The sequence below is a fragment of the Amphiura filiformis genome, unplaced genomic scaffold, assembly GCF_039555335.1.
Source record: "Amphiura filiformis unplaced genomic scaffold, Afil_fr2py scaffold_31, whole genome shotgun sequence".
NCBI classification, from domain to species: Eukaryota; Metazoa; Echinodermata; class Ophiuroidea; order Amphilepidida; family Amphiuridae; genus Amphiura; species Amphiura filiformis.
Window position 1 is genome coordinate 1,247,716 of NW_027305495.1, and position 72,089 is coordinate 1,319,804.

Sequence of the window (72,089 nt, forward strand, 5' to 3'; positions counted from 1 at the left end):
AATATATCATTAGATTTATATAATTTACTTCGAGGACTGTTATATATCAAAATTTGAAAAATATCAAATTTTTATAATTTGTCATAAAATTTGTATTATATTGTGATTTTCAAAAATGAAAATTATTTGATATCAGAAAGACATGCTTCGTATTCAGAATGCAATTCGATAGGTCTGAGGTGCTCTCATGTTCCACAAAAAATACTGTCGAAACGCAATAAACGCTCATTCCAGATCCCTTAAGCCGACGCGATCTTTTGTTGGTTGCAGCAACCAAAAAATGTTTATTGTCTAAATCAATATATTATTGAAAATAAAGCAATATGCAGACTCCGAGTATTAGACGTACAATATTGTATGTAACATATCTACGTTATTTAATCTATTGCCATTCTATTTCCAGTAATGTTTAAGTTCTAACGAATGTTTGATGACGTAAAATCAATAATATGTTACGAATAATATCTGGTAGAAATATATTATCGATTTTGCGTCATCAAACATTCGTTATAACTTAAACATTACTGGAAATAGAATGGCAATAGATTAAATAACGTAGATATGTTACATACAATATTGTACGTCTAATAAAAAGCCTGCATACTGATTTACACTCTGATGTTCTGCAAAAGTTCATTCTACAAATCATCTACTGTGAAAACTTGCTTGATTTATTGTTGTTAATGTGTTATGTATGTTTTACAAAAGTGTTGTTGTTTCAGCCCTCTTTACAACACAACTCAAGAACCACAGGACCTACAAAAGTATATCTGTGATATTTGAATTGAAATGATCAATGCAATTTTTACCAAAGCTCACTACCATTCGCAAGATGCTGTGAACTACCAAATCGCAACAGTTGAAAATAGTTGCTAACCTTAAAAGAATTCTAAGAGAATGCCACACCACCTATTCATCAGCCCAAACATAAACCACCAACCATGCAGCATACACTCCTCTTTCCCCATATACATTGGTGCGCATCGCCACCGTACCGATGTGATACGGTTTATATTTCAATTTTGACATCAACGTCGACTTTCCTGGATTTGGATCTCCACGCAAGAATTATCCCGATATTACATCGCTCTATACAGTATTGTATAGGGGCGAGCCCATGAACATTTTCGCGTCGTTGGATAGATATTTCAAATGGACAAATCATATATCAAATTAATTGAATAAAATATATAGGCCTATAAATACATTAATGAATGATTAAAAAGTGTGCACTCACCCACGTGTTGCGCTCCTCCGATGTCCAAGAGATCATTCTCAATTACCGTTGGTGCATCCAGCTTTGCGAGCTCTGCCCTAATTAGCGACTCCGATCCTCATCTCCGCCATCCATCCAAGATACAAAAAGGAAAGAAAGGAGAAATGTTATTAATCTAAGAGAATACAGGGTGCACACCACCAAATCAAGCTCCTATTCTTTTACGTGTTTTAGATACAGAGGAATTCGTCATTTTCTCACGGATAAACTCCCTGGTACATTCAAAACACCAATTTGCCTGAATGTTTATGATATCTTAATTAGAGAAGACCTGTATATCATGAATATAATTTAATAAAGTGTAATTCAAAGTTTTACAAAACATTGCTAAAAATTGTAAGAAATGGTCCATTTTGGACCAAAATGACCAAAATCACTAAAAACGTGCATTTTATGCCTGCTTATGAATTTCAAGAGGATTATAGATCAAAAACTATAGGTCACAGAAAAATGTTGTGATTGACTTTTTTCTCCAAACATCCATTAATAAATTGATATACTTTCTATGACGCTGAGTCATATTTAAAAACATTTCTCCATGTAAAAACTGCACACAAATCACCAACAAAATTACACCCATAAATCAAATGTATTTAATTAAGGGTAGACAAGGTATTGTTGGTCGAAGCAACCTAAAAATCGATTTTCATAATCTAGATCAATATATTATTGAAAATTAACACATTGATGTTTTGCAAAAGTTCATTCTACAAATCGTATACTTTGCAAACTGCTTAATTTATTATTGTTTATGAGTTATTTAGGTTTTACAAAAGTGTTGTTGTTTCAGCCCTCTTTACAAAGTAACTCAAGAACCGCAGCACCTATAAAAGTATATCTGTGATATTTTAATTCTTCTATACGCTCGCTATGAATTGAGCAATGCAGTTTTTTTCCAAAGCTCACTACCATTCGTAAGATGCTGTGAACTACCAAATCACAACGATTAAAATAATTAATAACCTTAAGTGATGAGTCAAATTGCACTTTTTCGCGGGCATGATGATGATGATGAAACAAAAAACAAAATTTATCCAAAATTTGGTGAACTAAAAGACATGGACTGAAAAAATCAATAAATTCTTCAGAAATGATAATTTTGACAGACTTGAAAAATAAAATTTTCAAATCTACCCGCACGTCCATCCAAGTCATGTTTGTTTTAAAGACTGGCGATGTTGCTTAAACGGGCATTTCGGGATCCACAGCATCATCCCACACTTTTCTCAAAAAAGTTTTTTATACCACTGGCAGGACCGGATTTACCTTTTTGGGGCCCTGAGTCGGCCCCAAATTTGGAGGGCCCAACTCACTGTGAAGAAGGCATGTGCACTCAAGTGCAAGTTTTGGTTTAGGTGTAAGATCGACAGTGACGGCGGGAGCAATACAATTAAGATGCAGATGAGCATAGATTATACTAGAACATTTTTTGCTCGTGAAGAGCGAGAAAAAATTTCCGACTATTTCAGCCGAAAGTGAAAGTGAATTTTTCTACATAATGGGCCATTGCGCGCGAAGCGCGCAAATGTTTGCAATTTCACCTTATTTTGGTCCAATAAACATGGTGTTTTCGGACTTAAAAGGCCATGGGGGCATGTGGCCCGGGCACATCTGGCCCAGTGGTAAATCCGGCCCTGACCACTGGGAACCTCTGGCTACATAGATAGGCCTAATGTTTATGTACAAAAAAGTTCTTGCAGATTAATTCGTTTAGAAAAAATATTCGTGAAATTTGAATTACGTTATTGTAGACCTACACTAGTTCCAGTAACTTTAACCACTCTATGGTTACAGTGCACTCTATTGATATCTGTTCCACAAATAAGAAACATCACAATATGTGGGCTCATTTTGGGCTCCAAGGCTGAGGTAAAACTGACAAATGCAAGTTATATTTCTTGATGCTTGAAGTTTGGATTTCTTAAACGTACGTGCACCCCTATGTACCGCTGCAAGACTTCAGATCCGTAGATGTCATTATGTTTATGATAAAGACAAGACTAAGGCCTACACCAGAACGAAAAATTACGACATTTTGTCTATGGAGCAGTGCAATGTACATAATCATGCATAACTCGCAAACGCAAAATCTGAATCCACTGAAATTTTAGGAGTATATAGGACTAAGCTTTTTAGTGGATATCTACTGAAAAATGTCATAAAAAGAGGATGCTAGAATCACGAAATAATCCTTTAAGTGAACTCAATTTTTGTTTGACATTGGCACCAGAATAAGTAAAATTGGAAAATTTTGCCATATTAATTAAAGCTAAGATGGTGACATATGGTGCAAAAGTAACAAATAGGCTAAAATGGTCAAATATGACGATAATTTGATTAGAAACTCACATACAGGCATCAACATCGTAGAGGTGATGGACCATCATCCTATATCCGGGGGGGGGGGACACTTCAATTTGAAATGGATATAGGTGTAGAGCTGGCACTTTCGCACTAAGGGGCATTCGGTGAGAGCAAAATGTAAAAAATATGGGGTCATTGGGTGAGAACATGACCTTTTTTTTAAATGGAACCTTTGGGTGAGAACCGAAACAGCGCCACAGAAACATCGAAAATCGAATTTCTACTTCTAAATGCCTTCAAATTGCTTTGTTTTTTTTTTCAAAATAAGTAACAAAACCAGTGACAAATGAAAGTTGCTGTTCAAATTGAACTTGTAAGGGTCTTTGGGTGACAGATCAAATGGAAAAATTCGGGGTCTTCGGGTGACAGAGCATGAGCATGTATTCGTAAAAAAGTATGGGGTCTTTGGGTGACAGCGATGCTGAAAAAGGAGGTCTTACAGCCCTACATATGAAGAGCTTCGTTTCAAAACCCCTTACATCCACTTCAAAAAAAATCACTGATATATGGGGGTTTGCAACAAAAGCAGTTTTTGGTGGGATACTTGGGTAGGATGAGCATCCTGCCAAAAACTGCTTTTGTTGCAAAACACTTTCTATCAGTGATTATTTTGATGATTTTTTGATGTGTTTTCAAAATTGGGCAAGTGGATGTAAGGGGATTTAAAATAAAGCTCTTCATATACGCGTCACCTCCAAAGTTGGAGCGCCCGGGCCTATATCATCAACTTAAGGGCTGGGGTATGAACGTGTGGACAGTATTTATTTTGGGACATTAGAGCACATCAGACATATCGAATTGCATTCTGAATACGAAGAATGTCATTCTGATATCAAATAATTTGGAATTTTTGAAATTCGCAATTTAATACACATTTTATGGCAAATCATTAAAAATTGGTTTTTTTATATTTAACAGTACTTGAAGTAAACTTTATAAATCTGATGATTTATACTTAAAGTGTATGTAGGTGGGTTGAAAAGCCGACGATCAATTAAAAATTTTGACCTTTCGTATTGAAGATATGGATTTTTTTCCCAAAACACCCAAAAAAATTAGGTCTTTTTTGGGAAAAAATCCATATCTTCAATATGAAAGGTCAAAATTTTCAATTGACCGTCGGCTTTTCCTCCCTGCTACATACACTTTAAGAATATATCATTAGATTTATATAATTTACTTCGAGGACTGTTATATATCAAAATTCGAAAAATATCAAATTTTTATAATTTGTCATAAAATTTGTATTATATTGTGATTTAAAAAATGAAAATTATTTGATATCAGAAAGACATGCTTCGTATTCAGAATACAATTCGATAGGTCTGAGGTGCTCTCATGTGCCACAAAAAATACTATCGAAACGCAATAAACGCTCATTTTAGATCCCTTAAGGAATTGAGAATAAGTTTTCGGGTTAAAAATTATAGACTTCTGAACTGAAAATTTAACAGCTTTTTTTGCTCTAGGCCCTCGATAGTGGACTGGAAATTTTGGCCAATAGGCTGTGGACAGTGGAGCTAAGAAATTCTTTTTTTTTCCTTCTCATTTTTTGAGCTAAATTGCTTAATTTTGTGAAAGTGATGCTAAAGATCTGGAGCATGATCCCCAAATGTAAGTCTTTGAAGCTACCAGAGAACCTGAAAAGGGGACCCTTGTCCGCCGCACATACCTGTAGGCCGTATTACTTTTGAGCCCCGTCCGGGTGTTGCCTCTAAAATGAGATTCTGCTTTACGACAATATATAGATGGATATACAAATCACGATTAGGCGACGAAAAAAAACATTCTCTACGGGTTGACAGACCTTTCTAAGGGTCGGTCGGTAATGACCCAAAAAATCACCAAACTTTTGTAAATAATTTGCAATTTGAGTTAAAAAAAAAACTTTCTTCCTGAAATTTCCAAAATTTGGGTCGGCGCGGCATTCATTAATTTTGTACAGCAAAATTTTTTTCCCAATTTGTTCAAAATCTGGGTCGGTCGGGCTCGTAGAACAGGGTGTTCTTTTTTCGTCACCATATCAATAGGTCCTAAATGATCACAATCATATAAATTATTCAATTCCATCACTTTGATTGATCAAAACGGTTGTGATCAACAAGTGAAAAGCCGGGATGAAAAGTGGAAATCGTAAATGCGAAACATTTCCCTGCAAGAAATGGAATTACAAGAAAACCCTTACCTAAATTTTTTTAGATGCTCAACTTCATCTTTTAAACACTGGCAGATACATCAATTATCCGGAGCAGATGCCAAGAATGAACGAATATTTCATTTTTAAAAGATACGATAGAGATTGATATTGAATCATAAAGCGTCACCCACGGTCCTACCCAACGCACTGAATGGTCTATTGTTCTATTGTGTCCGATTTGAGCGCTGACATATTGGAAAATGTTGCCAATCAATATTCATGAGAGTGTACATTCAACGTCCAATTTTCGAAATTGGGTGACTTGTGCTTGGCAGGTGTAAAATACATCTGACTGGGCGTTTTAAATACGTAACGCATAAAGGCATTGACATCATCGAATGGCTGCCTATAGTGCTGTTAGCGTTAGGCCTATGTGGGGGGGCTGTGTTTAGTTTCTATAATAATTATTATAATGCCTACATTTTGTCATTCCTTTTTCTTTTCTCTGTACTGATTCTTTCCTTGAAGTATCACTCCCTCTTCTTATCTCCCTTCCCTTCTCCATCCCCTCTTACATTTTGTCCCCTCTCATTCCTATCATTTTTCTTACCTTACCTTTCTATTTATTTACTTCTATTTATTTATTTCTCTTCATTTCTTCCTCTTTCTCTCTTCCTCCAGTCCCCCTCTCGTTCTTCTTATCCCCTCTTTAACCTCTTTCTCCCTCATCCCTTCCCAAGACCTCTCACAGAAGAGCTGCCCCCCCTTCAGTACGCCACTGTTTATGACATTCTCCTTCTTAAAATAAAATAAAATGTCAATTTGTGAAACAACTTTTATATAGGCCTATACCGGTATACTTATTATTTGTAACATGTATACGTATAGCTATTACCATTATACAGTACTATAGACATAAATGGCAGCCTTGAATGCTTGATGTGTAATCATTCAGCAAGCGCATTCAATTTATTTAAATGAAGCACCTGAAGTCAGTGGGGTGATCACGAACTGTACTCAGCGGCTAATGTGTGCTTTTTGTGCTTACGGCTACTCAATCACATCCTTGTGTGTTATTATAACAAAAGGTACTTTTCGTTCCAGACGTCGCTTTCACGCGCCTTTCGTTTGATCACTTATTGACAGTAGCCTGCTAGGTAAAGCGTTAATACACTGTCGGGTCAGCTTACCGATTTAATGGCGGAAGCCCTTTGTCCCAAACAAAAGGTACCTTTCGATGAATAGCTTGTCAGATTTCAAATCGGCACAAGGTTTCAATGCGTTACGTAATCTATTTCTTCTCCATCTATTTAATAGCTCCATGGTCCTACCATCCATCCATCATGCCCATTGTCACATCATTGACCGGCTGAATTGAAATCAAAATTTTCCCGCAATTGAAAATCAGATGACAAAGACTTGTCACATGATAGACTAAGTCTCACAACTTTTATCATTGAAGCAGACTAGGAGCACGTATGCAATCGTGTTTATTCCTCATTGGGTATAGGCTAATGTTACGTAATAATGCCTATTGTTGGCAAAAATAATTGCAAATAGGGTCAGTGGCGGCGTTACGGGGGGAAGGGGTGTTACGGAGGGCATTTTCCCCCAAATATTTTTCTTGTCCCCCCAATTATTGAGGCTACCCCCAAATCACGCAAATTTCCACTTTTTGCGGCAATTTTGCGCAAAATTTGTCAATTTTGCCCCCCCCCCCCTCCCCGAAATTCACTTTGCCCACCCCCTGCTCCCTCCCCGAAAAAAACATCCTGGCGCCGAAAAGGGTCACAAGGTTGTTCTTTATTTCTTCTGAGCCTGTATTCAAAATATCAAAATATGATGTGAAAAAGATAATATATACTAAAATGTTTAATGCAAGTGTTGTAAGGCAAAAAAGAAAAAAAAAGAAGCAAGTTCGTTTCTCGCGCGCATTACGTTTTTGACGGCTTATTTTGCGCATTAGATTGTTTTTCAATTTTCAAAGAAAAACAAACAAAAAATAAAACCAAAAAAAAAACCCACCCGGAAACTGATTGCAAAAAATAATATAAAACACTACTGGAGTGAACATTTACAGATTAAATGTTGATCTTTACATTTTTCACAGTGTATAGACGAATCCAACGAGCCAAGTCATGGTCAGGATTTGGTCGGCCATCTTTGGGTCCCCGCAACACCAAAAAGCCGCTTAAAAATCGATGTTAGATTCTTTTGTGTTGTAAACTGTCATCATTCTTTTGTCTACGTGTAACACGGGTGATAGAATGCAGTTTAAAATACCCTCAAGGCCGCATTATGTCACATTTTAGGTAAGATTGAGCCGACGGGGACCCAACTTTGGTAGCCATTAAGGTATAGGAATGCGTGAAATTGGATTCGTCTATAGGTATTCGACATTGACCAAGCGTCCTGTTTTGATATTTAAAATCCTTTTAAAAGGGAGGGAATGGTGATTCCGGACCGGGGTTGATTATTAATAGACCTATGTTAAATTCACTTGAAAGGTTAGGGAATATTATAACTACACCAGAGGAAAATTAACAGTAAGCCTACGGTCCGTAAAAAGTTTGTATTCTTTGGAAATCAGCTTAGTCGAATAACAAAATCCGGCAAACACTTCAGAAAATAATTTTGAGCGTAAATTTTATGTCGCAAAATAAATTGCTGTTATTTGTAGTGATTAGTCAATATTTAGCAAAAACAAGTGTTAATAGATTAACACTATTTGCGTAACACTTTTTACACACATTAAACCATTAATGTGTTAAAATATTAACATTTGTATTAAAATATTAACTATTGTGTGTTAAAATACTAACTTTCACATTTTATTAACACATTAACACTAATGAGGATGTTCATTTTTAAATGCTTTAACAAGCCAGTTAACAAAACTGTCGAAAAACAAGTGTTTATATATTAACATTATTTGAGTAACACTTTTTAAACACGTTAAACCGTTAATATGTTCAAATATTAACATTTGTGTTTATATTTTAACACACAATTGTTAACATTTTAACATAAATGTTGATACATTAACGGTTTAACATGTTCGTTTAAAAATAGAAGAAAATAGGATCGCTTATTTGATATCAATTTATTACATGATCATGATGAGAATCATTAATAAAAACACTACAGACTACCAGTTTGTATAAATGTTAATAAATTCCACAAGGAATTAGTCACATTAACAAGAAACATTTACGTGTTCTTTTTGAATGAATGTTTAAAAGGGACAATATTTTAGTTTATACCTACAGTTTTAAAGGGGCATTTCGTGATCCACAGCCTCATCCCCCACTTTTCCCAAAAAAGTTGAGATTTTTACACCACTGGATACCTCTGGCTACATAATGTTTATGTACCAAATATTTCTTGCAGATTAATTCGTTTAGCAAAAATATCGCCAAATTTGAATTTCGTTCTGGTGCACCAGAACGAAATGACAACACATTGTCTATGGAGCAGTGTAATACACATAATCATGCATAACTCGCAAACGCAAAATCGGAATCAACTGAAATTTTGGAAATAAGCTTTTTTCGAGTATATCTACTGAAAAATGTCATAAAAAGAGGATGCTAGGATCACGAAATCCTCCTTTAAAAGAATTTGATATCACAAATATATCAGGTCACCTTCCATTCAGGGAAGGGGTATGAACGTTTGGACAGTATTTATTGTGGGACATTGGAGCACATCAGACATATCGAATTGCATTCTGAATACGAAGAATGTCCTTCTGATATCAAATAATTTTGATTTTTGAAATTCGCAATGTAATACACATTTTATGGCAAATCATTAAAATTGATATTTTGATATTTAACAGTACTTGTGAAGTAAACTTTATAAATCTGATGATTTATACTTAAAGTGTATGTAGGTGGGATGAAAAGTCGACGATCAATTGAACATTTTGACCTTTCGTATTCAAGATATGGATTTTTTCCCCAAAACACCAACAACAAAAATAGGTCTTTTTGGGAAAAAAATCCATATCTTCAATATAAAAGGTCAAAATTTTCAATTGATCATCGGCTTTTCCTTCCAGCTACATACACATTAAGAATATATCATTAGATTTATGAAATTTATTTCGAGGACTGTTATATATCAAAAATTTGAAAAATATCAAATTTTAATAATTTGTCATAAAATTTGTATATTGTGAATTTCAAAAAATGAAAATTATTTGATATCAGAAAGATATGCTTCGTATTCAGAATGTAATTCGATACGTCTGAGGTGCTCTCATGTCCCACAAAAAATACTGTCGAAACGCCATAAACGCTCATTCTAGATCCCTTAACACAACATAAAAACACACAATCTCTACATTTTATTAGTGAAAGACTTTTATTTCCATCACAAAATAGACATATAATTATTCAAAATAGGATGGACATTAATATGATCACACACAAGTGATAGAATGAAAGAATTCGCTGTCGTAGTGCACGTTACAATATGACCGTTGCTAGGCCAACTGGATCACGCTTTCTTTATTACGAACCACTGATCGAAATGATCACAACACAAAGCCTATGGCATATCAAAATTGAACAGGTATATGAGCCCAGGCTTGGAGCAGTATCCAATGGTTACTAACGTGCACTACGACAGCGAATTAATGGCAATATCTTGACATAGGTCAACCAAAGGGCTGACATTGCTTTACACATTATAAGCTTATAAACATGGTAAGAATGTTAACCCTTTGTAATATACATGGCTTACTTGGATACCATGTTATTATCCTATGTGAGGATATTACTTAAATTAATAGAAATGCTTGTTTTAATAAACTTTTTTAAAGACAAAAATGCCATGTTATCAACATAAATGAAACTTTCAACGATATTCATTAGACAAAAATAGTATACCCTGATAAGCGTGCACACATTATGCAAATACTACAGATACAATAGAACAATATAAATTATGAGAGTATGCCACCCCTGAAGGGGATGATACATTGTTGCTTTTGATAAGGCAAAAAAAGGCATGTCTCAAACCTACTGCGCACATTGATTTTGTGATGCACATTGTCTCAGAGAAATTAGGCCATTCCCCCCCCCCCCCCATTTTTTTTTATAACATGTTGGTAAAATTATATTCTAATCCTGTTTATTTTTACAAAGTTCTTGGTAAAAACAATATTTTAAAAGCTTTTACTGGAAGAATTGTGTAATTCATCAAGAGTTTAAGAATTAAGTTTTGAAAGTTCTTAGCATCTCAACTTTTCTCTAGCTTATTTTGACTGTGTTTGATAATCTTTTGTAAGCTTTGTAAGCTTTAAGACATACTTTTTTTGACTCAAGATGACACTTTTTACGGGTGATTCTACAAAAATATATATAAGTGCGCACACAAAAGCAAACACTACAGATCAAAAAAGGCTGACATTTCTGAACCATGAGAGTATGCTACCTTTGGAGGGTGTGTTACATTGTTCCTCTTGATTTGATACAACACTTTTTATGGGTGCATCTAATTGTTTCTTTTTCCATAAGAATTATACAAAAATATATACCTTGCACAAAAAGCAAAGACTATTGATAATAAATGACTGACATTTTTGAACCATGAGAGTTTGACTTCCTTTGGAGGAATATTACATTGTTTCTCTTGATAAGACAACACTTTTTATGGATGCTTCTGCTTGTTTCCTTTTCCATAAGAATCATACAATATATCCCTTACATGCAAAAAGCAAACAGTACAGATCAAAAAAAGACTTGACATTTCTGAACCATGAGAGTGTGACATCCTTTGGAGGAGGAATGTTACCTTGTTCCTCTTGAGAAGACAACACTTTTTATGGGTGCATCTACTTGTTTCTTTTTCTATAAGAATTATACAAAAATATATACCTTGCACAAAAAGCAAAGACTATTGATAACAAATGACTGACATTTTTGAACCATGAGAGTTGAGATCCTTTGGAGGAGGAATGTTACATTGTTCCTCTTGAGAAGACAACACTTGTTATGGGGGCTTCTACTCCTACAACCAATATGGTTTTTTAACCAGTTTCCAAGACCCTGCTCCCCCACCCTGAGATCCCAAACTCCCAGGCACAATCTCTCAATTACCTGTATTGGGCTATTCCAGTTGAAATCCATACACCCCCTATGGAAGACATGACCTTCATATCCCGGATCCCACATAGGGGGTGTAGATTTCAAACGTAGTCACTAATTCAGGTAAATCCCATTTGAAATGCACACTCCCTATGTGGAAGATTAAGATTATATCTTCCATTGGGGGTATATGGATTCCAACAGGGATGGCCCATTGTTGAGACTATAATCACATTCAGCCAAGGCAGCTTTGGTCCTGATATTTGCAAAAAAACCCATATCAACCAAATAAATCCAGCAGAAGAAATCATAATCTACAAGAAAGGCAAGAGGCAACAAAACATGTTTAGCTATGCTGGACTACAATTGCAAACAGTGGCGGTGCCAGGAATATTTTTCCTTGGGGAAATGGGGGGGCTGGGGCAAAGTTAATTTTTTTTTTGGTGTGGCAAAAATGGAAAATTGTCTTTAAATTGGGCGATTATGGCCTAAAATAGTTCATTTTTCTGTGATTTTTTGCCCTGAACAGGGGGGGGGGAGGTCAGCTGGGGTCAAAGAAAACATGAGGGAAATTCCCCCTTGCACTACGTGGCACCATCACTGATCGCAAAATTGATAGAGTTAAAGCATAAAGCAAAATGAAAAAGAAAGTTGTTCAAGTTTAGTGCAATCTTTTAAATAAATACATCTTGATGTTCTAAACATGCTAATTTTAACACATAAAGTACATTTTAGCACAATAATATTAAAATATATACGACTTTTATATATACTTTTTTAAAAGATCAATAGAATTAACAAGGCAGTACACATGTGACCTTTTATAAATTAATCAATTGCCCCCTATTTGTTAATGCACAAGTCACAAAAAAAACATGCCAGACCTGTCTGTAGTGGAAAAACCAATTGAATGAACGCAGCTTTCAATAGTGTGATGATTTTTTGCGTAACTTCGCGATGTACGCTAGCGCAGTATGATGGAAGTGAATCTAATTTTGCCCAAAATTTGTTGAATTAGCTCCCCCTAAAAACCTGGCACCACCACTGCTTCCAGCATCTGCTGCTCATACACACAAATAGTCTGCTTCTCAGAAAATGTATCAGGCACAGGCAACCAAAAGAACAGATCAAGCACCAGTTAGCACCCATACTATGTCAGCATGACAAAGCAAGACACTTTACCCATTTGGGGATACGCTATCACCGTTAAATGGGGGATGTGTATATGAACTATAAGATGACCAAACTAGTTTGTAGTATGCTATATTATTTATTGAACCAATCAGAGACATGGTAAGACTTATGGGGATTAAGCTTAAAAATGCTAAGAGATTATTAAAGCTCTATTTTGATTGGTTATTGGAATGATTATATCATGATATTAACCAATCAGAAGCACTGTATGAAAGGCAGTAGTGTAATAAGACTTAAAATTGCTGAGAGATTATAAAAGCTCTATTTTGATTGGTTGCTGAAATAATTATGTCATGCAATTGACCAACCAGGGGCACTGTACAAGAGGCAGTGTGTAATGCACATGAGGTTAATTATAAGTAATTTATCCTTAACTTTTCAAACATGCTGACATAACTTATGTAGCACTATATAGTATACACATACTCACTATATACAAAATACTGATAAAAATAATTACTTGACCAATGTTCATGAATAAGCTTTGTGCAACATTATGTTAATACAAATTTACAACTTATATACTACTATTAATATACATGAATTTGTTAATTTTACAATATACAGAAGAATGTAGTTAACATTATTTTACAGTATTAATTGTATTAGATACAAATATTACATTTGACTGTTTGGAGGACAAAAATGCTAACTGCATGGGCTGCTTGATGCACAAAAGGGTTAACTGCTATGGCTAAGCAAAGGCACTTTTGTTCTCAAGGCAGCCCATGCAAGTAGCCTTTTTGCGCTCCAAACAGTTGAGTTATGAACCCTGTTTTGATAATCATATGAGGAAATATATTACATCGATAAGGTCCAAACTATACATAGAATTTATTTACTTATTTCCAAATCAGGATCATTTACAACCATAGAAGATATCTTACCTTTCCCAGAATCCTTTGTAATATGATACATCACCTCATTTCATCAAATTCCACTCCCATTACTTTGTACAGGTTCCCTTTGTTTTCATTTTGAGAATAGACTGGCTAAATGTGGGTCGATAGTCAAGAAATAAAGATATTTTGCACAATCTGGATGTACTCTGTTCTTTCAGGTATATTTCATCACTATCGACCCATGTTGCACTAGATAGTAAATCAGTACAGAAAATGGAAATGGGAGAAATGCATTGTGGGAAGTGTAAGGTATCTTCTTTGATTTACAATTACAATGTCCAATTTCACACCTTGAAACTTCATAATCCTCCATTTCATTTTCAAACAATGTACACAAAGCCTTGGCCTGCTTTTGTGCTCTTAATAATACAATGTATGTACAATCTTAATACCAAAGAGCTCATTTACAATGGTGATTGACATAAAGCTGTCATTTTTATTATATGCATATACCATTATATATATTTGGGGGGGTTGAATGTCATGGAAGAGATGGGACATCCAGGGAGGGGGGGCTTTGGGTCACTCGCATACCAAAGTGGTACGCATGCTCGTCCCAAAAATGTTGAAAAAGGGTTGATTTTTGGCCTTGTGGCGGTGTCGACGTTTTTAGAAAAAAAGGGTGGTGCTTTTCAGGTAAAGTTTCGACGTTTAGGGTATTTTTTTCAGCTTCAGTGGGTTTGTTTTAGAATTTACGCCGTTTAGGGGTCCATTTTAGTTTCTTATGCCGAATTACAACATATTTTAGGGGTAAGATTTACAGAGCCTTACGCCAATAAGGGGTGAAATTTGTCCACACTGATTACGCCATTTAGGGTCCATTTTTGAGGTGCTGGGACGAGCATGCATACCACTTTGGGGGGACATGACAGCCACAAAATTCCATGCTCAAGTGTACATTTATTTATGTCTGTTAATATTGCTGTTTTTTGTTTGAAAACACAACATATTACGTCCCATACAGGTGTCAAAGAACAGCAACTCAACAATTGGAAGGTTTAACCGTTTTGAAACCACCAACTTGCGACTTTGTGCTAATATCCTGTGAACAGACCACAAATGATATATAATTGCACAATTGTGTGCCAAGTAGAGCAATTTTGTCTAAATTGCATAAATATATCACAACATATTGTACATGTACTTTACACTTCATGGCCATTGTCATGAATTCATATATATGAAACATATAAAATGTATATAAAATTAATCCTTAATGCTTTCAAGACATATAATTACAACTGCTTGCCAAGAACAACAGCCTGAACACTGATGTGCCAAGTGTTTCCAAGGACATATATCATGATAATGTGACACAATTTGATTCAATCATACCGAAAGAGACAATTATGACAATTTAGTTACTACCATCACCAACTTGCCAAGTAATCAATAACCAATATTCTTACATCCTAAGCACAGTTGTAATGACCTTTTTATAATGTACACTTTCATATGCATTTTACTGTTGGTCCCTACAGTTTCTGTCAAAGAAGAACGGCAGTTGTTTACATTTTGAGAGCATGCACAGCGTCTGATTGGCTGATTCAATTGTCTGACAATCATAACAGACATGGTAATCTGATTGGCCGATTACGCATCAAAACGTTAGCCGGCGCAAAAGAAAGTTCCACATTAACATTAACAGGGCGCTCGTGTCAATCTGAGCAAGAGACTGCTGTTCTTCTCTGAAACCGAGTGTAGTATTTGCCTGCATCCCAGCTTCACAATTGCCACCTTTGGACTGGATGGATCAGAGCATATCACATATGTATAGCATTGTTGTCATATAAACAGGAAATCAAGAAGACAACTGGATCTACTCCTATAATGGGCTATTCCATTTAATATCCACACTACCCCTGTGGAAGATTTTGGAAATTCTTCCACAGAGGGAGCATGAGTTTCAAATAGAATCAACAGTTGAGTAACTTCCATTTGAAATACTCACTCCAGTTGTGGAAGATATAGGCAAAGCCATAATACAGGGGGAGTATGGGTTTCAAAATGATTAGCCCTGACTAATTACATTTCAAAAACATACTCCCCCTGTGGAAGATATTTCCAAAATCTTCCACAGGGGTAGTGTGGATTTTAAATGGAATAGCCCAATGCTTTGCATGCTGGTCATAAGCTTCAACATAAAAAGTCCAAATTTTGAGATATTTTCTCAAGAGCTATCTCAAGAACCATTGAACAAAGATCAGGCTTGTTTGTACTCATTTTTATGAATTTTTCATACCAAATCCAAATATGGTCACGTATGTATAGCATTGTTGTGTCATATAGACACAGGAAACTAAGAAGACAACTGGATCTACTCTTAAGGTGGTTCGAAACGATGTTTCTGGAAAACAGAAACTGAATTTAGAACCATTTGAATAAATTGAATAAGTTAAGCTAAGTACACTGAGCAAAATAGTTTTTGTTTGAAGGAAATCGGACATACGGTTGTCAAGATATACATGTTTTTAGTTTCTTTGTATTCTATTGTTTTTGCCAATATATTGATGAAGTTAATGAGGAAAATTGGCAAATTGTGCTCATGAATATTCATGTGTGCCAATATTATACCAATATCTTATGAATAAACCTTCATACTAATTTTATTTCATATGATTTTGACATGAAACTTTGCCAATGTGTTTCTATGGCCTAAAAAGATTAAAATGTGATTTTCCGCCCATCTAATTTGCATATTTGCATAATTAATTAGTATTATACAAAAGGCTAATTAATTATGCAAATATGCAAATTAGATGAGCGGGACAATCACATGTTAAAGGTTTAGGTCATAGAGACACATTGGCAAAGTTTCAGGTCAAAATTCTAAAGGTAAAAGTAGTATGAAAGTTTATTCATAAAATATTGGGAAAATATTGGCAAAAATTAATATTAATGAGCACATTTTGCCAATTTTCCTCATTAACTTCATCAATATATTAACAAAAACAATAGAATACAAAGAATCTTTCAACAACAATATCTCAAAACCGTTTGTCCGATTTGGCTCAAATTTTAGAATTAAGATTATTTTGCATATCTCTCTGCAACAAGTCTATTTTAATCTCAATCAGAGCAACTTGATTTTGCCTTTCGTACCCCCTTAAGTGTCTGACATATTATCAGATAGATTACCCATGGCAGGTGTCAAGGATTAAATGTATGCCTTCTCGATGTCACACTCTTGTTTTGTGGCTAAATATAATGCTTTAAGATCCAATTAATTTACAACATTCAAATCATGACTTGAAGTCATAAGCCTACCTACATGTAATAGCCTGCTTCATTCGTTACTGTCAATGCAGTAAGCTTACAAAAGCACAAATAAGATTGAATATGTGATGTGATCAAGCAATATCAGTCAGAAGTTAGAAATATTGACTTTGAGATAAAGCCTCAAAACTTTGAGATCAGATGTTCACATCTTTTGAACTGGTTGACCAAATTCAATAGGGTTTTCTGCAAAATATAGCTTTGCAAATCCTGTTTACAATCCTGTAAGAAATAGAAAATTGAATATGTCTGACTTCAGACTGATTTTGCTTGATCACACTACATATGCTTTTGGAAATAGCATATGCTTTCTATGCCATCATTGTCAAAAGCCAAATAACTTTGAATCATTTGCTCTCTCCATTATTGCATATGAATTGTGGGGCAGATGCATGTGATGACCAAGATCTCACAGCCAGTTCCTATCAGGGTAACACCTGGCTGTCCGTACACCCTTCCATGGCCCCTGGGCATTATGAGAGAGAAGTGATTCAGCCGTGCATAACTTACCCAGGTAAAAAAAATCACTAATTGACCCGCTATCCTTGAACTGATCCCTCCCTGAAACATTGAACAGATTTAATTGACAGGAAGGATGCATCAGTCTTTGCTCACCACCACTCACTACTTAAATGTTTTACAGAATCCTTTTTATTGCTCTGCATGCTCACCGTATAGGCTTCAACATGAAAAATCCAAATTTTGAAATATTTCTCCAAAATTCCAAGAGCTATATCAAGAACCACTGAACCAATACACGGCTTGTTTGTACTCATTTTAATGCATTTTGCAAGCTGATTCCAACTGTGATCATGACAATTTACAATTCTGACATTTTTTAATTTTTTTAGAAAATTTGTAACTTGTCGCCTGCAGTCAACGCCCATGTGGAGAGTGTCAAAATAGTGAAACAAGAAATGCTGTACTTGTCAAATTTGTGCACATTTGAACACATCGCTGGTTGTTATGTTAATTTCATTTTTCAAAACCGGATTTTTAAATAAAAATAAAACAAGAAAAACAAAACCCATTAATGTGACACGTGCACTAACCATTCACAGGCAAAAGGTTATGCAAGCAGTTAACCTTAATTAATTAATAAGTTGTTATAGGCAGATTGCTCACACCCTATTACATAATCACTGGACCCTGAAAGTGATAAAATACACTTTGTAACACAAGCTGTATGCTTGCTACAGCGAGGTAGACAGAACAAGAAAATAACTTCAACAGGTTGCTAAACTAATGCTTAGGATAAGGACACTAGGATATAGGGTAAGAATTTAGGGTTAGAGTGAGACTAGGGTCAAAATTACAGAATGGCGATGTACAAATAGCATGAGGTCAAATACTGATTGGAAGGGATTTCTCATTAAGAGTTTCAGAAAGTTGTCAATTTCTTCAATCTGAAATTGTAGACTATCTTACAAGTGCCTCTCAGAGGCATACCCAGGAGAGTAGCTTTAACGGCTTCATCCTCAAGGTTTTACATAAAATTGAGTAAAATCAACCTGTTTTGGTCACATGTCAGACACTCAGCTTCCCTTGGTGAGCCCCCTCCCCCAGCAGGCTGAAGGTTTTTGGACATGTTCCTGCAAATGCCAACCTGACACCAAGAGTCAGTATCATATCACTAAACACATTTAACACTTCGTATCTCAAGTATACCCTTTTACTATACATAACTTTACGAAGAGTACCTGTAGTAAATCCCTATTACTATGGTGCGTACCGATCATATAAAGTCATTGTAGTGATATGAATTTTTCGATGCGTCGTAAGTTACGATTGATTTTGAGACTTACAGAGCTTAGTAAAGTTTTGTGAAACAGACCAGAGTTTTGTCATTGACATATTGTTGATTAATCATAAATATCACCTTGATTTGGATGAACTGTCCATTTTCATGATGACCTCATCAACATTTGACAGAAAAACATAGCAGCATCTCCTATATTGAGGCCGATTCTGAACTTTCCAGAATTACTGAATTTCTTTGTAACCAATCTTTGTGTACATGAGTGGCCATAAATATGAGAAGTGAACAACAACTCTTGGCCAAATAAATTCCTTTTGTCCAAACTGATACAACCAAGTATATGTATGATTGATTTTTACATAGATCCTGCTGAAAATCTCTCATCACAAAATGGGCTATTCCAGTTGAAATCCATACACCCCATATAGAAGGTATGATCTTAATCACCTACACAAGGGGTAGATTCCAAACGGAGTCACCTATTCAGATTAAGTTGACCTGAGTGGTTTTCATTTTGCAAGAGCAGCCTCCAAAAAGCCAATATGATGATAAATCACTGGGAATCAATCTGGCTGACATACTGAGTACTCAAGTGGTTTCAATTTGTTACATCAGTCTACACAGTAGCCATATATGATGAGAAATCACTGGGAATCAATCTTGCTGGTTGTTAGCACAGTCTACACAGTAGCCATATAATGAAAAAAAATTGCTGGGAATATATCTACTTTGGCCTGGATGGTAGAGGTGATCTTGGTGGTTGCCGTATTGGTTGTTCTTCTTTCCTTCCTGGGTTGAAGTATGTGTGTGTAATTTTCTTGTTCCTTGGCGTAGGCATTGGACCTTTGTTGGATGCATCCTGACCTGGCATCAACTGGTTGTTTGACTGACCCATATGACCTGCATTTCCTGTTTTTATAGAAACAGAAAAAAAAATGAACAAAACAAACACATTTTTAGAAATTTTACACAAAAACATATTAAATAAATAAATAAATTTCGGTATTTATATAGTGCCTTACCACAGATCACGGAGTGTTCAAAGTGCTGTAATTTCGCTGCCATGGTGAATCATCACAAGTCAGATCGCATCAACTAGGCATTGTGCAGCCAGAATAGCGCAAACCTTAGATTGTAACATCCACCATTTATCTGTGCAGCTCCCCAAATTCCATAGGGTGAAGGAAGTTTTTGATAGCAAAACAACTAATCACTTTATTTTTAGTTAACCTTGCCTTCCCATCAAATAAGTATATTTTTCGGCACTAACAATTCGGCAATTTTAGCCCATCAGTGCTGTTAATTTTAGCATTTTCATGTCCTTGATCCACCAAGACAAGTTTAGCCTCCAAGCACTGTTAATGTCAGCATTCTACAAATCTGACTTACTCCTTAGTACCAGGGCTGTGACACTCATATTCAAACCCTGTATAAAAATTGAAGTCACTTTACGGCAACTTAATTGACACATCGGCAGTTTGAGTGACAGTTGCTAGGCTTTTTCAGTACACCTAGTAACGTCCTGGTAACGCTCAGGCACTTTAGCCTAAAATTTACGCGACGGTTCGCACAACAACGCTGTGCGTACGCATTTCTGCCACGGTGGAATAGACTTATCCTATATTCAATTGACAAGTTCGTATTTGATTGACAGTTGCTGGGCATTTTCAGTACACCAAATTTATCCAAGATGGCGCCCATCGACTGCCAATTTTTCGGACCCTTTCCAGCAAAAATACAGCTTATTTAGCCAGTCTCGTCATAGGGTCATCGAACAGAATATTTTCCTAGCATATTGAGCTAACTCCTCAGCTATTTGGTTTTTCACGATATGATAGTAATAGAAAGATTCGACCAAATTTTCGCCGTTTTTTAAGCCATTTAATTTTTTTTTTGAAACGATGACGTAAACATTGCATCATCTCTTCCACAGGTAATACACTCCTACACGCATAGGGTACTATCCCATCACATGCATTATATCGCGCATATAGGCTGAATGACTGACTTCATTTGCGCAAACGAGTGGCTTATCCTATAGTATATTAGTACTCGAGAATCCTTGTTAGTACCCCCACCGCCCATTCACCTCAATCAATTAGACCCCTGATCTACCTACCTAAGAACTCTACATTGCCGTAGATTTCTCCTGCTGGAGCGCCCTCTACACACACCATGTCATATGTTTCCCCATCGTCATCAATCGCGATCTCTGGGTTACAATTCTCGTCTGTACTCCCCTGTCCACCTGCAAATACAGAAAGCAAAGTAATGAATGCTGTTAGCAATGGACTATTCCAATTGAAACCCATACACCCCCTATGGAACACATGATCTTAATCTCCCACACATGGGGTGTAGATTTCAAATGGAGCCACCCATTCAGGTAACCCTATTTGAAAGACGCACTCTCTTCCACAGTAATATCTTCCACAGAGGGTGTTTGGATCTCAAATGGAATTGCCAAATGCCTCTCCCATACTGTAATCATTGTAATACACATTTTGTAGGGTGTATAAGTTATCATGCCAATGACTTTGATGGAGATCAAAGGCACAGAAGGGGTGTAGGCATAATATACAGGTTTTCCCTGACAGAACTGTTTAATCCAAAATTGAAATATCTCGGTATTTTGATTCCTGATCCTTGCAAACTGATCATGAGTGTAACTTAAAAATTAAGGTTCAATAAATTGGACTAAACATTAATTGCATGCTTTTGAAGTCAAACAATTTTCATAAATATAAACAATAAAATAAGTTTAAGTTGTCCAAAATTCACAATTTTGCGGTGATATTTGAGTGGGAGTTGGCCCCTGATCGGCCAAAATATTCAAAGTTGCAATTGGGCTACCAACTTGTGCTTTGGTAACACTGATTTAGGCCTCTACAAGATTTCAATATACAAGGCTCATTCCCTTACCTTGAATATTGCATAGCACATATACATCTCCATCTTCTGCCTCTCCTTGTTGTGCTTCATTAATATTATCCTGCGATTGATCCATCGTAGATGATCTCTGTAACACTTGTGGAGACTTATTGCCTGGTTTTGGTAGAACTGCCGGTTTTCTTTGCTGATCCACAGCATTGCTTGCCTGACTGTTATTTCTGTTCATCCCGGATTCAACGCCTAATCCGAGTTTAACGGCTTCTTCCGGGCTAATATTTCCGTAATAATCGTCGCTACATGTTTCTTCAGGAGGGGAGGGGTGGTTCACTGGACAAAAATCAGGAGTGGAGATTCCGGGTGGTAGCCGTGTTCGATCCGGGTTCTTGTCTTCTACTTCAAAGTAGACAGCACCAGGAGTGTTCATGTGTTCAGGGTTTTCTATTTTTTCTGATTTGGTAGTTTTTGGAGCTGCTGATGCTTCTGATGGTTGATGATTGGGGACTATGTATTCTTCCTCTTCTTCAGCTGTCAAAATATGAACGAAAAAGTTTTTGTAAATAAATTGAAAACTACATAAAGCCGACCTTATTGTTGGTGACTTAAAGACCCATTCAGTGGTCCCAGCACAATTAGTGTAAAAAATTGCTTAAAAGTGAAGGACAAGCCATTCAAATTGTCATTTGGTATTTTTGAAATGACAGATTTGGCAACAAACAAAGAAAACAGCAGTACTGACGAAGTTGAAGCCCCATTCAAATACATGTAGCTAATTTAGATACTGTCAGTATCTAAATTACAGATTCGAGTAAAATGTCTTAAATACACAGCTTTCGGCTGAACCACTCGCAGGCTATGTTAGTACATCTATGACAATGACAAAGGTACCAAAATCTGAATTTTGATGATCGTCCGGGTGAGCAAATCACTGAATGGGCCTTTAATAAAGGATACTGTTCTAATTAGCAGCCTCTACATCATCCTACTTTTGGTTCTTCCTTCAAGTAATAGTCCCATAGGCGTAGATCCCAGGGGTGGGGATGGGGGATGATCCATACAATCATCCCCCCAATGTTGACACCTGAATATGGGTTTCTGACCAAATTAACCTCATATTTAGCCATTTTAGCCCCAAAAGTGCAAATTTTCGTGTGCTTCACACGCATTTATTCCACTTTTGAATCATATTTCACCAATTTAGCTACAAAATAGCAATAATTTTTCATGCGCTTTGCGTGCATTTGTACCATAAACTTTATCTGTCGCCAAAAGGTGCTGGATTCACTATACTTCCAAGACTTTTTTCCAATCCCATCCCCCAATGTCAAAAAGATATCTACGCCACTGAATAGTCCATTTCAATAATTCCTATTGCACAATAAAATTAGACTGCGTTATTATCTATGTGCAGATTGCTACGAGTGCGTACACTCTACCAGACGAACGTGTGGTTTGAAAATGTCTGTATCAACAATGACATATTCTGATTATAATCGCCCTCAAGTCCTATTGTTATAACTCACAACTCATCCTCTGATGCTGAGTGGATTTGAACCCAATGACTTCAAGACCAAGATAACAACTAACCTGTATTAATGGATGGATTTGAACTGCCAAATGATTCTTCCGGATACTGATATTCATGATCATCTTCCCCATCTGATACATCATTGTCATTACTAAGAGCTGTCCTATCGTCCCTCAAGTCCTATTTTTATAACTCAAAGACTCAATCTCTGATACTGAATGGATTCAAATCCATGACTTCAAGTCTACACTAACCTGTATTAATGGAAGGGTTTGAGCTGCCAAATGATTCTTCCGGATACTGATACTCATGATCATCCTCTCCATCAGATACATCATTATCATTACTTAGAGCTGTGGAATACAAACATACAAATATTAAATTAAGAACGCAAATACAATGTACGACACAAGTAATGTGCAAGGATCACAAATCAAAGTCTGTCCTTCACATAAGCATACAATGGAATTAGTCTATTACCAAGACTTCAATGAGGGATATTAGACAGCTATATTTATCAGGCTATACCAGTTGAAATCCATTCACCCCCTATAGAAGATATGACCTTAATCTTCTACACAGGGAGTGTAGATTTCAAATGGAGTCACCCACTCAGGTAACCCCATTTGAAATTCACACTCCTGTGTAGAAGATTAAGGTTGTGTCTTCCATAGGGGGTGTGTGGATTTCAACTGGAATGGCTCATTCTGTAGCTGTATAATCCCTGTCTTGATACTATACTAGGCTAACGCTGAGTAAGCTTACATGAAGGTAAAAACATAAAGCATGCATTGATTGAATTATTTTCAGCACTAAGAGGGCCTTGACTGGACTAGTGTGATTTGGCATTGTATAATTTAACAGTATTCAGGTGTAATCCTCAATATTTGAATTGTTCTTAAAGAACTAATTTAGAAGACTTGGGAATTAACATTCCAGGATTTTAGGTGAAGTGTGCACTCAATTTAAAAGAAAATGTGATTTATGATCTTCCAAAATGCTTTAATGCTTAAAATAAAGTATCATTTAAATGCCTAGCATGACATTAATATCAAGCAAGCATGCAAGCAATGATATGTTAAGCATGCAAATTGCAATTACTAAAGCACTACAATACATTAGCAGACAAAATGTCATTTTCAAAACACATGTTGGTTTTTTTCATTAATTCCATGATTTTCATTAGTTTAATATTTGGAATCATGCCAAATGAATTAATTGGTTAATATTAAGAAGCTTAATGGACACCTTCCCAAACTCTAAATCGATCCCCTCTCCCCATTAAAGCAACTTCATGATGAGTTGTCTGTACTGAATGGATGTCAACATTCCATGATTTCACAATCTGCGTGTTTACATTGAGCACTCTGTATTTTACTCGGTATTACCCGGTAACCCACAATCCGATTCAGGCAACAACCACCACGTTTCTACAGGCGCTTAAAATAAGGGTTGCGGTGTGTACCGGAAGTACTGAAAGTATTTTCCTGACCCCAAGCTGCTTTTAAGGTCACGAAGTGATACATGAAATCAACATAGAAGATGTTCAACACCCAGCAACCGTTAACCGTTGTGTTTCCACTGGCAGAAATAACGGTGTCACACCCCATCGTCTACCTCATGAGGTGGATCACGGTTGCCGGGTGTCCACACCGCATCACTCTGAACCGATCTGTTTCCACTGGGCACATTAACCGGTAATACTCTAAACTAAACCGCATTACCCGCCAACCGTTCCCCAGTAGAAACACGCAGAGTGATCATACAATAATAACCGATTGTAGTATTGTACTTTGGATTATGAATGCACTTTATGGTAACAAAAATGTGAGTGAGGTGGTCTGTCAGAATCAGATATTTGAATTTAGCATTGATCACATAGAATCAAAAAGGATAATAATTTGTGGCGTTTACAATTTCGGCTCTCTTGCTCCCTCTTAAAACAAGCTTGGCTCTAGTAAGCTGTAGAATCTGTGATTGTCTGCCTATAGCTTATAAAAAGAGATTTCATAATTAAGCAGGCTTAGACCATACAACATTATCATGCTTGATTTCGATCTTTGATGTTTTACTGAATGCCTAATTGCTACTGATTTTTAAACAGACCACTTCACAAATGTGTACATCCATATCAAAACGATGCACTTTTCGGCTGCTACATGTGTCTCTTTTCACGTAATAGCTAGGATAAATACCAGACTAATCTCAAGTGGAGGTCACTTCAAATCATCCCCAAGTCACATGGTTAAGGAATATTATCTGTATTCCTACACCATGTGACTTGGAAATGATTTGAAGTGACCTCCACTTGAAATGAGTCCAATATTCATTCCTAGATATTATGTCAAATGAGACACATGTAGCAGCCGACAAGTGCATCGTATTGATATGGATGTACACAAATTAGTCTTGATGATGCAATACCCCGCATAGGAACGTGAGGCGGCAATTTAGGCGGCATTGATACAAGCTGCACAGCATTAGGAGGCAGTCTTGGCCCTTGTTTGGTAGGATCAGGCTTAGCAAATAAATTAGGAGCTGGAAGCTTAGGTGCTTGCTGCTGATGCAGTATGTTAGCAGGCAAAGTTTTGGACTTGTTGGCTACTGGAACGGGGTCTTCCGGATACTCGTAACAATCATCGTCATCGCTATCGCTGAAGTCAGTTTTGTACACCACGGTCGACGCAGGTCTGCCAGTCTCGTCAATCTTGGCTGTATCTGGGAGGATATGCGTGGTGGGGAAAGAAAGACAAACATGCAAAATGACAAACAAATGACAAACAAGCAAGCATGCAAGCAAGCAAGAATACAAAAATCATTCATAAAATGGGCTAAGAGGAGTATGAATTTCATACACCCTCTGAGAAAAATTCAACCTGAATCTTCCACAGAGGGAACACAAGTTTTAAATAGAGTTGTTTATAATGTGCTAATTCCATGTGAAATTCATACTCACCCTGTGGAAGATACTTCCAAGATTTTGCCCAGGGGGAGTGTAGACCTTATGTATCAGCCCAATGTGAGAAAACAATATGGTATGATTTTTTGCATTGAGCACAGGATTGATAAAACATTAAATGTAATACCCATATCATACTAAAATAAATAAATTTTGGATTTATAAAGCGCCTTTCTCCAGATCTTAGAGGACTCAAAGCGCTGTAATTTCGCTGCAATGGTGAATCATCACAATCACGTCGCATCAACTAGGCCAGTTGCTGCCGTACGGCGCACACCTATCCGCATTTAGATTGTAACATCCACCAATTATCTGTGCAGCTCCCCAAATTCCATTGGGGAAGGAAGTTTTTGATAACCAAACAACTAATCACCGATTTTTGCGATACAGGAGGAAACCGGAGATCCCGGAGAAAACCAAGTGCACATGAGTCATTGGGCCGCGCCGGGGCTTGAACCCGGGACCTCAGTGGTGCAAAGCGAGGGAACTACCGCTGCGCTAACTCGCCCTCCCTAAGCAATCGCAAGAAGTGTAGCTTTTTATGCGACATAACTTCCGTCACTTATCGGAAAATCGGTAGCCAATGTCTGATCTTTAACCTATTGTCCTAACGTGGGGGGCGCTGTTGGCTATTCTGAGCCACCGACACCAGACGGTGTCAGTCGGCTCAGAAGATTATCATTATTGATTTTTAATTGCACGCTGCAAGTGCTATGATGATATGGGTATACGGTGAGCTGCTTAAATATGACATAAATAGGGTGGAGCTGATATCATTGGGAACACAAAATTGCTGAAAGTATGGTAAACCAGGATTGCGAAAATCAATGAGAAGATGTCATGGTTCACTGTGTACAATCACAATCATATCTTGCCACATATCACATTCTACTATGGGCTATTCCTCAATATTCCACACAGGGAGTGTGAATTTCAAATGGGGTTACCTGAATATGTGTCTCTAGTGTCTTAGCTAGCCACCCATCTGGCTGTTAGACGGGAGTTTGCTCCTGGGATGTTGACCTTTTTAGTAGACCAACTTTGCAAAACAAGGCCATAGCAAGACATATTTGAATTCTTTGTACCCCCAATGGGCTGTAGAGGTCTGATAAATGTTTTAAAGGTCAAATTAGGACAGGCATTTTTATTCCAACGATGGGCAAACCTCAATTTCTAGCTAAGACCCTCGGTGTCTCCATTTGAAATATACACCACTGTGTGGGAGATTTAGGCCATGTCTTCCATAGGGATGCATAGATTTCAAGAGGATAGCCCATATTATGTCATGCTGCAACCATTTTAGCTCTCCAACACTACATTTTGATGGGCTATATGGTTTATTCATGTATAGCGACTTTCATACTTGATCAATTGTTCAATCAATCAACCAAGCAAATAATCAATCAAACAATCAATCAAGCAAACAATCAATCTGAATTTCATGCAGTACAGACATTGCCAAATCAACTCAATCAATTGAAAATCTTACAGGTTCTTCTGTACTTCACAAGTCTGACTCCAGTATCTTTAGATTTTTTGAATCTTTTGAGTCTTTTCACTCCTCTGGAATCTGTTTTGCCTACATATTAACAAAATCAATACCAGCAAATGAGTATAACAACTTCACTTTGCATAAGGGATGAAATAAAAACTTGACCGGCGGTTGACCGCCGTTTCCGTCCAGTTGCTTTTGCTCTAAACAAAGGTAACCAGACGGAACCGGCAGTCAACCGCCGGTCGAGTTTTGATTTCTTCCCTAAGGTAAAAAGAGTAGATGACATGTGATCAATAGATGCTTAGTTTGTGTGTCAAATAGAAAACCTGCTGAGGCCAGACAATAATTTCAGACCATAACCCAATTGCCAATCAATTTTCAGTGAAAATAAACAATAACAGTCATCAAATTGAGGACATTTTTTCTCTAAATAGGCCTAGCACATACAAAGAGAGGAAATTGAGCATACGTATACCCCCCTTTACCCCCTACAGAACGATCGAGTGTCATCCAGTGCACCTATTTACAAAGCGAGCACTGGGATTTTGTCCTCACTATGCCAAAATGTCCTCACTTTGAATGTGGGAAACTGTATCTTGTCCTCGCTTTGAATGGCTCGGCGAACACACCTCCACACATACACACCCCTAAACATGACTTTATACTTGCAGTTACCTGGGAAATGTTTTGTAATATGTTCCTGCATAGAATGTAGATTTGACATTTTTGGTTGTGTTGAAGGCGAAGCCTTTCTCATTGGTGGCGCTGACACTGTCCTGTTTATCTGGTGTCTGTCTAATGCCGCATCTCGCATCGGTAATTCCAAGTCAAGTTTTTCAAAGATTGGTTCGACTTTAGGATGTCCTGAAATCATGAGAAAATGAAATAAGTTATCAGATGTGTTGATCTCACATATAAAGCAGTTGGGTTCAACTATAAGTCATCAGCTCAACCTCATGACGTCCTGAAATCATAACAAAGTTAAAGAAGTTGTCAAACAAGTCGCTCTCATATAGCCAGCAATTGGGCTCAAAATCTTGTCCATCACTGCCTAGGTAATACGCCCCCACACGTAACGACTCAAACATGTGATAATATACGAGTCAGAGTACCCGTACCATAAACTGTCATCCCAAATCCCATACAAACAAACTCAAAATTAACTTAACAGGAACCCATAATAAACAAAATTGGCTCCTTCACGGTTATAAATTCACTCTTTACGTCTATTTCTGCTCTTGATCATATACACCTACACAGCATGCTATTCCAGTTGAAATCCATACACCCCTTGAAGCATACATGACTTTAATATCCCACACAGGGAGAGTCGATTTCAAAAGGAGTGACCCATTTCAGGTAACCCCATTTGAAATTCACACTCCCTGTGTGGACGATTAAGGTAATGTCTCCCATAAGGGGTGTAAGGACTTCAACTAGAATAGCCCATTGCTGCTATGACACACAACAAGTACCCAGTCACAGTTATACCCAGGGAGATAAGGGTGCTATCCCAGATCCCAGTTGACTGTCTGTATCCAACCCTATCAAACACCCACACATAACACCCTAAAATGCATCATGACTCACTGGGCACAGGATTCAAGCCAATTCAAACATTTAATGCTCTGCTCATAGGCTTCTACATAAAAAATCCAGTTTTGAGATATTTTCTCAAAATATCAAGAACTATCTTTAGAACCACTGAACCAATACTAGGCTTCTTTGTACTCATTTTAATGCATTTTTCATGCTGATTCCAAATATGGTCATGTAAATTTATAATTCTGAAATTTTTTAATATTTAAAAAAAATTGAAACTTGTCTGTCTGCAGTCGCTGTGATAAGAACCCATTTTTCATTTCCTCGTTTTAGATCTTTTTCCTTCTGATGCGGTGCACATGATAGCAACCCCATTGCATTTCCGATTAGTTACGCAGAAGTTACGCAAAAACTTCATGGAGTTATTGCAAAACAAACACAACATATCCTTTGAAGCACAGTCCTGTGAAACAACTTTAATTGGGAACATTTTAAAATTTAAAACGTCAGCAAATTTGTATTGCTTGAAACTAATTGCTATTAACTTTGGGGGTTTGGATGGAGCTCTATGGCTTGAAGCCAAATTAATTTGATGCTTAATTAAGTCTTACTCATTTGCCTGTGATGGATAGCAGTTATGGATGTTAACAGCCAAAATAATTGCTGACTTGAAATTTGCAATATACAAAATGGTTTGTTGTTTATATCTGCAGAAGAACATTGCCAATTACAGATTTTGTTCTGTAAAATGTTTTTGGTACGTGCAGAGCACAAACACTGGTTTCTACCAGATACAGGATTTGAACCCCTCATCTTCAACCTTGGGGGTAACTCGAGTTTCGATTAGGTAGGGAGATAATATTAAGAATCTGAAAGTAGACCCATCATAATAGTTTTGAAGCCAAATTTAAAGATATTAGCAGAGTTTAGCAATTTTCAAAAACTTGTTGCCTACAAAGAGGGCAAAATTGGGCTATTTTCTGAAAATAATTTGTGAAAATTGCAAAAAAATGACCCATTCATTTACTAAAATTGGCCTACAGAAAGGGGTCATTGATATAACAAATGGTTGAAAATGTGACCCATGATTGCAGCATGTCCCTTTATGGTCATCTGAGTACACCCCCTATTAAGATCTTTAGGGGGAAGGGTAACCTTATGGTTCTTGTACTGAGTAACTCCCCTCCCCTGGATCTTTAAGTAGGTATTATAGTCCACTTTTAACAAAGAACCTGAATAAGCCTGATAAACAGCCTGAAAATGACCAGAATGGCCCTAAAACGGGCTGAAAATTAAAAAAAATTGCTTAAATCTGGACTACAAAGCCTGAATTCAGACAAAAGCTGAAAATTTACATCACCGTTTAGGGGGAGGGTACTCGTATGGTTATTTATACCGAGTCAACTCACCATTTGGTAATTCTTGTCCTGCATACACAGGTGTTTCGCTCATCATTTCCCCGATTTCTTTCTTGGTTTGGAATATCATCTGCATAGTACTAATAGCATCTAGGTAATCGTTGCTGTAAGTTAATAAGGCATCACGGATGCTCTTTGCCTGCACACAAAAAAGTAACAGTTATTATTGTTATATGGTAGTTTGGAAAAACGACCATTAGATTTACAGCTATAAAATATACCACCATTTAACATGAAATGGGTTAATATTTTTCAAACCTGAACAAATGCCATAATCACAACATAAAATCTTTCATATATAATTGAAGACCGAATTAAAAAGTTTAGTTTGCGTCTGACGTCAGGGCAACGGCGCAGTGTGATTGGTTGCTGACTTGCGCAGTATGGCATTTTTAGTCTGGTTGACAGGACATCATACGCAAACTAGTCTTTTTAAATCGGTCTTCAATTATAGCTTCACATGGCTGAGAGCAGGGTTTGCTGAAGGGGTATTTTCAAATTTTGTTGACCCTTTCAATATTGTGAATATTTCCTCTGAAGGAGTCAAAAACATTGCCCAAGGGGTATTTTTATAATATTATTTTTGAAGACATATTTAACAATATGTTTGTTTATTTTGCCAGGGGGATGTTCCATACAATCATCCCCCAATGTTGACGCCTGTATGTGGGTTTAACCTCATATTTGGCCATTTTAGCCCCAAAAGTGCAAATTTTTGCACGCGTCAAGCGAATTTATTCCACTTTTGCACCATATTTCAACAGTTTAGCTTCACAATGGCAAAATTTTTTGTACCATAAACTTATTCTTTCTCCAAAAGGTGCTGGATTCACTATAATACTTCAAGACATTTTTTTTCAACACCCCCGAGTCAAAAAAATCTACGCCACTGTTTGGATCAGTGGCGGATCTAGAGCGGTCAGGAGGGGGTGGGGGCAATTTTAGAAGAAAATAATAATATGCCCCCTGAGAAGTAAGAAACCTTTGCAAAGCAAAATGAAGACCTAATTTTAGCGACTCGCAATCACTAAAACATACATGGATTGATGCTGACAAAATGTGATGGGTCCTACATATCGGGATTAGGTCCTAAATGCCAAAAGCTGAGAATAAATGCACAATATCGGGTGTTTCTCTATTCAAATCTTGCAATATCTGAACGCGTACGTTTTCAAGATTTTGTACGCATTGGACTTTGGGACTATGGATTTGAAGGAGTCAGAAAAGTGCCTGAACGCGTAAATATGTGTGTTTTGTGCGTCAAAGTAAACCCTGGCTGAGAGTCATATTACCACATTATTTTGGCTTAAAACAGTCAGAAGGGTATATATTATCTATTCATTTTTTTGTAAAGAATAACAAAATTACAACATTATGGCTTTAAAGAGTCTCTCCCTCGATCCATAGGAGATATGGCATACTACAGTAACTCTTTTGAAAGATTGCGATTGAAAGCAGCTTTCTGATGAACAATGTGTACCTAAAATATGAGCGAAAGGTGGTGTTTTTCACCCAGGGAAGTACATATAATTAATGTTACACAACTCTGATTTTCAGGAAAAAGAGTACTTTTTCTGATCATTGTAAACTTTTTAACATATTTTGTAAATTGAGTTTAAAATAAGGTATGTTTTATGCCAAAGCAATTGCAAAAGTTGGTGTAATATTTTCTTGGCTAAGAATATTTTGGCCGATAGGGTAAAATCTGGTGAAGCTCCTAAATTTGGTCATACGTGTGCAGACTATCAGTGGCGGCGCCAGGAATTTTTGTTCGGGGGGAGGGGGGGCATTGAGGGGGCATAACCAATAAATTTTGCACAAAATTGCCGTAAAAATAAATTTGCGTAATTTTGGTTTTTTACTGGGGGTGGGGGCAACAGGGGGGCAAGAGTACCCCCCGTGGCACCGCCACTGTAGACTATCATAATAAATACATGTATAGCTTAATATTAAATGGCTACAGTCAAATTTGTGCACTTTGTTAGAAGTTCTGGAGGCAAAGAAAAGATTAAAAAGGGATCCGTCCTTAAGTCTAACCTTCATATTTAGACCAGGTCTAAAGTTAGACACGGTCTAAAGTTAGACCTGGTCAAACTTGTTTTGTGCATACTTGAGTAGCCCTCAAGAAAGTGCAAAGTGGTGTCATACTTTATTCTAGAACATACGAGTGACTTTCATAATCTTCCACAGATGTTTGTTTTTACATAATATGAATCCATAAAAGCAATCATTCAAGCGTATGACGCTCCCCTGCCTAGCTGCATCATCCATCACCCTCTGGCCATTTCCCTTCTCTGCCTGATCCACCCACACAAAGTCAAACATGAAATTATAAATAGACTCATCATGAAATCATTATCACTGGAACCAAGCACATCAAAGTAGAACTGGGGGACATGGTAGTTCCAGAACCATCATTGTAACGAAAACTATTCAAATTTAGATTTACGCATATTTTTATAATGCAAGGCATGTCATGTTTGCTGTCATTACTGAGTCACTTGATAAACATGCTGATTCATGATAACACATAGTTACAATAGTTTTGTGATGCAACAAAACCTGGTTAATAATTAAAGGGGGTTGAAAAGGGGAAATGCGACATCGTTCACTTTTCCCCCAAGGTATCTGTTCAATTGTTCAAATTTGGTTTGAATCAACAAATAGATTTGTTTTAAAGGATTTTCTACATATAGCTTATAAATGTTTTGTTGTTGCTTGCAAAATCAAGGCATAACCTGGGATTTGCAGAGCATGCCATAAGAAAAATATCTTCCTTTTTGGGTGGAATTGGAATAGAAATAATGAAAATTGATGTGGCCTTGATTTCTTTATAATCTTTACCAGAGATTCTGTGTGACTTCTCTCTTGTCCGAAGGGTCGCTAGTCAGAATTAAAGGTTCTATAGATCGAAGGGTCGCTAGTCAGAAAACCAAATTAAGTTCACTAATCCAAATGTTCTCTAGTCCGAATATAGAATAAGGGTTAGAGTTTAATGTTTAGGGTTAGGGTTAGGGAGCCTTACTCTATATTCAGACTAGAGAACCTTATTTAGTAATTCGGACTAGCGAATGGTAAATTACGTGTTCGGACTAGCGAACCTTCGGATTACGGAGCCTTTGGACTAGGGAACCCTCTGACTAGAGAGTTGTCACCTAACTCTGTTACCCCCTTATTTCCTCCACACACATGATAAGCCTGCATGCTTATAATAGGAATAATTAGTACAAGAAGGCCCATCTGCAACAGCTGAAAGGAGTCATATTTTTTGATGAGTACAATATAGAATTGGCTATTCCAGTTGCCTTCCTCACACCCCTAAGGAAGACATGAGCTTAACTTTCCAAACAGGGAGTGTGAATTTCAAATGGGTGTCACCTGAATGGTTGACTCTGTTTGAAATCTACACCCCCTGTGTGGGAGGTTATTAAGATCTTGTCTTTTATAGAAGCTCATTGGGGGTGTATGGATTTCAACTGGAATAGCCCCACCAATACAGAAATAGTCACATTGCAGCTAGGGTCTTCTTGCATTAATCCTGTGATATAATCATTTGAAAGCCAGCACCTGTTTAAGCAATTTGTTTGCACCTGCATTGCCCCAACAAGATGGAAGTGTGTTTCAGTATGGAATGTGGAAACAAGTTCAGAATATAGCACTATTCACCCTTTGCACGGATCCGCCATCTTGCTACCAAAATGAGGTTCTCCCTGCAAATGCATGCGCAAAAAGTGCATTTTTATTTTCTCACACTTTTTCTAGCAACATGCCAGAAGGCTTTTGCAAAGCATTCAGTAATTAAAGCACACTTTTGACACGCGTACGTACACACACTTTGCGGGTAGAATCTCGTTTTGAGATGACTGTGCCATCCGTGAATAGAATGCCTCTTTGCACCCTAACATTAACACTAACATAATCCCTAATACTAATTATTATTCTAACCGTATCCTAACCTTAAATTCTAACCCTGCATTCTAACACCTACCCCTTAAACAATGGGTGCAAAGAGTAATGTGATCAGGGTTGCCAAAAGATTTCAGCCCGAATCACGGGTCAAATAATCGAAAATTTTTCACTTTACCATTGGTTTCTATGGGGCAGGAAACTAGCGGAAGTCGCGGGAGCCGATGTTGAAAAGTCGCCCACTTTTTTTCTTAACCATTGGTTTCTATGGGACCGGAAATTGTCAAAAGTCGCTGGAAAAATTTTCAAAAGTCGCACAATTGGGCTACCAAATCGCGGGTTTGGCAACCCTGAATGTGATGCGAACAAGATAAATGAGTCACTTGTTGCACTAATATTGATTTTGAGATACTGCCAATAATAGTATTCAACTTCTTTTGTATTTTATTGTTCTGAACAACACTAAAATGACCAATTGTGATGGAGCTATCATTGAAATAAAGCTCTCAAATTGGCACATATGGGACACGATCTGGTCCACGGGGGCCAAAGGTGGCAAATTTGAAACTGAGATAAAGGTAAAAATATGGAGTGAAAAACAATAAAATACATAAGAAAATAGACATCAAAAAACTTGAACTTATAGAACCAAGTATGCTAGACCTTTGGTGTTTTCAGTAAATGATAGCCTATTGTATCTATAATGTAATAATTACAGTAACTCAATTTTTCAAAAATACCTCCTTTGGCCCCCATGGACCAGATTGTGTCACATATGACTTATTTAGCTTGATCGCATCACTCTGTAAAACTGATCTCAAGGACTACATTAATAATTCAAAATACATCAAATTACCTTGTATTCTTCAAACTCTTGTGTCTTTACTGTGAGTACTTCTGTCATTTCTTCATCCCTTGTCTTTGCCTGTGAAAATAGATTGTTAACACAAAATTAATTATTCACCTGCAGTAACAGAGCAAGTGTGAAAGGGAGAGGGTAAGGGACAGACAGACAGACAAAGGAAGAGAGACAGATGAACATCAGATAGACAATGAGAGGGAGAGAGACAGGCACAGACAGAGAAAGATACAGAGGGCGGAGAGCTAGAGGAATATATGACACTAACATGTCATACTGATAAAAGTTCTATCCCTGGTTTGCTAAATCAGAAAACTCTCTGTTGAGAAGGGCAGTCCTCAGTGAACAGCTCTTTTTAGAGCCACTGGAAGCCTGCATGTCTCATTCAATGTACTTTTTTTAAAAGAAATCAGGCTCTTCTGCTTCTGCTTCTGCTTCTGCTTAATTACTCCCCAACGCTACAATCGTAACCAGGCGAGGAGGGACAGCTACTCCTAATGAAATTTCCAAACTTGTCAGACAGCAAACCCGCTAAAATGTACTAATTGGAACTTCATAAATAAAAACACCGCTGTTGCCTCCGGTTTTGCCACCATTTTAGCCAATCCTACCAATTTAAATTTTTAAAACTTTTGGTAAGATCACTGATAGAGCTTTCAATATGTAAAATGTTAAAATTTTACAGGTTTTAAAAATCACAAAGGTACACATGACGTTGCCAATCTGTCTATAAACAAGCTTATAAAACTACACATATGGCATGTGCATGCAAATTCAAATGAAAGCATTGATACAATCCAATTCATTCATTTCTATAATTAATCAAAACACACCAGGCAAGTCTGATGTAAACACATTTAATTGATACTGTTGTATTTAAAAAGGCTGCCTTTTGTGATTTTTAAAAATTACTGTCATCTAATTGTGATAGATACACTGTAAAATTAACTTTATATTATGACAGTATTACAATCAAATGTCAAAAAGAAAGAGACATTCTGAAATATAAAATAACAAATGAAATACAACAATGATAATAAAAATCACACACTGCACTTTTAAGATACACCAGTATGTGGAGCAGACAACAGTATGTGTGCTAGCTGGTCTTATTTTGAAAGATATATAGCACTAGGTAAACACAACCTGTTTGCCGATGATCTTCAAAACCATTTATGCCATTCCAATCAAACATCTAGTTATAAATTAGTGTTTTATTAATGACATGTTACTAGTTAGAACAAATAGTAGGTCCTACATCACTGTGACAATAACAAATTATATACCATATGTTATGCCATCATATTGAGTACTACAATAAAGATGGCTCAACCCTTTAACCAATTGAACAGCTTAAGGTCAAAATAAATAAATTGTTGTGTTGCCCTCAAGAGGGAAAAATGGGAAAGTTCTTCAGTTTTTAAAAATCCCCGCAAATATTAAGTAATGCTTCTTCCATTAGGGACATTTGTCAATTTTGACTACCAGGTATACTGGATACTTGTTAGATAATCAATTTACGACTAGTCTTTCAATAAAATATCAATTTTAAGTGAAAAACATTGATTTTTTTAACATATTTGTAAAAATTGTCATTAAAAAAACAAACAAAATGACAAATTGCGACCCTGATATTTCAGGATTTAGGGTCGGTTGCTGAGGGCAACACAACCATTTTTTTTTTTGGAAGGGGGGCATTATTATGTTGTTTTATTAAAAATATTTGAAAAATCAGAGAAACAAACATAGAATGAGAAGGAACATGCTAGCCATATGTTTCTCCCGGATACTACTTTTCAATTCAGGAAGGAAAGTGCGTAATTTAGGATGACATAGTACATTATAAAACCTACACAAACAATGAGCTCTTCCAGTTAAAATCCATAAACCCCCAATGAAAGACATGACCTTAATCTCCCACACAGGGGGTGTAGATTTCAAATGGAATCACCCATTCAGGTAATCCCATTTGAAATTCACACTACATATGTGGAAGAATAAGGCCATGTCTTCTATTGGAGGTGTATGGATTTCAACTGGAATAACCCATTTTGGAGCAGACGACACTGAATGGGTGACTCCATTTGAAATTCATACTCCCTGTGTGGAAGATTAAGGTCATGTCTTCTATTGAGGGTGTATGGATTTCAACTGGAATAGCCCAGTATGTGATGATCTTGTACTTACTAGTTGGAGTTCAGCTTCTGCACTATCTATCTTTGGTTGGTCAACTTTTTTGCTTTTTCTTAAATTTTCTACCTGCAATGAGTCACAAAAAACAGAACAAATTAATAATATTGTAAACCTCTCAAGTCTCTATTGATGGTGGTGTTGCATGAAGTAGTGATGACAATGCTGATGCTGATGACCCAGGGATGATGACAATGACAAATCAGACATATGTGTATGATGTTGATGATATTATTGATGATGAGTAGAACACTAATGGCAACGCTGATGATGATGATGATGATGATGATGAAGATGAAGATGATGGTGATGGTGATGGTGATGATGATGATGATGATGATGATGATGATGATGATGATGATGAAGATGATGCTGATGATGATGATGGTGATGATGATGATGATGATGATGATGATGATGATGATGATGATGATGATGATGATGATGATGATGATGATGGATGATGATGATGATGATGATGATGATGATGATGATGATGATGATGATAATGATGATAATGGTGACAATGACAATAAAGATGATGTTGATGAAAATGGAAGATGAAAATGATGGTGAAGATGGGAGGTGAAGATGTAGATGAAGATGAGGATGAAATGTGGATGGAGGATGGGGATGTGGATGGAGGTGGAAGATGGAGATGGAGGTGGAGATGGAGATGGAGATGAATATGGAGATGGAGATGGAGATGAATATGAAGATGAAGATGGAGATGGAGATGAAGATGAAGATGAAGATGAAGATGGAGAGATGGAGATGGAGATGAAGATGAAGATGAAGATGGAGATGGAGATGGAGATGGAGATGGAGATGGAGATGGAGATGGAGATGGAGATGGAGATGGAGATGGAGATGAAGATGAAGATGAAGATGAAGATGAAGATGAAGATGAAGAGGAAAAGGAATAACATGATGATGACAACAATGATGCAATGTTTAAACATAATGATGACTAATATAAAGTTGAAATATTGACAACAATGTTGACAATGACAATGCTAATCATGGTGACATTGATAATGATACTTATTACTTCATTGTAGCAATGATCATACAAGAGTCGTTTGGCAGGTAAAACCTCCTATGTACTTCTGGCCCTTGAACATGTTTAAAACAAACTGCCAAGAGGTTACATAGGAGATTTTGCTTTAAACATGTTCAGAGGCCAATGACACATAGGAGTTTTTTCCTGCCCAACAATGACTTCTCCTTACCTTTCTGAGAGCACTTGCTACATCATTTGCTGCATTTTTCTTGTCTTGTTTTACTTTACTCCATTCAACTCCTTGGTCTCGTATGTCTTTGAATACTTGTCTGTATTGCACACCCTACAGAAGCCAAAATAAGACAATACATTGAAACATTGTTTTGCAATCAACCATTGTTTGTTTGTTTAAAGGGGTGTGGTTGCCGTTGTTGCATGTTGTAATTGCCACAGTTCAGCACGTTTTTGGTCAATCATCTAAATGGGGAGGCCAGGGGGACACCCCCAGTTTGACCTTATCAGTAGGGGGAAATTGGTCATTCCGGGGAACTGGAGTGGTCACTGTGAGCTTCAGGGAGCTCTGCCCTGGGAGGTTTAAAATTTTTTTGAAAGTAATTGAACTATACATAAAATTTTGGATTGTGTGTCCCCCCAGTCAAAAAAATTCTGTGCACGCCACTGACAAAAATGCACTTTATTTTGGCAAAAATCTTAGTTTTAATAACAAAAAGAGCAGGATGACGCTGTTGTTCAGGTCATACCCTTTTAACTTAGGCTATTCTGTATTTAAAGGGATACATGGTTGGTTCATAGAAAATCCATGGTCCAGACATATGCAAAATGTAGGAAGGAATTTTAGGTGTAAACACTGTTACACGGAAATCACTCATAAGAGCAATAAGCATACAATTTCACTTTTTGGCCATTGTCTACTACTAATACAACCTGTAGACCTTTGCAATCATTTGCAGACAATAACACTTGGTGCCATCACTATTATCATCCAAAGCTATTATTTACAATTTCCATGACATATACTTCCTGCATTACTGTAAAGGATTTAAATGTAGGACACCGAATATCCCTTGTAATATACATAGTAGGAAAGAAATATTTCCTTCTTTTATACAAAATATTAAGGGATCTAAAATGAGCGTTTATTATTTTCGACAGTATTTTTTGGGACATGAGAGCACCTCAGACCTATCGAATTGCATTCTGAATACTGAAGCATGTCTTTCTGATATCAAATAATTTTCATTTTTGAAAATCACAATATAATACAAATTTTACGACAAATTATAAAAATTTGATATTTTTCAAATTTTTGATATATAACAGTCCTCGGTAAATTATATAAATCTAATGACATATTCTTAAAGTGTATGTAGCAGGGAGGAAAAGCCGACGGTCAATTGAAAATTTTGACCTTTCATATTGAAGATATGGATTTTTTTCCCAAAAGACCTAATTTTTTTGGTGTTTTGGGAAAAAAAATCCCATATCTTCAATACGAAAGGTCAAAATTTTCAATTGATCGTCGGCTTTTCATCACACCTACATACACTTTAAGTATAAATCATCAGATTTATAAAGTTTATTTCAAGTACTGTTAAATATCAAAATATCAATTTTAATGATTTGCCATAAAATGTGTATTAAATTGCAATTTCAAAAATCAAAATTATTTGATATCAGAATGACATTCTTCGTATTCACAATGCAATTAGATATGTCTGATGTGCTCTAATGTCCCACAATAAATACTGTCCAAAGGTTCATACCCCAGCCCTTAATATAGAGTAAAATGAAAGAAAAACAAGGGAAGTGACTTCTTCCTGTTGTATGATACATGTATACCATTATGGTTTGATTGCAAAATATCATGATACCACTAAGATCCACAACATGCTCATCTATCAGGGCACAGTTTTTTAACCCCAATACATTTGTACATTCACCTTTTTTTAACTTATACTCAGCAACTTGAGGTCAAATTTTTCTCTATTGTTTAATTGAAGTTATTGAACTATGGCATTGGGATGAGGCCATTGTGGCCCATAGTGTATGCATTCTGTAGAAACATGATAATGTTAACTAGTGTTTGTAATGGCCTATTATAAACATCTCAAAAAAAGTAACTAACCCCCCTTAAATAATGGCCATTATATACTTCATTAATATATTCTTGTTCATTGATTGGTTAAAAGTGGATCACATGACCAAAAATAGTTTTACCATCAGTACTCCTATCCGTAAATAGTACCTCTAAGCCGTAAATAGTATTTTCAATGTCCCGGATGAGCCGTAAATAGTACCTCCAAGCCGTAAATAGTACTTTTGACCATGCCTTCCGAGTGCGCGCATTCGATGCGACGGAACAGTTCGCGCAAGACGCCGAAACTGCCATAAGCGTGATTTCGCTGCTGTAATTGGTTAGCCCGCTTTTAGCCTATTCGATTTTTTTGAAGGGCAAAATATAGGTTGTGCTTAAATTGGTCGTGCTGTTAACTCAGGTTAGAAGCTGGAGAGTCAAAACGTCAAATAATTTTCTTTTAACCAATCAATGAACAAAGAACATATTAATGAAGTATATAAAACAAATATATACTGCCTTTATTCGAAGTTCTGGTTAAAACTATGGTCCCTCGTTGAGATCAATTAATACTATTTTCCTTCGGGCTGCGCCCTCAGGAAAATAGTACTATTGATCTCACCTCGGGCCCATAGTTTTAACCAGAACCTCTCATGGCAGTATATATTTGTATACTATTCAAAAAGGGGTTACTGTATTACAAATCTGTAAAATGCGTTGGAAGCAGAATTTATTTCTGCACATTTCGACACCTCATTTGATATGATAGCCCAGAAAACAATAAAACACCGGTCAATTTAATGTAATGAGGTCCAGATTTGAAAGTTGCACTTACATACACAAATTTTTACAATACAAAAACACTCAGATATCAATTCACAGATTTCCTTCCATTACACTGAATACAAAATCAATACAATTTACTGCAACTTTCAAATCTTGGGTTACATTGATTTAAATGTACACCGTGACGTCAATATTTAGTCAATTGCTGCAAATTTTTGAATAAAGGTCATTATTTAGGGTTAGTTACTTTTTTTGAGATGTTTATTTGAAATCCATACACCCCTGTGGAAAACATCATGGCCTTGAATCTCCCACACAGGGGGTGTAGACTTCAAATGGAATCCCATTCCAGTCCTCCAGCGTATACTATACTTTAACCCCCTTAGCACTACCTGCCGATCTAACATTGCCTCTGATTGGTCAATTATTACATGATATCTTCACTTTACTCACCAATCAGAATGGAGCTTTGCCAATAATTCACCCCAATTTTTTTGGTGTTGAATTATTCTAACAATGTTGCTGATTGATCCAATTGATAATGAAAACTTCTTTTTGGCCAATCGGCAGGTAGTTCTCATGGGGTTAAAATTTACTAACCTTTTCACAAACTTGAACAATGAGTTGTCCGTACGCATAGTCTAAATCTGCCCAACATGAGAACGCCTGAGCTATGCTGGGATTGGGTTCTATGTATGACCATTTCAGTAAAGCTTTAGAAACTGATGGAGCAAGAAAAAAAGAAAAGACATGTTTAGATGGTGACATGATAAAGATATTCAGAGTATTAAAAGTTAAAATTAAAAGTCTTATGTAGAAGTTCTGAAAAACATTGTGAACCTTAACCCTAACCCAACTAGGACTCACTAAAGTTCACTATTAAAACCACTCTGCGTGCATGCATTCCACGAGACTTGATGACGCAATCAGACCAAGTCATATATTCCCAGGGAATCGTTGGCCGGGCCAACGTCCCCTGTGTAGCTACATGTTGGGGATCTTCTGCGTGGCATGCGAGGGGTCCGAGGTTCAATCCCAAAAGCCAAGTGACTTTCTTCTTCATCTTCTCTCCTTTTTCGCTCCTTCTTTCCCTTCCGATAGCCAAAAAACCACGGGTAGGGTTAGGGTTAAAGCAAGGACTATTTATCCTCTATAAAAGATGCAATCATATCACTACTAAAGGTACCAAATTGTAGATTATTTTACTCTCCAATGTATGCATTCATACTTGCAGCAATATATTACAATTTTTACTTGTACATGTATGTATACTTGTATGCGTAAAATTCCGGGGTAAAATTGTACTGCAAATTATGTATACAATGCATGCAAAATGCACCTACTATCCTCATCCAAAGATGACTCTGATCAACTAAAAAAACACAAGTGAAGTACATCCCTTCCAGTGTTCGAATTAAGGAAAAATAAATGGTTGTCCCACGAACAACCAGATTACAATTTCTGGTTGTCCGTCTCAAGTTTTTGGTTGTCTGTAGGCCTACAACGGTGACAAAGGCTACAGATTTATGGTTGTCCGGTGGACAACCGAATCAGTATTCTTGGTTGTCCGGCGACTTTTTTAGTTGTCCCGGGCGAACGGACAACCAAAATTTCGAACGCTGATCCCTTCTATAGTCTATGAGTGAGGTAAGCATCCCCTTTTAAAGGGAATTTTAATTACACTATTCAAATGTACCATTAAGTACCACCTGACCTTATTTCTTCCTAACAATAAAATACAACCAAGGATGATTAAACTTGTTCACCAAGTTGCCATTATTCAGTACAAATGTATATATTGTTTTCTTATATTTTGACATTTTTATTATTTGCTCGTAATAATTTCAAGTTGTATGAATGACTGAGCAAAATTTTCATCCAACATTAGTCTTTCCTTCTCAATAATTGAAATACAACCAAGGATATTTAACTTTCTTGTCTTTATTCCCTGTGTGTTGTTTTGATATGTGAACCAGACAATTATCATAATTCACAATAGGTTTCAATGAACCAGGGACAACATCACACCAAAGCTTACTTTGCTCACACAAAGAATGGTTGCCAAAAATGTTCAGCCCAAAATTGTAAAACTAAATACCCAAATTTTTTTATTTGAAGTTGACTTTCTGTGAAATTTATCGAAAATTTTTTTCAAAATTTTGTTACTTTCTGTGCTTGTGGCAAAATTCACAGAAAAAGAGCTCAAATTAATCATTTTTTTTATATTTTATTTATAAAAAGCTAAAAAATTAGCAAAATTGTGGTGGTCATTTTCAGTCACAGGACAATGGAAAAAGTCACCCAATTGGGCTACCAAATATAAAAAGAGTTGGCAACATTGTTAATAAGTGGATGAATGCATTGTATTTTGATGGGCCCAAGGATTTGATGCATGCATGGGTTCACCTTATCACATTTTGTATGATGAAATGAGATTTCCTGGTTTATTGTGATTGTACATGTTGGTAATTTATCCTCAAAAGACATAAAATTTTATACTTGTGATTTACCAGTGCAGATCTTGGTTTTTTTTAAACTGACCCTAAAATTTAAGAAAATGCAACATTTATTAAAAAAGACACCAAAAATATCTAAGTTCTGGTCAAAATAAAGGTAGTTTGAAAAAAAAAAAAAAAAAAGAAACAGTCCAAAAATGAGTCCAATATTGCATAATATATTAAATTTAGGCTTATAAATACTGAGTCAGTAAATCAGACAAGCGCTGAATGTGCAATATTTCCTGGTTTCATGTATTATTTTCTGGCACAAAAAATGCAATATTGGACATCTAGATCCGGAATCTATAGATATTGATCATCATTTCAAAGTGGTCAATATGTTTACAAAACATTTTATATTTTTGTGATACTCAATACGAATGATGCCTTATATCCGAGCTAAAAGTTGCCGCTATTGGTTGCTGGTTTTAATTATTACATCTACATGTATCTTTGTTTAGAATATACAGGTGTGAAAATACTTAAGTAACAGGTACCTTAACTGTTTTGTGCACTGTATATCATTCCATGGCAATAGTTATCTACCATTTAATGACATTTACTACATTCCCCCACTACACCAGGCACAAAAAGAAACTCGTCAGTTATATTCATCCTTGCTGTTCAATAACTTGATAATTTTGGAATATTCTGAAATATACATTTTGTTAATTGGACTTTGCGTTCTCATTTGACACCCTGTTTGTGAAAAACGAACAAGAATTGACCAAGATATGCGCCTCCAAAGCCTCAAACTCAAAAGTTGCATTTTCAACGATTTTCAATGGGAACGCATCGTTGTATTGCACACAAGCACCACGGGCCAATCAATAAAGCACACAGTGTAACAGGCACAATTGAATCGTGAAAATTGCAACTTTTCATTTTGGGGTTTGAGAGTTTGGAGGCGCATATCTTGGTCAATTCTTGCCCAATGTTCATGTACAGGGTGTCAAATGAGAAAGCAAAGTCCAATTAACAAAATGTATATTTCAGAATAATCCAAAATTATCAAGTTATTGAACAGCAAGGATGAATATAACTGATGAGTTTCTTTCCCGGGGGGGCCACTGGTCATTGACAAGGGGGTATCATGCGTGGCCATGAAGTTTCAAATAGCACCCTAAACAAGTATTTACGAGGTCTGAAAATGCACCCCTAAACAAGTGTGACAAGTACAATTTCATACCCTAAATAAGTATTGACATTATTTTTGCCCCCATTTGAAGCAAATAAATCAGTCATATTTTGACTCTATAACCCTTCATGATAACTGGGAAAACACCAATTCAAAAGTTCATAACTTTTAACCTTTATTACATACTACATTTTGTCTCAAAAGGACCCTAAACACTGATTTATTGTACAAGGTATACCCTTTTTCTCAAATTTCCTTGTTTTAGATACCCTATTCACGATACGTAAGTACAGTGCCTGATCATGAAAAAAGACCCTTTTTACTTGAATCTTTGGCCACGCATGATACCCCCTGTTCAATGACCAGTGGCCCCCCTGGGGTTTCTTTTTGTGCCTGGTGTACATACATGTTCCTATGACTGACTACATGCACACCTGTTTAATTGCATTCAATTAATTCCTGACTATGCTACCCTGGTAATTAGTTTTGATGTGTTAAGATATATAATTTGTCATCCATTACATGATTAATGATAGTAATCTAATCAAGGAAGCTAGGCAACATAATAAGTCACTTGTCCTGTTCAGATACTTAATACTCCACTCATCACCTTGATGCAACTATTCTGAGAAAAAGTTTTGGGAGACAATTCTTCTATTGTAAGTAGGATGAAGAATGGTGATAACCTGTTGGGGGGTTCTCAAGGATTTTCTGGGTATGTTAGATTTTGAGTTCCTGGAGGTAACCCTTACTAGGACTAGATTTCTAGAAACACATACCCATAGCTATGCGCATATCAGGGGCGGCGGAAGATGAAGGGTGGGACTGAAGGGCAGCCATAATAATTATTAATGAAAAATGGCGTTAAATTATTGAAAAAAATATAACTATACCTTATTAGAGTGCCAACAGGGCTACAGGTGTAGGCGGTGTTGATATTGGGGTCAGTGTTCGAAATAAGCACTTATCCTCTTGTCCAAATATCTTTGGGGACAACCATATTGAGATATGTACTATCCTCTGGACAACCACTATATTTTACCTCATTTTAAAATATGACACATTTTGAGGACAACCAAAATGTTTTGAGGACAAGCAGAATTTATGCTTTAGTTATCCTCGGGACAACCTCCATATTTTCCTTATTTCGGACACTGCTTGGGGTGTAACACCTCAAATTCTTGACCAAAAAAAAATTGGTGGAAAGAATTTTTTGCTAACCCCCCTCCCACACATACTTTTTAGATTTCCGAGAGCCGTCCTGGCTGGAAACCTTTGGGTCAACCTTTTCGGGCTTTTTCTGGAAGGGGAGGCAAAATTTACATTTTCTTTAGCGCATTTATTTTCGTAATTTTTTTTACTGGGGTGCAACAGTTCTGACTGGGGTGCTGCCACTGAACCTTTTGAGTATTTCAAAGAGCTATTCGCTTTTCTGCACCCCCAATTACTTTTAAATGCGTACTACAAGTGTAAGCCCTTGGCCCTGATCCAACCATAACTGTCTCAGTTTTCAATTAAACTTAATTCTTTCTATTTTTTGTTTTAAAGAAATGGGATCTAAATACAAATTACTATTTGAACCTTGACTTTTTAGAAACGTCTCATTTTAAGCCAAACTCGAATACTCGATCCAAGTAAATCCCACAATTGTTCACAATTATATTTCATGTTTGTTTCCTTTAACTCCATGAGAACTACATTTTTGTAACTGCCGATTGGCCAAAAAGAAGTTTTTCATTATCAATTGGACCAATCAGCAACATTGTTAGTATAATATCACCACACAAAAAAATTGGGGTGAATTATTTGCAAAGCTCCATTCTGATTGGTGATTAAAGTAAAGATATCATGTAATTGACCAATCAAAGGCAATGTTAGATCGGTAAGTAGTACTCAGGGGGTTAAACACCGACTACTTCCTATCTGTCTTTGCTTACCACCATATATTACATTTCACTGCCGCTGCCAAGAAATCAGTCATATTAACGAAGTCCGGAAACACTTACTAAATCCTATGAAACCTATATTTCTACTGTTCTTGATGGAGTTTTTTTTGTGTGTTTTAAATGTAACAAACATATGAGCACTTTCATTTTATTCTGCAAAAATACCAAGAAATGAAAATAGTTCCTAGATATTTAATAAAAGTCAAGACCCTCCCTCCCAGTACTTGTTTATGATCAGTTCTCTTGACAAATTTGTCACCCAGAATGGGGGGGGGGACTTAAGTCATGACCCCCCACACACACACACCCCTACATACTTGTTTAATTATCTTGATCAGTTCTTTTGACAAATTTGTCCCTACAGGGTGATTTTTTTCAAAACTCACAAATTGTAAGTTTGATACCCTTTCTGGGTGTTTAGTGACAAATTTGTTGTTAGGGGGCTATAGTTTTGTTGGAATGAGGGGTCCCAAATATACAGGGGGAGGGGGTCATATATTGTTGTAAAGAAAAATTGGGGGTGGGTTATTAAATTTTTGATGACCAAAATGTAGGGAGTCACAAGATGACCATTGACCATAGTGTTTATTTTATTCATAAAGACTGATTTCAATACAATTTTAGCCTGTTTAGGGGGCAAGGTGTATCGGTGGTGTGTGTGGGGGTCATACAATTTTTGTTGCCGAAATAGGGGGTCACAATTTTATTTGGGACCCCCTTCCAAGAAAATGATAGCTCCCTTTATTTTGATACCCAATTCATTAGCCCCTTTTTCCACCATGGGCACTACTGCCTTTTTTTCCCGAAAAATTGGTATAATTTTGGGTCTGCTTTTCATCAAATTTGGTCAGGCAGTTTTTGGGAGGCCAAACCGTACATTTGCACTCAAACCAAAGTTGAGAACCCCCAGGAACTATGGTTAACGCTTGTGCAGCATTTTATGCATGAGCATTGGAAATACCTGATTAAAATCTAAGAGCTCCACACAAAATCTTTCATAACCTGCTCCTATATTAACTCTCTTCACGCGGGTGTCGACTGCAGACGACAAGTTTCAAATTTTTAAAAAAAAAAAAAAATTTCAGATATGTAAATTTTTATGACAATATTTGGAATCAGTATGAAAAATGCATAAAAATGAGTACAAACAAGCCTAGTATTGGTTCAGCAGTTCTTAAGATAGCTTTTGATATTTTGAGAAAATATTTTAAAACTTGAACTTTTTCCATTGAAGTGCATGGCTACATAGCCGTTTTCGCCAAACGTTTGACAAACATTTAGTGATCACAAACGTTTGCCAAACGCTACGAAAATGTTTGACAAATGTTTGGCTCCTTATCCGCTTATAAACCGCTTGATTATAAATGTTTGACAAACGCTTTTGTGATCGACAATTGTTTGACAAACGTTTTAGTAGCGATGTATATTAAATGAATTAAATAAATGTTTGGCAAACAATTAATAAATACGTCTTGTTAAAGTTTTTCCATAAAATCATCAGATTGATGTTTGTAATTTTCATCAAATAAACATTTCGAAACAAAAGCACATTTTAGATTTTTATACAAAAATCAATTTTTTTCTCCAAAATCAAATTTTTTCCCAAAAATCACATTTTTCCCAAAATCACATTTTTCCCAAAAAGTAATTTTTTCCAAAATCACATTTTTCCCAAAAATCACAATTTTTCAAAAATCACCTTTTTTCCCAAAAATGTGATTTTTGGACAAAATGAGAGTTTTGGTAAAAAATATGTGATTTTTGGTAAAAATGTGTTTTTGTTTCAAAATGGATTTTTTAATTGTTTGCCAAACATTTATTTAATTCATTTAACATACATAATAATAAAACGCTTGTCAAACAATTGCCGATCACAAACGCTTTGTCAAACATTTATGATCAAACTGTTTATAAACGGATAAGGAGCCAAACGTTTGTTAAACATTTTCATAAACGTTTGTCAAACGTTTGGCGAAAACGGTATAGCATGCAGAGCATTAAGGTACTAAGTGCATCTTTTATCACTTCCAAAAGTATTAGGTTTTTGTCAAGTTCAATCTATCTTTCATTTCATATCTTCACAAAACTATACTTTATTATTATGAATCGCAAAACACTTCGCTACCATTGCCAAGAAACAGGTCATTATTTATAGATTCCGGAAACACTGTATAAATCCCTAGAAGCTTACACTTTGTGGCCGATGCCATGGATACAAGCAGTTCTTTTGATGCTTCCATCATAGACATTTGGTTTGTAATGCACTTTTTTACTAGCGACAAGTTTTAGAAAAGTTTTTAAACTTTTCTAAAACTTTTCTAAAAAAACCGTTATACTTTTAAACTTTTTAAACATTTAAAACTTTTAAAACTTATTGAACTTTTCTAAAAAAGCTTAAAAGCTTTTTTGTCTTGGTTTGGTTTGATGTTCCACTTACCGTCCCCATCAGTTCAGTCATGAATGAGATAGTCTAGTAAACTAAACTTCTAAAAAAACTTCAAACTTTTTAACTTGTTAAACAAACCATTTAAACTTTTTTAACTTTTCTAAAAAAGCTTTAAAGTTTTTTTGTCTTGGTTTGGTTTGATGTTTCACTTACCGCCCTCATCAGTTCAGTCATGAATGAGGTTGTCTAGTAAACTAAACTTCGAAAAAAACCTTTAAACTTTTTAAACTTTTTAAACAAACTTTTCTAAAAAAAGCTTAAAAGTTTTGTCTTGGTTTGGTTTGATATTCCACTCACCACCCCCATCAGTTCAGTCATGAATGAGGTTGTCTAGTAAATTTGACCAAAACCAGACAAAAAGTACAATGTTTGACCCAATTATGTTCCTTCTCCCCTTTAGTAACACCCCCACTGACTTTCCTGACAAGTAAAAGCTGTCTTATGTGCACCCCCTATTTAAAGCTGTCTAAGGACACAAATGTCCTAAATTTTAGTGTTAAAATTGCAATTTTTATAATTCATTTTGGTAATGGGTCAGTGGGACAGTTGGAAATTCCCCCCTCCCCGGCTTGGTGGCCCCATGTGCACCCCCTGGTGTTGACTCAAGGGGAAAATTGCAAGTTTTAGGTGACAATACATACATGTACATGTATAGTAAATTATTATATTTGGGTGACATGGGTATGGGTTTCTCCACACACCTAATACCGTATGGCATTCAAGACTTTCACAAGTAAGGGGGGAGACTTTGGTGTAGTGTGTGGGGGGGGGGGGGGGGAGGGGGTATGGACCATCTCCATGTAGATATATATGCCTGTTTATGGGGTTCAAGGAGGGCTTAGATCCTTCTCATGCTTTGACGAGGGGGCTTAATCCACCTGTTCCCCGCTCTTTCTTTGTTAAAACCCACCAATTATATTATGTAGTATACCCTTCTTATGTAGTGTCTGGCATTGTTCAAGAACCTGTCTTTTAAAAGCATTTATCATCATGAGTTTTGCTGCCCACCATATTGAACTAAAATGGGTTCAGGGTTAAAATCGCTATACGTTACAATGGTCAGACAGGATGTATGTTTCAGGTGAGTTCAATGAAGTAAGAAGGGTGGGCACTGGGCAGATCTTATGATAAATCATGAGTTATTGGTGGTGTCTTCTTGTACTTTCTGGCAAGTACCTTTTAACAAGTTTATCTGTTTCATTCAATCAAATTCAATCAAGAAATTCTGTTTTCATCACATCCTTCAGGAATTAAGGTATATGTAGGCCTATATAAACAATTCTAAATTTTGTGATTTCTACATGTATATTGATGTCCCAAACTTGCAGCCTTTTACAAAATATGGACCTAAAAGTTCCTGAACTCACTCAGGGTAATTTTATACATTGTAGGTGTTTTGATGAATTTGCAAAAATCAACTTTTTCTTTTCCACCTATGTATGTAAATAAACGGTACAATTACCGAATAGGGGGCAACGTCCTAGACTTGAGCCCAGTCCTTGTTTACGAAGTTTAGAGTTGGGATAGGGCAGCCTTGTAATAAGATTAGTAGAGTTGCACCCTATTCGGTAATCGCCCCGTATTAACTTGTATGGCGTGAAAAAGATTTTGAAAATAATAGAAAATAAGCATCATATTTAACATGGAATTTCATTAATGAATCAGCAAAATTAATTTTTTAAAGTTTACCTAGACTTGACCCCGGACTAAATGACACTTATTCCTGGGCATTGGTCACTGAACCATGACCATGTATTAAGAAACATATATAATCCTAAAATAACTTGTTAATAACAAAAATAGTTTTGTTACACTTTACAGGTAAATGGACTCAACTCTGTTCCATACAATTGATTTGCAGGTCGATGGTTTTGAGGGTTAGACTTAATCAGGTTACACTCTGACTAAGGTAAAAATAGTAGCTTTGCACAAACTGAGCCAATTTCTTTAGTTACACCTGAGAAGAAATATTTGAATGCTTCAAAGATTCTTTTCAAAGCAAATGGGGTGGAAATATTTTTAATGGAGATTCGAATATCTGGTGTCCACGAACACACACTATTTTAAAACCTGACACAGCTACTAATAATACCGTATACATGTATGTATAATGTTATCTAAACAGGGATCATAGCGGTGTGAAGTGACTTTGCAGGAAAATTCTGAAAATGTGCGCAAATTTGGGCTATAAAGTCTCAAAATGGGCTAAAAATAAATAAAAATGCGGAAATTTGAATTAACAAAAAGTAGGAAATCCTACAATTGTAAGAAATCCAGCATCCCTGGCTCTGTGGGGGAAGATTTTCCACCCTGATCCTTAGCATTCTCCGAATGATACCAACAGCTACCAATTCACCTGATCCGTTCCGAACAATTTGGACCGATTCGGACCTATTTATTTTTTCCGTGCACCAGACCAGCCAATCCGAACTTCTGCTAGCCTCATCCAGGTTATATATATTCCCCAATCCGTCCCGACCCCCACTGTTGGTCTGAATTGGGCTGGGGTATTCTGGGTTCTTGGGTTGGTCAGCAGGCCACTATTTCGAATGACAATTTTTGAAGGTATTCTTTCTCAAGTGACTTATATTTAAAAGGGGGTCTTTCCTGAAGACTGGAAAATATTACCAAAAAAGGGGGTCCTTCCATGAGACTGTGAACAAATTCAGGTCAAAATTTTGTGAATTTTAGAGCATTGGCGGCGTCAGGAATTTATTTCGGGGATTGAGGGACAAAGTGATTTTTTTTTTTTTTTTTTTGGGGCAAAATCAACAAATTTTGTGCAAAATTACTGCAAAAAAGGTGAAATTTTTGTAATTTTGAGTTTTTACTGGGGGGAAACATGGGGGGGGGGGAAGAGTTCTGACTGGGGGCATTTGCCGTCATGCCGCCACTGTTTTGAGAGAAAAAATAAGGATAACTCATTCAGTGAAAGAAAAAAAGGGGATCATTCGGTGAGAGGGATTTGAAAAATAGGGGTTAATGTGGCCGCACATCCCATCCCGTCACCAATTTTTAGAGAGCCCCCGATCAAAAGTATTAACAATTTACTACCCTTTTAAAGGTACAGCCCATGAAAGTTTCAACAAATGTGTGTACAAATACAGTTTCTTTAAATACTAGATATAATTTCATTGAGACACTATATAGGTAAAATGACCAACTGTATTGTCATTGACCTTGTTCTGGGACTTCTGCCTGTGGACTTCCTCCATTTATTTCCTGGATTTCATACATGAGTAACAGGGAAATGCCTAAAAAAACATAGGTAAGTCAGGGGCAGACTGCACTGACTGACAGCTAGACTTGCATGACCAACACAAAGGTTGCCAACTTCACCCCCACCCCACCACAGATTGCAGACAAGAGTTTCCTTTATTTAACCCCCTGAGCACTACCTGCCGATCTAACATTGCCTCTGATTGGTAAATTGCATGATATCTTCACTTTAATCACCAATCAGAATGGAGCTTTGCAAATAATTCACCCCAATTTTTTTTGCATAAAGTGAAATTATTCTAACAGTGTTGCTGATTGGTCCAATTGATAATGAAAACTTCTTTTTTCAGGTCAAGGCTGTTTTTACCATTATGCAGCGAACCATTGTTGAAGGTATTTCACATACATGTATAAAACATTCTAGAGAAAGAATGATGCCATATACTGTTGAAATATCTTTTGTTGATTTCGAATGATAATGTCATGAAGTCGTAAATTTTAAGGTCAAATTCCTAAAACCAAAACAAAACATTGCGACGCAGATATTTCCCGACTTATGCAATTTCATCATCACATCAGTGTCTTTATTATTTGTTTGAAACATTTCCCAAACGTTCATGCTCTTTATGCATAAAACGGCTAATCTATCTTTACAAAACACGCCTTTTTTAGTAAACAAAAGGCTAAAGATGGCATTATGAGATTTATCATTTATCATTACACTCCTCCACTTAACTGCCACCGTGGCGAGAACGGTAAAGCGCTAGACGCGTAATCGAAGGAAGTTTTGAATCGCTGGTTCGAAGCCCAACGAAGCCTGTGGAAACTTTTTTTTCTTCAAAATTCATGATATCGCATTCCGAAATGAGTCACTTGTCGGTAAATCATGTATCGTATCCTTTAGGTAAAATTTTTAAATCAACCCAGCAGGGGGGGGGGGTGCAGGGGGACCTTGGTCCTGAATAATTTTGGTGGATATGGAAAAGTAGCATTGCACCCCCAATAATTTGGGCCAGGGACCATTGCCCCCCCTCCCAATATTTAACATCTTCTAGAGTCTCTGTAACCCACCTCAATCGTGCCTCAGATGAGGCCTCATAATCATATGGACGATATATAAAAATCTATTCCCCCTTTTTGTGCATACCTTGCACTTTCAGACTTGGCTATCGCTCATAAAAGCGGTCAATCACAAAGGCATCTTGCGGTTTCAAACTTTCAATATTATAGCAACAGAGCCTAGCTCGGCTTGGCAACATTCCTGCACACTTGTGTTTAGTTGTGTGTGGGGTTTCACTGCACATGAGTCACAGAAATAGACACGGCAACACAGGCTAACCTTGTCTGATACCCCTTGCTACGTCACATTGTGTGTTTATCTGTTGCTAGGTACCTGTACACAGCTGATGCTTGCTAGTGTTGTGATGAGAAGGGTTTAATAGGGTTTTAAGGATTATAAAGGATGTGATGTTGTTTATTGTACTTGGAAATTTGAGTGTCATAATTAATACCTAGGTCATTGTTCATTACATTGTAAACATGTCAATGTCAAAATAATTGATTTTAATAAATATCAAATTCACAGGAAACAAAGTGCATGCTACCCGATTCAAATTCTGGAAAGCACGTCTATCAAAGAGCCCAGGGTAAAGCGTCAAAACTTTTTCAAGTGTTTTCCTGGTGGGTAATCTGTAGGCCTAATGTTCTTTGAAAATTATTATACTTAAAGATCTCTGAATTGATAGGATGAACACATTTCAATCTGTACCCAGGGCAGCCAGAGCATATGTGACACGATCAAGGGAAATGAGTCGGATGTCGCTAATATTGATTTTGAGATATTGGCAAAGAAAGTGATACAATTCTTTTGTTTTATATTGTTTTTAGCGATTGATAAATTGATGTAACTTCAAGTCGTATCAACATGGGGTTTTCAGTTTCTGAAAGCTCTAAATGTCCTCTCTAGAAATATGTGTAAAACTCATTTTCGACCAGGGCCGACATGTGACTCATTCCCCTTGATCATGTCACATATTAGCATTGAACTCCCTCCCCAACAAAAAAAAAATTGCATCTGGTCAGATTTGTACTGTAAGGTATAGGCCTGGCCTATATTTTGTACTACTAGGCATTAGAAACATGAAACTATCATCTTGTAGATCTAGACAGGTTTGTACCATGATAGCTAAATTATTATTGTCCTTGCTGAAGCTGGCCCAAGGTCTGATAGTAGGCTCACACCCCGGGGGGTCACTAGCATACCAAAGTGGTACGCATGCTCGTCCCCAAAAACGTCGAAAAAGGGTCGCTTTTTGGCCTTGTGGCGACGTCAACGTTTTTAGAAAAAAGGGTGCTTTTCAGGTAAAGTTTCGACGTTTAGGGTATATTTTTTCAATTTCAGTGGGTTTCTTTAGAATTTACGCCATTTAGGGGTCCATTTTAGTTTCTTACGCCAAATTACGCCATATTTTAGGGGTAAGATTTACAGAGCCTTACGCCACTAAGGGGTGAAATTTTTCCACACTGATTACGCCATTTAGGGTCCATTTTGAAGTGTCCCCCCCCCCCCCGGCTCAGACTAGATAGTAGGCATACAATGTATGTGCAGGGAGAGCATTCTACATGCGGGCTGCATGATGCAAAAGATCTGTGTGACTGTTTATTTGGATTGCACCTAACCTACTTGCTGAAGCTGGCCCAAGGTCTGATAGTAGACTGAGACTAGATAGTAGGGATTTGTACAGGGAGAGCATTCCACATGCAAGCTGTAGATAGTGCAAAAGGTCTTTGATGGCTGACAGTGATTGATTGTGATATCTCAACTGCAAGATTGTGAGATCTTATGGACCATCAAAGTCTAGGATCTGGAGTTTGTGTTTGGCATTAGCTGGCACATACATGATGAAAGTGTGTAGCTCTTAAACTGTCCTTCGACCTTTTGTACAATATTATATTCATTTGTGAAGAGCTGTTCTTGAACTGGCAGGCCCGTAACCAGAATTTATTTGGGGGCTGATTTTGAAAAAAGTGGACCTTTTTTTTCAAAATGTGGACCCTTTTGGACTGGGGCCTGGGGGAAGATTTTGAAAAAGTGGACTTTTTTCTCCAAAATTTGAATCTTCTTTGACCAAAAAGGCATAAAACACCCTTATTTTTTGCCTCGCTACGCTCGCAAATGGGACCTTTTGGGTCAAAAAAGGGGACCTTTTCAGCATTTGGGAATGGCGGGTAGTCACCCTCTCCCTCTTCTTTACTGAACATTTTCCTCAGGACTGTTGTTGATAAATAAGTGAAGAGATTTCATACTTCTAGTCCAATAAAACAGTACTCACTGTGGACGTTTGAAGTCTTGCAGACTTCTTTTTCAACACTGATGTTGTTGTGATGATCTTCTGTTTACCGCTGATGTTACAGGTTGCTTAGATTAGAGAAAGGTTACATGAAGGCGTACAATAAGACTTCTGGTTACAACTTGTCGGTGGATGATGTGATCGAGTTGTTGGACTTCATCTTATCCACAACATATTTTACCTTCAGAGGTAAGATCTTCAGACAGCTATTTGGGGCAGCTATGGGCAGTCCTGTCTCACCGCTTGCTGCAAATATTTTCATGGAACATCTTGAACAGTCTGCTATCGCCACGGCTCCATTGAATTGTAAGCCTAAGCTCTGGAAAAGGTATGTGGATGACATTTTGGAGGTTGTCAGCAAAGACGGAGTCATACCACTCACAGATCATCTCAACAGTATCGACGATTCGAATTCTATAAAGTTCACCTTTGAGGAGGAGAAAGATGGCAGGATTCCATTCCTGGACACCCTCATCCTGCGTCGGGATGATGGCTCTGTCAAACCGTTGGCGTCCCGCAAACCCACACACACCGACCAATACCTGAATTTTGCGGCCCACCACCCGTTACACCAGAAATTGGGCGTAGTAAGAACTCTAATGGACAGAAAAAATAAAATCATCACAGAAGACACAGACAAGGAAGAGGAGGAAGCTAACATCAAAAAGCGCTCAACACATGTGGGTACCCGCTTTGGAGTATTGACAGAGTTAAAAAGCAAATGGAGACACCTAGAGAGAAGAAGAACATCAAGAAGGATGAGAACAGCAAATCAAAAGGCATGGTCGTCATCCCATATGTGGAAGGGGTATCTGAACGTATAGCCAGGACTTTCAAAAATTACAACATTGCAACAGCTATGAAACCTCATTGTACGCTCAGAAACATGTTGGTTCATCCCAAAGATAAGCGTGATCCACTTCACACTACGGATGTCATTTACGCCATTCCATGTAAAAACTGTGAATCTACGTATGTTGGAGAGACAGGCAGGAAGTTTGGCAAGCGTATCAAAGAGAACCGGGCAGAGGGCGGAGAAAGCAGGGGCTACAGTAAGAACCAGAGCTAGCAGAAAGGCATCAGAATCAAAGGTCAATAAATCAGCTATCACGGACCATGTTATGGACAAAGATCACATTATAGACTGGGAAGAGGCTAGGGTAGTAGGCAAGGAGGCGGACAGATATAAGCGATGGATAAAGGAGGCAATTCAGATCAGGAAGCAAGACAACATCATGAACAGGGACGAGGGGCAATACAATCTTACTCACGCATTTGACGATCTTCTTGGAAAACCAACTGGCAACCGCGTTGCTAAGCAACCTGTAACATCAGCGGTAAACAGAAGATCATCACAACAACATCAGTGTTGAAAAAGAAGTCTGCAAGACTTCGAAACGTCCACAGGGAGTACTGTTTTATTGGACTAGAAGTATGAAATCTCTTCACTTACTCTCCCTCTTCTGTTTACTCTTCAAATTCACAAAAAAGGTTCTTCCAGATTAGAAAGAATAGAAATAGGCCTACACATGCTAAATATTTCATTTCATGTTTAGAATTGTGCAATGTGCATAACCTCGCTCTTGAAGGACATCCAATTGAATACATTTGTACGTACATTGTACCACTGCCCATGTACCCATGCCCATGGCTCATTAGGGCATTCTTTCAGTTCGTATTTATTTGTCACAAACATGTTCAGAGGAGTTTCAAACAATGTCAAAGACCCAATCAAGAAATGTGAGGTACATATGGCCAAAGCATGTTTTGAAATAAGAGAATTGCATATTCCTAAAGTTAATTTTTTATTACTTCCGTGGTCCAAGCTGTGCACCAAGCGTAGACGAGCGTACATGTACAGTACACACAGAAGAAATAAACAATCATTCTGATTGGCTGATCATTGCACTTGACAACAAGTCGGTTGACCCCCGGGGGTTGACCCATATTGGTCGTCAGCACGGCACGTAGTAGGCGACCTAATGTCACTTATGTGATCGCAATTCACCAGCGCCTACCCGGACAACGGAAGTAATAAAAAATTAACCTTAACAGCCCTAAATACACACTATGTCTCTCAAAACATCATGCAACTGCTGAGTGCTGACACCGGCCTACAATGTAGCAAAGGAAAAAAATTGGTGTCAAATTGCAAATATAACTTATATTTGCAATTTGACACCAATTTTTTTCCTTATAAGGAAAAAATCTGTTCACACAAATATCAACAACAATGATTATCATCAGTTTAATATCCTGACTATCCTCAGTCAATCTGAATAAGTTTGTCAACTTTTTAAAATTATAAATCCAAATTAAAGTTGTAGTCATCGGAGTGTGTGGGTGTGTATGTATAGCATCTCTACAATCCCCAGGTCCCGACTAAAAGATGATGATGTGGGGGTGGATGGCAAACTACACAGAGGATACAAATACATGTATTGTATTACAGACTTACTCATTTTAATTATTGCAAACTTTGCAGTAATTTGTCTAGGTGGTTCTATGATTGTCATAATAATTATATGGTTGCTGTATTCAGTATGCACTTCAACTGACAACATGCATGGTACATGAATAGAAATTATTGCAACTTGAAATTCATTGTTAGCATAGGGAATACAAATAACATCAGAATTGGTATCGGCGTTAATACTGGTAGACATTCTACAGTTCAAAGATACAGGCTTTTCGATGTTGCGTAAAGTTAATACTCCAAAACTTTAGGTACCATACCGTACCCGTACTAGAATAAACTGACTCCAAAACTCACACAATAAAGTGTTCAGAGAATACTAAAATAAAATTTAGTAAACTTTGTGGTTCCACCAGAGACTGACAATGACATACAAAATATAACAATAATTTCAACTTTTTGCTAACTGTAATGTTGTTTTACCACGCATGAGATAAAGTATATCGTCTTACCTGTGTCTATTTTCCCTTGCACATTCTTAAATGAGTCCATGTAGTCTTTCTGTGTCATAATCACTACATCCAATGGAGTAGTCCTCATAATTTTTTGCATCATTTTGGTTGGCATTTTCGCCATTTTGGAAACTGGCAAGGTTGTCCTTGAGCTCGTCCAACAGATCAAACTTTCTAGCACACTGCTTGCGTTGTTGACTATCCAACAACAGGTGGTTGGTCAGATAAATTTCAAAATCAAAGTGATTATTTCTTCATAAAAACATCAAAGAAATAAATTTACAGATTCCAGTCCCGTTCAGAAGATAGAAAAAGCTGCTGTTCAGCTCCACGCTGCGGTTCATCAGCACACTGTTGTTTGACTGAATAATTTCAGTAAATAAAACGAGTAAGCTTATAACTTGATGAAGTTGAAGTCCCGCTACTTCATCGCCAAAACAGCTGATCGTATCCAAGCCATGCAAGCTTCACTACCCGCACTGTTCTGTACTCAAAGTCAAGTTGGCAACTGCTTATATTTCTGTTATGAATATGATTTTGATACTCACAACTTGTTTATTTGTGGGCGGTAGTAAAGGCAACGCAACGCATGTCCGGTTTTATCATCACTTTACTTCCGCATACTTCTTTGAAGTAGTGTTGCCAATAAGAACAACATTCAACTTTCAAGCACCCAATGTTTGCCACCGCAGTGCATTTGCCGGGATTATTTGATTTCAAATAATAAAAGAAATAGTATTAGCTGCTCTAAACTTTAAACAATAACGAATTATGTTGTGAAAAGTTTAAAAAATTTGATGATGATATTTATCATACCGCTTTTTTTTTTTCATTTTTAACATCTTAGTGTAACCCATGCTAATCTAAATATAGCCCAAATTGGTGGCATCGATCAATGAAAGAAAACATTGTTTTGAAGTTTGGGAAACATCACAGGATAGGTTTAGTGTATTGTAATTCTGTAAGATCAGTGTGTAAGATTTATCACTGACTTTCCTTTAAGGCTACATAAAAAATGAGGGCGTTTTTACGAATGTCAGACGACTCGACCTCCGGACTACTCGACTTCTGACAACTCGACCTCCGTGACAGCTCGACCACGGACAAGTCGACCTTCCTGAGAACTCGAGCTTTATATTCACCGTGCACTTGATGCATTCATCGCCGATGGATGACTTGCTGTCGTGCATTTCATTTTACATCATGTTGAAAGATTTGCTTACTCCATGTTTTCCATAATATTTATGATGTGATGATTAGATCTCCTACTATGGTTTTATTTCCTATGGTTTTATTGTGAATTATTTTAGTGATAGGCCTACTATAATATTTACAGCAATTTCTTGGCCAAACTGGAACACTATAAACGCTAGTGGCTCCGCGATAAACACACGCGAATATAGCGTGGTACAGAAGAAAGCATACACGCGCCTTACATTGCGTACACGCTTAGTACGCTACATGGACGCAAGGCGCATGTTCCAGTTTGGCCAAGAAATTACTGTAAATATTATAGTATTATATCCAGACTTTTATTACAATATCCTGGTACAAAATTCCAACGTAGCCGTATAGGGGCCTACAAAACCTTTGAAAACGCTCAATTTTTTGAAGTTGTTTCTTTCTCTCTCTCACGGGTTATTATAAACTGGTATGTTATCTGATATCATTATTTATTTATTTATTTATTTATTTATTTATTTATTTATTTATTTATTTATTTATTTATTTATTTATTTATTTATTTATTTATTTATTTATTTATTTATTTATTTATTTATAACAAGTTTACTTTACAAGTGACTAACTTTGGAATTAAGAGTGCTCAAACCCATTACAGGTGAGCTATAGAAACAAATTCAAAGTATAGACCTCTGGCAAGGCAACCGTTACTTAAAGTTTCACGGAATACCCTCACTTAATACGATCATTGGGTATACCGATCATCAGACGGATTTTATTTATTTATTTATTTATTTATTTATTCCTATGTGCAAGAAGTCTTGTTTGTTTCTTTTTTGGCTAATGGGGGCTGATTATCTGTTTGTGCATATATCAAGTGAATATTATTTTTATGATCACGTACTTCAATACATATGTCACTATTATTGTGGTTTTATTGTTCATTATTTTACTTCAGTGATATTAGCCGGGACTATAATTAGAATGGTCAAGAAGTCACAATGAAGAACTTTATTAGTTTCTTTGCTTATTTTTCTCTTTCTTGCTGTTACCCCTTATGTATTTTTTTATGCATTATGTATTTATTATGTCATGTTTTACTATTATTATGTTTATTTATTTATTATTGCAATTTTATTTAGTTCATTTATTTAATTAGCAATTAATTAATTTTTATTATTATTTATTTAGTTATTTATCTAAAATAGTTATTTATCTAACATTTCTTTACTTAGTTATTTATCTAACATTTAGCATATTTCAACATTGCGTGAGGAATAATTTATGGTATACCCCCCGGTATTAACGATAGGTTATGTAATAATAAAATTATTATAAAAGATAATAGCTTGAAATAGCTCTGCGTAGGAAAGGGACGGGATACGGTATCTTGGAAATATTTTGGTATTGTCAACTTGATAAGGTGATTATCGCAATGTCACATTGTACAATAGGAACAATAGCCGAATGGCTAGGATATTGAATTCTTTGGTATTTTAATACCAAAGAATTCAATAATTCAATGATTAAAATCATTAACTAGTGTGCTATTATTTATCAATGGAATCTATAAGTATAATCAGATTCTAATCATCGATACCAAGTTGAAGAAAAGTTATAACAGTAAGAAGAATAGTTTGGATTTCAGATTATTTCCAGCTTCAGAGCACAATAAGCAAATTAATATTAATTAAAAAAAACTCACAAGCATGATAGCGCATGATAGGCATATTATATATTTTAAAAAAAATCAAAAACAGGGGGAAACAGGACAATAATTAATTTAGGCCTTGATATTTATGATTTTAATAATTGTAAATGTAGAAATCTACGTTTCAGATACAGTATGTATTTATTATTATGTTAAATTCCTTCTTTACTTAAAGTTATGATAAAAATAATTAACTAATTTATACTATTTTTGATCCGGGATTTTTGGGGTACATTCGGCACCCACGTTTTGCACCGCGGGTATTTCAGTGCTGCCGAAAGCGCCGGGTGAGACAGGGGTTGAATCAACGCCACCGCAACCCGGAGCACGCAAAGGTGACAGAACGGACCCGGACGTAAGATCGATTGCTTGAGTCCCCGGACCCCTCGGCTGCGTGTCTGCATAATCTGGTAGTTCTCATCACTATAACCGCCTGGGGAATTACAAGTCTATTACGGGCCGTTTGCCCGTGTCCTGTGCTTGCGACGTATCCGGACCATGTAGCCTATACGTATTAAAGGAAGACAGTTGAACTTGACATTTTGTTTCCAAAAACAAGGTTAAATCAACTTTGAACAGCTGCTTTCTGGTACTTTTTCTTGTATAATTTTAACTTTGCAACTTCTAATAACATTACTTTCACCAATGAAATGGATAGGTATTATATGAATTTATCAGTGTTATTTTTAATATATTTTCTTAAGTTTAATCCGCCTACTGAATTCTCCAATTGATTTAGCACGTTTCATTTTACTATGCCATATTATCTACTTTGGATGATTTGGACGGCTTTCCTTCCCAGCTTTCCTACTCAAATCATTGTTATAAATATTTCATATCTGTTGTTCGTACTTGTCAACTGATGTACAGGAATTAATTAACCACATTTTACACTAGCCATTCGATACATATAATCAGTTTTGGAAACAAACTCTTCAATATCATAGTTAGGCTATACAAAATTCTCGTATTTCTATGATGAGAGTAATGAAAGGTGATTGAAAATGTGCCGTCACATTATTTTCATGAAAAAGTCAATAGATTATCATGGAAAAAAATCATTATCAATCTGTTGCAAAATATTTGTAAAGGTGGTAAACATTAATTTTTATCCCTTGTCTGACATTGTTTAAATGACTTTGATTGGGACTTCATTTAGATAAAACCTCATTTTCCAACTCCAAGTATTCAACTTTTCCAAGTATTCAAATAGAAATAAAGGGAAGTGAGTCTTTTGGTGAAAATTAGATCGACAATGTTTAAAAGGATGGTTCAACATCATCATCGGACGTATAACTATAAATGCCAACAACGTAGATAAACTTTGTTTGTAGTATGATTGATAGAAAGTTTAATGATATATAGATATATCCTAATCCTATGGGATAAATCTTAAAAGGGTCAGGCTAAAACAAGTGTTCCCTATAATAGATCAGTAAAATTTGTGAAATAAACTGAAATAAATTTATAAAGAATCTGTCTTGTCATATCTATTTTTATAACAAAATGACCACTTTCTATAATAGGCCTAACCTATAACTTCCAAATCTGGGTGTTTAATATACCTAGATTTGGAAGACATGTGTTTAGGCCCTACTTCAGTACTTTATTCATGTATGTCGCACAGGTATCGACACTAATATCGGACACTTAACTGATAATGAATTGTTTCACCCATTGCAAATTCAAATAAGTTGTTACAGGTATATGCTTTGTCACATTCGTTCAAATGATATTTTTTCAGAAGTTCCCCAATCAGGGATTTCCCTTCTAGCAAAGGAGCACCTGCGTAATACAACGCACTGTTGTGGATAATGCATGCAACACCATCCAATTCGTTCTTCTCTCTTTGGGCTCACCTGTTTATCCTGCAGGCATGATGTAGCCTATATCATATCTTTATTTCATTAAAAACTGAAAGTTTCAACATATGCAACCAAAAGACCCAAGTTTCAGATTCTGCCCTCGAAAGAACCAGAGCATACCAAAAAAGTGTTAAGGGATACATAATGACACCCCCTAATTCTTAAAACAATTGCGTCTAGGTCTGGAGCGAGCAAAAATGTGCACAAATAGGGTTTACCACTAATTAATTTTGGTTATAATGATATTGAATATTGGCCTTAAATTGATATTGCAAATGATTTTGTGCGAAAATTTTGACTTTCATCACTTGGAGGGGCGCAGAATCGATCCTGAATTGGTGAATTCGGCGCCCCTTAAGGGAGGCGCTGTCATTTTTTTCCCTTTTGTTTCTCCATTCCCGTTTTGTTCTTCTTGCGTCCTTTTTTTGCGCCCCTCTGCGTTTGCCGCCCTAGGCGACCGCCTTACCTGGCCTAATGGTCGGAACGGCCCTGCTAAGGAGGGCCCCCGGGACGGGCCCCTGGACCCCACCCGTTTCACGGCAAGCTGCTCGCACCGTACTACAATTTTTGATCAGAAATTGGGAAATTTTTCAATCTTGCCCCCCGGAAGGTCGGTCAGGTCTGATTACGCCTCTGCCGAAAGATTTCTCATCGTACTGGGGCAATTTTGCCCCTGAATTAAAGACCCACACGTTGACTTGCGACCGCACCTGCATGCCATACGTCAAGTTACTACTATTGGAGTGACTCCCGAGAGTCCGGGGTTTAAAGTTTGAACCGTGTGATTGCCGACAGAGTTTACACCCGACGCAGTGGCGTAGCTGCCTATACTCTTGTCAGGAGGGGGCAAGAACCATAGGGACACTGGTGGGGGTCCCGAGGGAGCTCCCGGAAGCCCCTGGGTTTTAGCGTTTAAGGAACCTTAAAAACTATCATAAATGTTCAACTTAAAATTAAGTTAAACATTTTAAGTTAAGCTTAAAATCCACAAAATCGATAAAAAAAAGGGAAATAATGTGTGATTTACCGCGTTTTCCCATGTGACGTGGGGCCTTCTAGACAATAGGCACCATATTACAGTAAGGTTAAAGTTCATTGGGCAAACGTTAAAGCCTTAACGATTTCCGTTAAATTCTATTTTTGTTATTCTTTATTCAAAATGTTGAAATAATATTAGTAATAACTGACGGGAAGGGTTGATGTCCATTTTAAGTTGAAATAACAAGGTAAAGTGAAAGAAACCCCACTGGTTATTTTGGCCATTCAACATGCAGTTCTTCTATGGGAGGACATATTATATGTTGTATGTGTTGGTACAACATTTTTGCCGATTAAAAATTGACCTCGTCTAGTATTTTTCTAGTTTTCCTAGTTTTTCAACATTTCAAATATTAAAGGTCGGATTAAAAAACTTATAGTCTTTTTCAAAACCAAAATTCGGGAGTTTTTCAACTTTATACACTTTTTCAATCATTGGAAGTCTTTTTCAATCCGAAATTCGACTTTTTCAACTTTTGTGAAATTTTCAAATTATCAAATATTAAAAGTAGGCCTTTTCAACTTTTTTTCAAATGTTCTATATCAAGTTTATAGGGCTGTCGCGCCGTAAAATGCTATTTCAGTAGATAGCGAAATAACATAAAACATCAATAATCCCCGTTCATATCTTAAACGTATTGAAGCGATGTCAAATAAAACACAAATCTCGTACTCCGTCCACTCCCCCCATGCCAACGCGCCATGCTCTGCATGGGTTCCGTGACCAACGTGCATGATGTTGAAGCGATAGAAATTAAGTCTTATACTCCGTTGCCCACCAACGTGCCCCAGACTATGCGTGCATGCATGGGTTCCATTGCCCACCAACGTGCATTATGTTAAACGTGTCAAAATTAACACAAGTGCAGTGCTCCGTTCCCCACCAACGTGCTGTTAACGTGTTGAAGCCTGTGAAATTAACACAAGTCCCCGCATACTCCGTTGCTAAAATATTATTTCTTGGTACTGAAATCGTTTTTATTTCATGTCAAATTTTGTATCCATCCATTACAATATAAAGAAGTTTTAATTAATTGTGTTTAAATTATTAAATGCCCCGCATGGTACGTGGTAAGAGCTGTATTTAATTCGTACACGGAACCCAGAAGTAGCTACTAGAGCTTACTAGCAAGCCAAGAACATTCACATTATATTTCATGACTTTTCTGTAGAAATACGCGGTCTGATCATGATTCTGTATCTGATTTTTCTAGTGATATTTACTCTCCACGAAAACTACTAGTTTCCTTTTTATCTGACTCTTTATTAAATTATAGATTCCATTGATCATGTTCATTGATAACAAATACCTGACAATCATTGATTTTATATAATAGGCCTACCAAAGAATTTAACCTACTGTGCCATTCTGCTATTGTAGGTAGGCCTTAAGTGACAATGCGCTAATCACCTTATCAAGTGGTCAATACAAAAAGCTACAGTATTGCCATACCGTATCTCTCTATGCAGAGTTCTTTATATGATCTTGATATTGATAATCATGTCTTGTTATATGGAATATTAATTCATATTACGATATTATTTCACACAAAACATTTAAATGTAGGCCTACTAATTATGTTAGCTACTCAACAAAGTAATAATGATAAATAACAACAACAACTTCGTGCAAGCATTTATCACTATTCATGAATGCACCAAGTGCACGGCGATTCTGGAGGTCGACTTGTCAGGGAGGTCGACTTGTCAGGGAGGTCGAGTTGTCCGTGGTCGAGTAGTCCGTGGTCGAGTAGTCCGGAGGTCGAGTCGTCCTGATACCGTTGTGAATGCGCACCACCAAATCACTCCACGATTTATGTAACAGTGAAATTCGGTTAAAATAGTCCACCGCTTATTTGAGCTTGTTTCGGCTTTATTTTCTAAACGTATAGTCAAATTTTGCCCGTTTTTAGCTCATTTGCTTCCGACAAGTATATGCATGAAGAATTCGGAGAAAAAGTCCCAATTTTTTATTTCAGAGTTGAAGTTCTGGCGCGAATTTGAACAACGTCCGGTTTCCAAAATTGAGTGATTTTTAGGGTTAAATTTGCACAATTTTTCTTTGCGGCAAAATAACAGAAAAAGTCGGTGGTTAGCAATATATTCCGTTAAAAGAATAATATTCTACAATGATCAGCTTTAATCTGATACCAAGCTTTATAGTTGAAATACGTAATTCAAGTGCCAAAACGAGATCCAAATGTAGGCCTTTTACCGTGTATTTCAATGGGCGCGTTTAATGGTGGTGCGCTCCCTTATAAGAGGCTTTCAAGATGTGTTACTATGTTCGCGCTTCTGTACAAAAAGACATCGAATAAGGGCGGAAGTCTTGAAAAATCAGTTTATTTCAGTCACAAATGCTTTAAATAACTTTTGTGATTAATTTTAGGAACATTTGTTTAAAAATTTACCCAAAAATACAGGTCTCTGAGGTCAAGAAAAGCATGAAAAATAGCTTTCGTGAGTGCTTTTGCTGTAAATTTATACCAGATCAGAATAACGCATAAAACTTGTATTTTTGCTTAAATTGCCAATATCAGTAGGCCTTGTTTTGAAGACAGAGAAGAAGAAGGGGGGGTACTTCGACATAATTAAGTAAATAGGCCTATATTAAAGATATTCAAAACATGAATACACACATTTTGTACTTTTCACAACTAAAATTTTAAATTAGAAAGTGCCCTTTTGCATCAATCATTCAATTTTCTGTCCAACCTCTGCAAAACTCTGCATGTTGATGAACATGATGAAATTTGGGTCTTTTGGTGATTCCGAGCTGAGTTTTAAAACATCATTTCTTCCGAACGGAATGTCGCAGAGGGATGAAATTTTGCAAAATGACTAGAAACTATCTCTAGTTTACTTTAAAAAGTAAAAATTTGGATTTTGATAACTATTGACGTTTATAAGAGGGCGCACCACCAAATCACTCCACGATTTATGTAACAGTGAAATTCGGTTAAAATAGTCCACCGCTTATTTGAGCTTGTTTCGGCTTTATTTTCTAAACGTATAGTCAAATTTTGCCCGTTTTAGCTCATTTGCTTCCGACAAGTATATGCATGAAGAATTCGGAGAAAAAGTCCCAATTTTTTATTTCAGAGTTGAAGTTCTGGCGCGAATTTGAACAACGTCCGGTTTCCGAGATTGAGTGAGTTTTTAGGGTTAAATTTGCACAATTTTTCTTTGCGGCAAAATAACAGAAAAAGTCGGTGGTTAGCAATATATTCCGTTAAAAGAATAATATTCTACACATGATCAGCTTTAATCTGATACCAAGCTTTATAGTTGAAATACGTAATTCAAGTGCCAAAACGAGATCCAAATGTAGGCCTTTTACCGTGTATTTCAATGGGCGCGTTTAATGGTGGTGCGCTCCCTTATAAGAGGCTTTCAAGATGTGTTACTATGTTCGCGCTTCTGTACAAAAAGACATCGAATAAGGGCGGAAGTCTTGAAAAATCAGTTTATTTCAGTCACAAATGCTTTAAATAACTTTTGTGATTAATTTTAGGAACATTTGTTTAAAAATTTACCCAAAAATACAGGTCTCTGAGGTCAAGAAAAGCATGAAAAATAGCTTTCGTGAGTGCTTTTGCTGTAAATTTATACCAGATCAGAATAACGGCATAAAACTTGTATTTTTGCTTAAATTGCCAATATCAGTAGGCCTTGTTTTGAAGACAGAGAAGAAGAAGGGGGGGGGGGGTACTTCGACATAATTAAGTAAATAGGCCTATATTAAAGATATTCAAAACATGAATACACACATTTTGTACTTTTCTTAACTAAAAATTTTAAATTAGAAAGTGCCCTTTTGCATCAATCATTCAATTTTCTGTCCAACCTCTGCAAAACTCTGCATGTTGATGAACATGATGAAATTTGGGTCTTTTGGTGATTCCGAGCTGAGTTTTAAAACATCATTTCTTCCGAACGGAATGTCGCAGAGGGATGAAATTTTGCAAAATGACTAGAAACTATCTCTAGTTTACTTTAAAAAGTAAAAATTTGGATTTTGATAACTATTGACGTTTATAAGAGGGCGCACCACCAAATCACTCCACGATTTATGTAACAGTGAAATTCGGTTAAAATAGTCCACCGCTTATTTGAGCTTGTTTCGGCTTTATTTTCTAAACGTATAGTCAAATTTTGCCCGTTTTAGCTCATTTGCTTCCGACAAGTATATGCATGAAGAATTCGGAGAAAAAGTCCCAATTTTTTATTTCAGAGTTGAAGTTCTGGCGCGAATTTGAACAACGTCCGGTTTCCAAAATTGAGTGATTTTTAGGGTTAAATTTGCACAATTTTTCTTTGCGGCAAAATAACAGAAAAAGTCGGTGGTTAGCAATATATTCCGTTAAAAGAATAATATTCTACACATGATCAGCTTTAATCTGATACCAAGCTTTATAGTTGAAATACGTAATTCAAGTGCCAAAACGAGATCCAAATGTAGGCCTTTTACCGTGTATTTCAATGGGCGCGTTTAATGGTGGTGCGCTCCCTTATAAGAGGCTTTCAAGATGTGTTACTATGTTCGCGCTTCTGTACAAAAAGACATCGAATAAGGGCGGAAGTCTTGAAAAATCAGTTTATTTCAGTCACAAATGCTTTAAATAACTTTTGTGATTAATTTTAGGAACATTTGTTTAAAAATTTACCCAAAAATACAGGTCTCTGAGGTCAAGAAAAGCATGAAAAATAGCTTTCGTGAGTGCTTTTGCTGTAAATTTATACCAGATCAGAATAACGCATAAAACTTGTATTTTTGCTTAAATTGCCAATATCAGTAGGCCTTGTTTTGAAGACAGAGAAGAAGAAGGGGGGGGGGGTACTTCGACATAATTAAGTAAATAGGCCTATATTAAAGATATTCAAAACATGAATACACACATTTTGTACTTTTCTTAACTAAAAATTTTAAATTAGAAAGTGCCCTTTTGCATCAATCATTCAATTTTCTGTCCAACCTCTGCAAAACTCTGCATGTTGATGAACATGATGAAATTTGGGTCTTTTGGTGATTCCGAGCTGAGTTTTAAAACATCATTTCTTCCGAACGGAATGTCGCAGAGGGATGAAATTTTGCAAAATGACTAGAAACTATCTCTAGTTTACTTTAAAAAGTAAAATTTGGATTTTGATAACTATTGACGTTTATAAGAGGGCGCACCACCAAATCACTCCACGATTTATGTAACAGTGAAATTCGGTTAAAATAGTCCACCGCTTATTTGAGCTTGTTTCGGCTTTATTTTCTAAACGTATAGTCAAATTTTGCCCGTTTTTAGCTCATTTGCTTCCGACAAGTATATGCATGAAGAATTCGGAGAAAAAGTCCCAATTTTTATTTCAGAGTTGAAGTTCTGGCGCGAATTTGAACAACGTCCGGTTTCCAAAATTGAGTGATTTTTTAGGGTTAAATTTGCACAATTTTTCTTTGCGGCAAAATAACAGAAAAAGTCGGTGGTTAGCAATATATTCCGTTAAAAGAATAATATTCTACACATGATCAGCTTTAATCTGATACCAAGCTTTATAGTTGAAATACGTAATTCAAGTGCCAAAACGAGATCCAAATGTAGGCCTTTTACCGTGTATTTCAATGGGCGCGTTTAATGGTGGTGCGCTCCCTTATAAGAGGCTTTCAAGATGTGTTACTATGTTCGCGCTTCTGTACAAAAAGACATCGAATAAGGGCGGAAGTCTTGAAAAATCAGTTTATTTCAGTCACAAATGCTTTAAATAACTTTTGTGATTAATTTTAGGAACATTTGTTTAAAAATTTACCCAAAAATACAGGTCTCTGAGGTCAAGAAAAGCATGAAAAATAGCTTTCGTGAGTGCTTTTGCTGTAAATTTATACCAGATCAGAATAACGCATAAAACTTGTATTTTTGCTTAAATTGCCAATATCAGTAGGCCTTGTTTTGAAGACAGAGAAGAAGAAGGGGGGGGTACTTCGACATAATTAAGTAAATAGGCCTATATTAAAGATATTCAAAACATGAATACACACATTTTGTACTTTTCTTAACTAAAAATCTTAAATTAGAAAGTGCCCTTTTGCATCAATCATTCAATTTTCTGTCCAACCTCTGCAAAACTCTGCATGTTGATGAACATACATGATGAAATTTGGGTCTTTTGGTGATTCCGAGCTGAGTTTTAAAACATCATTTCTTCCGAACGGAATGTCGCAGAGGGATGAAATTTTGCAAAATGACTAGAAACTATCTCTAGTTTACTTTAAAAAGTAAAAATTTGGATTTTGATAACTATTGACGTTTATAAGAGGGCGCACCACCAAATCACTCCACGATTTATGTAACAGTGAAATTCGGTTAAAATAGTCCACCGCTTATTTGAGCTTGTTTCGGCTTTATTTTCTAAACGTATAGTCAAATTTTGCCCGTTTTCAGCCCAGCTGGTAGCCCCAAGTGTTTACATGAAGAATTCGGAGAAAAAGTCCCAATTTTTTATTTCAGAGTTGAAGTTCTGGCGCGAATTTGAACAACGTCCGGTTTCCAAAATTGAGTGATTTTTAGGGTTAAATTTGCACAATTTTTCTTTGCGGCAAAATAACAGAAAAAGTCGGTGGTTAGCAATATATTCCGTTAAAAGAATAATATTCTACACATGATCAGCTTTAATCTGATACCAAGCTTTATAGTTGAAATACGTAATTCAAGTGCCAAAACGAGATCCAAATGTAGGCCTTTTACCGTGTATTTCAATGGGCGCGTTTAATGGTGGTGCGCTCCCTTATAAGAGGCTTTCAAGATGTGTTACTATGTTCGCGCTTCTGTACAAAAAGACATCGAATAAGGGCGGAAGTCTTGAAAAATCAGTTTATTTCAGTCACAAATGCTTTAAATAACTTTTGTGATTAATTTTAGGAACATTTGTATAAAAATTTAAAAAAAAATACAGGTCTCTGAGGTCAAGAAAAGCATGAAAAATAGCTTTCGTGAGTGCTTTTGCTGTAAATTTATACCAGATCAGAATAACGCATAAAACTTGTATTTTTGCTTAAATTGCCAATATCAGTAGGCCTTGTTTTGAAGACAGAGAAGAAGAAGGGGGGGG

At 36.6% G+C, this 72,089-nt stretch overlaps 1 protein-coding gene across 5 annotated transcripts; it reads right to left on the reverse strand.

Moving 5' to 3' along the window:
- Positions 1-17,079: 17,079 nt before the first annotated feature.
- On the reverse strand, positions 17,080-59,812 carry LOC140143883 (uncharacterized). Of its 5 annotated transcripts, none has more exons than XM_072165709.1 (12): positions 59,199-59,812; positions 42,274-42,395; positions 39,022-39,135; positions 37,787-37,858; positions 35,597-35,665; positions 30,826-30,973; positions 28,550-28,738; positions 25,845-26,138; positions 23,675-23,773; positions 21,926-22,420; positions 21,123-21,251; positions 17,080-19,912 (listed from the first exon to the last, which is right to left on the reverse strand). In XM_072165709.1, the coding sequence occupies exons 1-12, from the start codon at positions 59,320-59,322 to the stop codon at positions 19,728-19,730; spliced, it is 2,040 nt and encodes a 679-aa protein (XP_072021810.1). In that variant the 5' UTR covers positions 59,323-59,812; the 3' UTR covers positions 17,080-19,727. The 5 variants fall into 5 exon arrangements, with proteins under 5 accessions (XP_072021810.1, XP_072021813.1, XP_072021812.1 ...); XM_072165712.1 differs by lacking the exon at positions 25,845-26,138 and adding an exon at positions 26,377-26,421; XM_072165711.1 differs by lacking the exons at positions 23,675-23,773; positions 25,845-26,138 and adding exons at positions 23,480-23,578; positions 27,869-27,958.
- Positions 59,813-72,089: the final 12,277 nt, after the last annotated feature.

Coding starts and splice junctions, on each gene's coding strand:
- LOC140143883 (XM_072165709.1), bottom strand. CDS start 59,322: ATGGCGAAAATGCCAACCAAAATGATGCAAAAAATTATGAGGACTACT. Junction 28,739..30,825: donor AGGACAAGAATTACCAAATG/GTGAGTTGACTC, acceptor TCATGATTTCAG/GACATCCTAAAGTCGAACCA. Junction 26,139..28,549: donor TATTACAAAACATTTCCCAG/GTAACTGCAAGT, acceptor ATATCCTCCCAG/ATACAGCCAAGATTGACGAG.